General features: G+C 44.2%; 1 long non-coding RNA gene across 2 annotated transcripts; it reads left to right on the top strand.

Annotated features, from left to right (window-relative positions):
* Window positions 1–19,509: 19,509 nt before the first annotated feature.
* On the top strand, window positions 19,510–42,034 carry LOC143434533 (uncharacterized). 2 transcript variants are annotated; one of them, XR_013104086.1, is made up of 3 exons: window positions 19,510–19,628; window positions 37,434–37,673; window positions 41,096–42,034. It is a non-coding gene; the product is annotated as an uncharacterized LOC143434533 (long non-coding RNA). The 2 variants fall into 2 exon arrangements; XR_013104085.1 differs by lacking the exon at window positions 37,434–37,673.
* The last annotated feature ends 22,855 nt before the right edge of the window (window positions 42,035–64,889 follow it).

The raw sequence follows: 64,889 nt of genomic DNA, 5'->3' as shown, positions 1-64,889 counted from the left end.
GGTGCTAAAAACCAACCCAAAGGCATTAGAGGGTAGAACATCCCACCCCATGGGACACCCTGCTCTGACCTATAGTGCTTCTCTTCTGGAAAACTGTAAGCACCCAGAGAAGCTGTTACCATCAACACAGAACTCACAGGTAGGTCAGTGGTCTGTCTGGGGTCCTCTAGTGAAATATGGCCAGTAAGACATGCAGAGGAGGAGACTTAAGACAGACGGGCTCATATGATTAGGGAGGTGAAGACATTCTGCCAACTGCTGTAGGCAGGTGTGAGACCCAGTAAAGATGCTTATGAATTTTGGACTGCAAATATTAAAGGACCCGAGAAGCCAGTCGAAGGACATAAAAAGTCCAGTACCCCAAATCTCAAGCAGGTGGCAGAAAGTGAAAGGGAAAAGTTCCTGCCTGCTTGAATTTTTGCTCTAGTTTTGAAGACAGAGTCTGGCTATGTGTCCAGGCTTGCATGAAATTCCTGGTCTCAAGGAATGCTCCCGGCCCAGGTTTTGGACCAGCCAGGGCCACCACTATGAGGTCTCATTTTCTTGTTCTTCCACAGACTAGATGACACTATCCACATTAAGGAGGGTGATCTGTTTTTGCAAGTCCGCAGACTAAAATGTGGGGTCCTGCCTGGGAAACCTTCACAGATACTCGGAGTTTCATTTGGGTATCTCTACTCCAGTAGGAGTTGACAATTAAAATTAATCAGAGTAGCCAGCCAGCCATAGAACTCAAGAGATAGACAGAAAAACCAGAAAGAAAAGTGGCCTCTGGGACCTGGAGAGGGGTTGGAGTGTGTGATGTAGGAACAAGTACCATTGGTTCCAGAAGCCAGAACAGTTGTCTTGCTTCTGGTGAAAGAGGAGAAGGTGCCAAGACCTGAGACTTGCTTTGAACTGTTTCTATACAGGCTGAGAGGGTGGGAGGAAGGGGCTCCCTGTCACAAATGACATGCTTAGGGGAGCCCTCTAGTGACTCCTGTATTTCCATTGGCTGACAGACTTCCCCCCCTTCTTTTTTTTTTTATCTTTATGATGGGTAGTAGTGTAATTAGCATCCTATCAGGTAGTGGGGCCGAGAGGACTTGGTCTATTGTTAAAAATTAAAGATATGGGCACATACAAAACACAGGAAGAAAGCAGGATTCTTCCAACTTTTAGTATGTGAGTGTTTGTAGTGAGTGATGTCGGTGCAGTTAGGTTATCTGAGGATAGTACATCCCTTCCAGCCCCAAGTGTGTCCAACTGGAGCATAGAAAAGTCACCTAGAGCTTTAAGCTACCCTCCTCTAAGTCTCAAAAGGGGAAAGGCCTCTGATTTGGGAGCCCAGTAGGCCTAACACCTAGTCAACTTGGCTCCAGGCTGCTCTGACCTTGTGAGCAGAAAGTCTGCCTAGTTTTCCTGGGCAGGAGCTTGCTTACTGTTTAGCAACCCCCTGGTCTATAAATTCTGCCTGGGTTATTTATACTGTGGCCCATCTCCAAACAATGGCAGCCAGACACCTTCTTGCTAGTTTTCCCTAAGGTCTGGGGGCCTGTCTCTAAAGTCAGTTGTTCTAGCTCCAACTCTTCGTTGCTGCATCCTGCTGAAAATATGGTTTGTTCTCATGCAGAACAGGAAAGTTATTTAGCACCAAGAGTGGCTCAAGTGACGGCCCCCAAAGATATCCACGTGCCTTTGTGGATGGATAAATTGGATAAAGTAGCAAAGGGGACTTGGAACATGTAATTCAGAACAGTCTCTAAAACAGGGAGACAATCATGGGTCGTCTAAGTAAGTAGACCCATTATGATAATTCGGGGTCTTAAAGCAGACAGGAAGGCACATGAACTGCAGCAGAAGCACAAGGCAGAGTTGTTTCAGGTAGGAGGCAAATAAGATGTGTCCTGAGATGCAGGTGCCCTATACAAAGATCTATGCAAGGCCTCTGAGAGCTAAAGTCAGCCTTGCCTCCCAGACAGCAACAAAACTGAGACCTCTGTCCTAGAAGGTGAGGAATTGGATTTATTTGTCCAATAACCCGAGTGAGCTTGGAATTGGGTTCTTCCTCAGAGCCAGGAAAGAATGTAGCCCTGATACATTTTGACTCCAGTCTGGCGAGACCCACATTGGCCTTATGACCTGCAGAAACTGCAACAATAAGCTTGTGGAGTTGGTGGTAATTTGTCACAGCAGCAATAAAAACAAGGGTACTTAAATAATAAAAGTCTAAGTGCTATGTAAGCCCAAGAACTCAGGACCATAGCACTGGGCTCTTTTGCTTTTACAGTTGTAGTTGCCATTGGTGGTAAAGATGAAAACACCCAATGACCCAGCTTCTTTATGGTTTTCACACTTATCAGTGTGAAACACTTATCAGTGTTTCCTACAGACGGTTCTCTAATCCCGTGTCTTCTGACTGCTGCAGATAGGCAAGGATAGTGAGAATGTGTGTGTGAATAGCTACCATGTGTTGCTACTTGTTATGACTGTTGGCTTTCCAAGCGCCATTGCATTGTCTATGTCTAAGAGTCATACGAGGAGGCAGGAATTGATGCAATTATATTCATTCATTCATTCATTCTTCTTGTTTTAATATCTCAGAGGCTGATGAAGGAAAGTTGAGCAAAGCATACAGACAGGGGGCTTCCTGAGGAGTCTAGAAGGGGCCAAGACAATGATGTGGCCAGTGGCTGGGGAAAACCAGAAAATAGCCATGGTATTGTTCTTAATCCAGCTAAGGGGTCAATCAGAAAGAGATAGAACATCCTTGCCGTTCTTGTCTTAGTTTCCTCTCCTGTTTCTGTGGTAAAATACTCTGACAAAAGCAATTTAAGGGAGAAAAGTTTATTCAGGTTCACAATTGAAGGGCATAGTCATGATGGAAGTCAAGGCAACAGGAGCTTGAGGCAACAACTGGTCACATGACATCCACAATCAGAAAGGAGAGAGTGATGAAAGTAAGGAGAGTGGGCTCCTTAGTTCCCATTCAGAATTCCATCTGGGGAGTGGGGCCCCCTCAATGGGTGGGTCCTCCCACCTTGATTAAGGTAATCAACATAATCAGACATGCCTAGGGACCATTTTCTAGGTCAACAGAGCTAAATGTCACACCCAGCATTTACACTTCTGGATTACTAATGGCTTGGGGATCTAATCAATATGTTCTTTCATTTGGGATGTTCATCCAGGAAGAAAGGCAGCTATGGCCACTGGCTGGGGTACTGTGCTTCGAGACCCCGTTTATGTGGGACTGAGGAAAGAGATAGAATATAGATTCCTTCTGCTCTGTGATGGCTCTTTGGAGATTCCCCCTGCTCTGTGATGGCTCTTTGGTCAATATGAGTTACAGCAGTGATCAGAGAGCCTTGCCAAATGGCCATGCTGCTGTACATCGCCCTATCTGACTCAGGCTTCACCCATCCACAAGTTTCCCAAAGCACTCTGTGAACTCAGAAATTATATGGGAGAAGCTCAGTCCCCTGTAGGCAAATTTTTCATCACCATCACTATCACATCATGAGTATGATCCACCACCACCACCACCACCATCACCATCATCATCATCATCATCATCAAAAAACACTCTATACATGGACCATGCTGAAGATCTGGTCTTCAAAGCATGCATTAAAAGGTCAATAAAAAGTTAAAACATGATACCTGCCAGGAAAGAAGTCTCGAAGCTGAGCTGGATTCCTGGAATTATTACTTATGTCTTGTACAAGCACTCTAAATTTTGTGGGGGCCATCAAGGGACTCACGACTGTGTCCCCATTAAGTACTTTTGCATTTCAGGGTGTGGAGATTGGTTTGCAGAGTAGCGAGCTGGAGATAGCACACGTGGGTGCCTCGGGTCTGAGATTATCCTGGCCTTGAAGTCAACATCCACATCTCTCCGTTCTCCTAATTAACAAAGACTGTGTGGAAAGATGCCCTTGGGCATCCACGGGCAGGAAAGCATCTGCATGAGGAAAGTGGAAAAACTTCTCACCCAGCCGTGTTCTCTGAGATGCTCTTGGTTGAACTTCAGTATCACAGTCTGAGAGGAAGTTGATTTTGCCTTGACAGATGGAGGCCAGCACTGTTGGCTCAGTGTCTGCACCTAAGGGTGAGTGACTGGAATCAGGGTGTGTAAGGAACACATGTCTCAGTTTTTTGAAAATGTGGTTTGCCTTTGCTTTTTTTTTCCCCTCTCTCTCTCTGACTGTATTAATGAGCTTAGACTCTGAGATGGAGGAGGTCTAGAAGCTCTTTTTTGGGGGTCATTTAAATGAGGCACAAAGGGGTGTAAGAAGAAAGGGACCTTTATGTGTCAGAGAGCTGGTTGGTCCCAGGTGGGACCCTTCCAGGCTCATTAGAGATAATTTGCTTCCAGCCCCTGTGGCCTCTCCTCTATGGGAGGTAAGTGGCTGACTTGCTGGAATCTGGAGAATTCAGAGGCCTCTGAGGCGGGCAATGATCAATTGCTCAGGGCCCCTTCTTTGCCAAGGAAAATGAACAGCTTCTGGATAAGTGGGGAGGCAGACGGTCCGTCTATGTCCCATCTCTTCCTGGTTAATTTGCCAATTAAATCGCCTCTACTATACAGTGTTCGGGTCATAAGAAACAGAACCAGTCTAATCAACTTCCCTGAATCCCAGCCACAAATAGAAGCTTGTCATTAGCAGTCCAGTGGCTGGCTCCCTGATGCCTGTCGTAGGGTAGCTGTTTTTACCCAAGCTGTATCAAAGAACACACATTCTAATGTCTGAGAAAGGTAGTTGCTGATGGTTGATAATGAAATATCAGGATAATACATTTAACACATATTTAGAGCTCTCAAACCAAGGGACCTTCCTATTCTTTAGAGAGAAACAGACAAATCCTTTCTGAATAGTGGCTCTTTGCCCCTGGTGCATTGCACAGAGTCCTGGAGACAATGATGTTCTGGCTGACAAAAGATTCATGCAACGATGTTTTTTCCAGGGTGACTTTGTCTTTGTGTGGCACAAGGTCAAACTGTGTATTTAAGTCACAAGGCCCTGCATGGTCTCTGAGCCACGAGGGATTCATGATCAGACCAAATGATGATCCAGGACCTTGTTTCCCAAGGGGCAGTTGTGTCTCTATTTGGTCTGTGTTAGATACTTAGCGAGGTCCTGTGATACCTACTGTATCAAAATAATTGACCAGGATAGTTCTTGAATCTCTGGGAAGATTCAAGAAGGAACAAAACAGATTTCCACCTGAAGACCAGCTAAAGGTTTAGGCACTTTATGAAGGATGGCTGAATGTAGTCTTGGGGTTCTCCCTTCCTCTGACATGTTCTTTGCCCTGTCCCCCATCAGCCTAGCAAGGGAGCAAGAGGCAGAGACCAGGCAGAAATGGAGTTTCAAAATGTACTGTGCATCTGTAGCCCAGGTGGCTCTGGAAGTCACAGGACTCATGCATGTTCTGGTTTAGGGATTTGCCTCAGGGCAAGATCTGGGCTTGAGGCTGGCTTTGCATCTGGCCTGCAATCCCAGCCAGTACAAAGCAAGCAAGGTCACCCTGGCCTCCTCTTCTCCCAGGACAGCTGTTCTCAACTGAGCAGTACCAGACTCACAGGTTATGGCGTCCTCCCTGCACCGCTTTCTGATTCAGTGTTGGAACCTGGGGGGTCTGAGTTTGAATAAGCCCTCAGGAGCTGCTGCCAGCCAGGGCCCTCTGAGAACTTCTGTTCTGAAGGAGGCTCAGCTCAACACTGACAAAAGACCAGGCTTCCTGGAGAGGGAGGAGTGTAAGGAGCCGCAATATAATCTGCCACCCCAAGTTGGCGCTAGCCTCGTGTCTTCTCCAGATGTAAACAATGATCTGTGTAGCTGCTAGGCAGAAAGGCGTGCCAAAGTCACTGAATGTTGGGTGGTGAGCGAACAGCCAATCAGAAGTGAATACGTCACTCTAGACTGTACTTAAGCCAGGCCCCTTCCACAGCTCTCCCCTTCCGCGCCCTTCCGCGTTTTTCCACGTGTGTGAGACAGATTAAAAAGCCTCGTTTTGCAGTAACTACCCGATCTCTGCGTCTCGTGCTTTCTCTCCCACGGATGCTAGGCTCAGGGGGGCGCGTTAGAGAGGAGGAGTCCTTCAGGATGTCCCCCTTTTCTGGTCTAAAGAGGCTGCTGAGCTAATGTGAGGATACACAGATAATCTCCTTCTGATGTTTTAGCATCAAGCCTCAGCATTATGCGAAGTAATTTTATTCCTTTATATTAAATAAAAGAGGGTCCCTGTGTCCTTGAAGCTGTCGCCCTTTCTAGCTCAGCTTTGCCTTTTACTGTGGCCAAGGCAAGTGTCTTAGCCCTGCCTCTCATGTTCCAGGTAGGGTAAATGGTCAGCAAATGATCACCGTGTCCTCAAAGGTCAAGCCATGTCCCAAGTGTCTAGTATCACTGGGCTCTCCGTCTGTTACTGTTTTAATGACCAGTGTTGAGGGGTGGCACTTAATGTGATAATGAAAGCTGGTGCAGAGCAAAGCTCCGTGTGTGTGTGTGTGTGTGTGTGTGTGTGTGTGTGTGTGTGTGTGTGTATGTGCACATGCACGCGCGCACGTGCCCGTATGCACATAGTCTTCTATTCCCACAGCTTGGAGAACTCTAATGTAATGATTTTTATGAATAGATTCTGGTGGAAAGGAACTACAGAGGGGTTGAGGTTATTGCTTAGGGCTGCTGCCTCTATTTGCACACATCTTATTTATAAAAGAGCACAAGGAAAGTCTTTGAAAGGGAAAGCCACGTTGAGTTTTGAGCCCTGGGCCAGACCTGTGGCTAGGACTCTGCTCTGATCAGTAGTCACACTCATTATTTGCAAACACACTAACTTTTGATGGTGCCTCACCGCCACCCTGGGGCCAGGCTGATGGCCAGGCTGGGACTCCAGCTCATCCTGTTCTCACCTCTGAACTAGATGGGCAGGGAGGGGGCATCTTTCAGTTTCACACAGGGTTACCAACACCTTGGGCAAGGCTTTAAGTTTGCCGATGTGGTGTCCCCCAGAAAAATGTGATCTTAGAGAGGCATCAGAAGCTTCAATATCATTCAGACAAATGAATGACCTCCCCTGCCTCTAGTCCATCCAGGCTCACCCAGAGCATATGCCATGAATGCTATGGTCTCATTGGTTCCATAGTTACAGATTGGGTTGGGGATGGGGGACCAGAGTTCATGATGGCTACCTGTAGATACCCACATGGAGCACTAAGCACTCTCCTCAGCTTTTACAAATTCTGCTGAAGAGCTAAGTGGGGGACAGTGAGGACATAGGAGGATTCTAGGTTCTGTTGTGCCAATGTTGTTCCTCTTCTGGGTGTTCCTTTACCTTTGGCACCTCATCTGGGTTTCACCTTAGTGAATTTCACTTTGAAATGGGCTTTAAAAAACAATCAGTCCTCTATAACTCAGAAATGGACCTCCAGCTTTGTTTGTTCACATGTTCCCAGGCCCTCAGGGCTCCACTTCAGATCCAAAGCATGGAGTGAAGCAGGCAGGTGCTGCCTCCCACCACACAGCAGAGAACAGACAGGCACTAGTCTAGAATTCCAGACTTCCTGCTGCAGCCTGGAAGGTGACCTGCATTCCCCACATTCTGTACTGGCATTGCGTTGCACATTCGAGCAGGAGATTTGTTTCTCCCCAAAAAAAATGTTCCTTACGCATTTTCCCTGCAGGGAAGGCAAACACCAGGACCTGTGCCTGGAGCTCTCAGCATGAGGGAAATGTGAAGGGGCAACAGCACTGGCAACCTCGAAAAGCTAGCTCCCTCCCCTGGCTCCCCTTGGGGTTCTGCCTGGCTCTGTTGACACCTGGCTGAGGTTAACAGTGTCTTCTACCTCTTTCTGAAGGTTTACATGGACTTCTCAGAATTTCCTGGGATACATGAATGTGTTTGGAGAGGGGAGGCATTATTACTTAAAGCCTCAAATACATTTAAAAATATTAATTTTGTAAATACAATTACATATATTTATATATAAATGAAGGCATTTTCTTAATTGTGAATCCCTCCTCTCAAATGACTTTAGCTTGGTCAAGTTGACATGAAACTGTCCAGCACAGCATCTTAAGGGGAAGTTTTGAGAACCCCGGGGGAGGAAAATAAGGCCTTTAAACCCTCTCTCCATTCTGGATGCTGTATTGGTTAGTTGTTTGTTTGTTTGTTTGTTTTGTTTTGTTTTGTTTTTTTTGTCAACACAACATCATTCAGGGTCATTTGGGAAGAGGGAACTTTCCTTGGGAAAATGCCTTTATCAGATTAGCCTGTAGGAAAGTCTGTGGTACAATTTTTTGACTGTTAGTTAATTCGAGCCTTACTCTTCTTGAGCAGGTGGTCCTGGGTTATATAAGGAAGCCGGCTGAGAAAGTCAGGAGGAATAAGCCAGGAGGCAGGACTCCTGCGTGGTTTAAGCTTCAGTTCCTGCCATGACACCCCTTCATGATAGACTATGTAAGCCCTTTCCTCTTCAGTTTACTTTTGGTCATAGCCTTCATCCCACCAGTCGTAACAGACAAGAACAGACACCATCACTGTTCCTCTGGGGTCCCTGCCTCATGTAAGACTCCTGGAATCAAGAGTCCTCCAGCGTCTCTCCTAGTATTTTCTTTGAGTTGGCCAGACCTGGGTGCCCAACTGTGGGTTTATCCTGAGGAAAACTAGTTAACTAACCAAAGGGAGAACTATCTAAAGCAGACATTTTGCAAATTATGTTCATGGTTCTAGAAGAGAAGGCTTAGAGAGTAGCCTAACAAGTAATATGCTGTCAAAGATATTTGTATTATTATTTGTATTATTTATTATATCATGCATTATATTACATATATTATTATACTATGGTGTTTTATAAATTTATAAGTTATATTATAATGTTTTATAAATTTATATTATTTATAAATACAAATATAATATATTTATAAATAATATAAACAGTATATTTATAAATAATATAGATAATGATATATATGACAGCATATTATTTGTTGGGCTGCTCTCTAAGCCTTCTCTTCTAGAACTATGTACATACTTGTAAAAATGTCTGCTGTGGATATATAATATTACATATCATTATGTATTATATAAATATTATATTTTATTTATATATGGATTTTTCATCCAAGGCAAACAAAACATGGTATTTGTTGAATTATCGGTCTTGTTGGTATTCACCCATTTACTGTTTACTATCGTAGCTACTCTACGTGGCCTGTGCACCTAGCAGGCTTTCTCCCACACTGCAGTCTGCTTCTTCGGTCTGTTTTCTCTGCAGTGCACCAGCCTTTTAGTTTCATGTGACCCATATGTCCATTCTTGTTCTTATTTCCTGGATGACGGGAGTCCTTTCTGGGAAGTCTCTGCCTATTTTTCTTCAGTGTTTTGAAAGCTTCCTGTCTTCCATTAAGGCCTTTGATCCATTTTGAATTGATCGTCGTGCCAGGTGAACGAGGAGCAGGCGGCTCCGTTCTGCACGGGGCTGACCAGTCTCCGCAGCACCGTTTGCTAAGGATGCTGTCTTCTCTCCAGCGCATGCTTTGGCGCCTCGTTGGAAATCAGGTGCTGTGGCTGCAGAGGTCTCTTTCTGTCCGTCAGTCAACCTGTGTTTTGCCACTACTATGCTATTCTGATGCTACTCTAGTGTGACTGAAATGGAACATCACAACACCTCCGTGTTGTTCATTTTGCTTCGGCTATTTTGGGCTTTTCATGTTTCCAAATGAAATGTAGGACTTTTTTTTTCTTTCTTTCTTCTTCTTCTTCTTTTTTTTTTTTTTTTTTTTTTTTGAAGAATGCTATTGGAATTTTGATGGTGGCCGAGTTCAAACTTTAAATAGCATTCAGCAATATTATGATGGCATCTTCTTGCCATCTGCGTTTATCCCTTCAGTCTTACAGGTTTGGGAATCATCCTCTTTTGACAGATTTAACTCCATTGGGGTCTTTCGTGTATCATTCTTTGCTAAACTAGAACAGCGCGGTTACTTCTTATTGTTCTTTGGGCTGCCAACCCCCCCCCCCCCCGCCCTTCCCCAAATTATGTGTTCCCTTTAAGCATGAGAAACAGCCACTGACATTGATTTTAAATTGGTTAAGACATAGGCTAGAAATTCTTTCTCTTACAGGTAGGGCTATATCAGGAAAAAGAAGAAAACTGATTTACCCTGTGGTTTGACGGGTGAGCTTCACTTCCCCACGTCTCTAGGGAGAGCTTTTGGGGGGTGCTTGAAGAGATGGGATCATCTCCTTTTGCTATGTTTAAGCCAAGAAAATGCTGAGAAAGGGGCTGGCTCAGACTTTGAGTATCAGTATTTGTGAGCTTGGCTAGTTCATATAGTCTGTGCTTGATTTTACTAATCTCAACCTCTATCTGACCAAGTACTTGTGTATATAGTTCTTACATTTCCCCCAATAGTCTCAGCGCATGTTTATGCACTATGGTCTTATCTTCCCATGAAAAACTCGTAACTTATCCTATGTTAACCCTTTCCCTGGGGTGATAGTCAATATACTTAGCTTTTGTGGCCTATCACAGAGGTCTTAGTTTCTCTAGTAGGATGCCATGTAAAGGTGATCTTGGAGGAAGTGTAGGCTCTTAGTGAGGTAGCTACTACCTCAGGGGATCAGATGGACAAATGACCCTCAGCATTTCCAGGGTCAGGGGATTCTTTGACCAGGGAGACTTGTAGGGAAGGCTTGTAATGATTGAGGTGAAACGGGCTTGTGTCTCTTCTCCAGCTCTGCCCTTTGTAGCACACAGCTTGTCTTCTAGGCTCCAACTGGCTCTATTCCACTGCTGCTGTTGTTCTTGGTAGTTGTCCCATGATGCTGGCATCTCCAAAACACTACTGTCTTCTGCTGCAACTGGGCTGCACCTTCACCAGTATCCTCTCATAGGCTCTCTTCATGGTACCAAACTTCAACTTCTATGCATGGCTCCTTCAATACCTTCAACTGCTAATGAGGCTGCAACTTCACCAATGGCCTCTCCTGGCCCCTCACAGCCTTAGTTGCTCTCCATGACCCCTCATGCCTTCTACATCAGTATCACCTGGTGACTCTTACACTACCAAGTTCAGCTGTCAGCTAGAGTTACAGCCTTGGCTGCCTCTGAAACACAGCCTCTATGTGTTGACTCTCAGGAAAAATTAGAAGATTTCACCTTTCTGATGCCGGTCTCTTCTTAATCACTGCTAATTTCTCAGCTCCAGCTGACCAGTATCAATTGTCCAGCAAAACCAAAGTGACTTAGTGGTTCTGGCCACTTGGTAACCACAGGCGATTCTTCAGACCCAGTTGACCCAGAACACTAAGGGCCCGCTGGAGTCTTTGCTTCCCTCTGAAACTTCACAAGCCAGGCCTCCATTGTCTGCACTGTTCTCAGCAGTTTTATCTTCCCAACTCCTACAGAACATTGAGTTCTCAACACTTAATAGCTTTTCCAAATCAAAGCTCCAAATTCCTTCCACAATCCTCCCCAAAACATGATCAGGTCTGTCACAGCGATACTCTACAATTCTGGTACTAACTTATCTTAGTTAGGGTTCCTATTGCTATGACAAAACACCATGACCAAAAAACAAATTGTGGAGTAAAGGGTTTATTTGTTTGTTTGTTTGTTTGGTTTTTAAACACTGAAGGAAGTCAGGACAAGAATTCAAACAGGACAGGAATCTGGAGGCAGGAATTGAAGCAGAGGCCATGGAAGGGTTCAGGTTACTGGCTTGTTGCTCATGACTTAGTCACCCTTTTTTTTTTTTTTCTTTTAGAACCCAGGACCACCAACCCAGGGATAGAACCACCCACAGTGGGGTTGGCCCTCCCCCATCAACCACTAATTAAAACGCCCCACAGGCTGGCCAACAGCTCTGATCTTATGGAAGCAGTTTCTTAATTGAGGATGCCGCCTCTCAAATGACTTCAGCTTGTGCCAAGTTGACATAAAACTATCCAACACATGGTTGTTATGTGTTTCTTCATTCTCATCTTTACCTGGAAAGGGGTATCAAGGATCCTGGTGACCAGTGCTAAGGTTGTGACACCAAGCCAGCAATACTACACTCATGGGGTTTATGAAGTCAAAGATAACAGCTTTGCTTAGCATGGATGGGGCCCAGAGTCCAGTGACTCTCCAGCATGCACAGCAGCAGCAGAAGCAGCAGCAACAACAACAACAACACCTATGATATAAAGAGAGAAAGAAACATAAAATGATTTCTTCAGGACTCCCAATTTTGGACTTGACCTGGATCTGGGAAGAATTCTAAGGCTTCATGTCTGAGTAGGGTACACAAAAATGGTGGTATCCCAGCAAGGCAATGTGAGGTTCATGGAGGAGAGCCTATCGCCCTGCATGGCCAAGGCTTCATGGAGTACTGTCTTTTCTCATTTTTGTCTCTCTCCAAAAAGTCTCCTGTGTGGCTACAGAGATGTCAGCTCGACATTTGCCTGGCCTCTTGTTCTCCATTTTCCCCCCAGGAAAGTAGGGGTTAGGGAAGTTTTAGCCAGGGAGAGCAATTCATTTCAAAAGCTCAAGCCAACCTGTGTTTGTCTTCCTGACCTCCAGACTATTTTAATCTTGTAAACGGTAATGATGTGTGTGGGGAACAATTTTGTTGTTTACTGAAGCAGTTGAATGATAATTGTGGAGAAAGAAGAAAGCGGAAGGCATTTCCCACAGACTCAATTTCTTCCTGTCAGTCTCTATGCTAATATAGGCTCACATGTTATGTCTTGTGAATCATGATGAAAAAAAAAAAAAACCCAGAAAGGAACACAGCAGGGGACCAGGGCCTGGAGAGGCTGCTCCCCAACAGGAGAGTCCAGGAAATTGGACAGTCACAGTGCTAGTTTCCCTGTGTGTCCAGAGAGGAGTAAAGCATAGCTAAGTCAAAGTGGGGTGTCAGTGTTGCAGACCACCTTCAGAGACACAGCTGTAGGGGTGAAGGCGGAGCTTCCTTCCGAATTCCCGCACGGATATGCATATGCATTCTGTGGCAACGTGATAAAGACGGACGGACGGGGGTGGGGGTGGGTGGGGGGGGGTGGGGGAGTGTGGGGGGGTGGGGGGCTGGGACCAGTACAAAATGATTTCTTCTTAGGTGAATGTACTTACCTATTTCTGTGCAGCGATAGCTCATTAAATTCTCAGCTTGAAGAATCAACACATATTTCTCTTTAATAATCTTTCTCCCTTAAGTGAGCCTCATGCCCCTGTCATATATGTAATTTATTGAGTTTTTAACAAGGCTTTCATTGTACATATGTAAAATGTGTAACATGTTTGATGCTAGGATCTGAATAGGTTGGTTCTAAGTTTCCCAAAGTTAGCATTCCAAAGCCCACTGATACCCAAGACCCTTACCCGAGCTGGTGTGGTATATGCACACAATCTAAAAGCATCCTCTTAAACATTAAGTCATCTTTTAATACCTAGATGTTGTGTTGCTATGCACAAACTACTTTATTTTGGGAGAACAATTTCAGAGAGAACATATTTGGGAGAAGATTCCCCATGTGGAGAGCATAGACAACATCATGGAATTGATCATACAGTATGCAAACAAGAAATGTTCCGGGCAAAGAAGCCCCAGTAGGGAGATACAGAGGCCAAGGAGCCGTGAAGCTCAGAAGGCTGCAGCAGACTTCCTGTGTCCACCACATGGTTCGTGTTCAGCAGTACAGTGTTTGGAGTGGGAAATTCAAGTTTTGCTTTCTAGCCCTTCTCCTTAGTCTCTGCTGTTGGCTGAATCTGTAGGCACAGCAATACGATCAATGGCTTTATATACCGTAAAATTATGACTACCGTCAAATAACTTTACATGCTTGTCACCTTGCACAATTTTCTTTTTTTGTGTGTGATTGGCGGGATCATCTGAATGCTTTTAGCAGACTTTGAGAATGCAGTGTAATAGTAACCATGGCGTGTTTGCAACACAAGGCCTTCCTTAGAATCAAGTTGCATGTTCCATTTCTAGATATACATTATATCCACGTCTCCCCATTTCCCCTGTCCTTTCCGCCGGTAACCACTAGACTAGCCTCTGTTTTAGTTTAAATGAGGATGTCTATCTCTCCGTGTCTAGCTTATTTAGCTTACAACAGTATCCTCTGGGTGCATCCCTCCCTCTGTAGCAAATGACAGTGTCTCCCCCTCTTACCGCTGAACGATACTCCATCAGATACACAGTTAATTAACTTCTTGGTGCGTGTGTGTGTTGGAGTCTATGTATAAGTGTGATCTGGAGTCAGGATGCAATTTAGAATTTTGTGAGGTTGGAGAGAGCACCTGTCCCGAGAACAAAGGATGTTTGAAATACAGTACAGAGAATAACAAAAGGCTGTGAACCACAGTACTTCTTGGTGGGCAAGACTGGGAAACAGGCAGGGAGCACAGGAAAGCACTGGAAGATGTATGGGGGTTGGACTGGGGCTTCTGTTCACTCAGGCAGAGTTATACAGGACAGATTCTCAGCTCTCTTCCATTAGAACCACCCAGGATTAGAGGTAAGTGGGTCAGGTTCAAGAGTCAGAAATCTGCAGAGCCAATAAGACTTCTCATTGGACGTTCTGACTTTAAGGACCTCTGAGCTGTAGGAGACTCCCAGCCCTAACTGGGGACCCATTCAGCTGCATGCCCACAAAGGGGAGGTAATGGAGAACGTAGCTGTGGGTTGACTCAAGGTTATGACCTGGTGGGCATGGGGGCTATCCAGGCTTCCCTGAAGGCTTCCAGGCTCAATGGTAGCACCATCTTCTTTGTATCTTTCGGGTATGTGAAAAGCTGAGTTTCTCTTTCCTGCTTCAGTTCGGGCTGGCTCTGGGGCTGGCTGAAGTTGAGGCTGCAGATGCTAGGCACTGACAGCAAAGGATCAGGTTAGAGGGAAGCGAGGCCAGAGGTCAACCCAACAAGGGTGACCTTGGGATTGCAGCTACTAGGAACTTAACAGAACAGCTTTCTGGGAAACACTTTTCAAGCTTGTAAAAGAGTCTATAGTTAAAACATGAATCCTGTCCATTAGGGTTACAGAAGTGTGGAATCAGATTGTCCTGTTCTTCCTTGGGCTTGTTTCACATCCAAACAGTTCATAAGTGGTGATTTTTATTTTAGCAGACCTGACCATGCACAGGAAAACCATGAGTTTCTCAGATTTCTGGTCATGTCAGACAAATTGAAGATCTAAGGGGCTTCTTTTGAAGGAAGGTAAATCTCTCAACATTTTACTCTTAATCTGAAGTCAGAGCTGCCTTTAACAAAGCATGCCAGGGCTGCAGACATGGCTCATGGGTTAAGAGGGCTTTCTGTGCTTCTAAACGACCAGGGTTCAGTTTCCATTACCCACATTGGTTGGCTCACAACTGCCTACTGACTGAAGCTCCTGCTCCAGGAGCCCAACTACCTCTTCTGGCCTTCAAGGTTACCTACATTCTGGGAACCTCTCTCTCTCTCTCTCTCTCTCTCTCTCTCTCTCTCTCTCTCTCTCTCTCTCTCACACACACACACACACACACACACTATAATTACAGTACTTTACCCTCTCCAGCTTCTCCTAAGTGTGCACCCCCATTCAGCTCCTTACATGTCTTCCTCTCAAACTGATAGCTTCTTCTCCCCAGTTTTTATGGTTACACACACATGTGTATGCACACATACATATATACAACCTGCTGGATCCACTTTTGTTGTTTGTCTGTATGTGGTTTTAGGGTTGACCACTCTTGATTGGACAAACAGTTAGGGGCCCCATCCTTGGGAAATGCTAACTCTCCCCGTCTCCGCAGTCGTCCGTTGCCTGTAGTTTCTTGTCCAGGCCTGTGACCCCATGAGATTTCCTCCTCCTGCATGTCTATGAATACTGTATTATTGACATAAAGCTTATGCAGCCATTTCCATGAGACACTGTTTCACAGCAGACTTGCTGCTATTTCTACTCTCTTTTCTGAAATGTACCTGAAGCATGGATGCAGGAGCTGTAACATAGGTGTATCCGTCATGACTGGGCTTTTCACAAGGTCACAATCTGTTGACCTTGGCGTTCTGTCCATTTGTGGGGCTTTGTGTGTGTGTGTGTGTGTGTGTGTGTGTGTGTGTGTGTGTGTGTGTGTGTGTGTGTGTGTGTGTGTGTGTGTGTGTGTGATATTCTTTATTTGTTGTAGAAAGAAGCATCTTTAGTGAAGGCTGATATCTGTGGGCATAAGAAGATGTAGACTGTGGTTAGGAATTATACAGGTCTAGCAAAGTAGCAGTAGTAGATCTTCTTTTAAGAGTCATGAACTCGCTCTTCCTGTAATCGGCCAGAGGTGACCCATGAAGATGGTTCACTACTCTCTTGATCCAGGAAACCCTACAAAATTATGCAAATCAAGAGGTTCAGACCTTTATGTTCACTTTAAGAACACCCAGGAAACTGCCCAGGCTATTAAGTGTATGCATATCCACAATGCTACCAAATATGTGAAGGATGTCACTTTAAAGAAGCAATGTGTGCCATTCCATCTGTATAATGGTGGAGTGGGTAGGTGCGCCCAGGCCAAACTGTAGGGCTGGACACAGGGATAGTGGCTAAAAAAGAGTGCTGAATTTTTGCTGCACATACTTAAAAATGCTGAGAATAATGCTGAACTCAAGGGTTTAGACATAGATTCTCTAGTCATTGAACACATCCAGGTGAACAAGGCACCTAAGACGCTCCAAGGAACCTACAGAGCTCATGGCCAGATTAACCCATACATGAGGTCCCCTGCCACACTGAGATGATCCTCACTGAGAAGGAACAGATTGTTCCAAAGCCAGAAGAGGAGGTTGCACAGAAGAGAAAGATATCCCAGAAGAAACTGAAGAAACAAAAACTCATGGCATGGGAATAAATTCAGCATAAAATAAATGCTGATAAAGTTAAAAAAAAAAAGTCATGAACTCGTTAGCCCTGGAGAATTTGCTAAGCTTCGAGTACCAAGCATAGTCTCCTTCCTGTTGAGTGGCCATAAGTTTAGTTAGACAGCTGTAGGTTACCACCAACATGTGAGTGCTTCTTATTGCACCTTTATGGATACCCTGCCATGTGGGTCATTGCTGTGGTTCACAGATATCACATCTAGGAAGAATTGTTAGCTGCTTCCCTCCTTTGGCACCTTGCATACTATTTTCTGGTACCATGAAAGCTAGACCACAGGAAGAAAATTTTCAGATTAGATCTAGCTTTAATAATCTGAGCCTTGTAACCCAAGTGTGCAGTGTCTTTGGCAATATGGGCTTACCACCAACCTCTGGGAGGCAACAGTGGGCAATAGCCATAGTTCATGTTGTTTTAGGAGTTACACGGACTATCCTGACCAATCATTCTGAAGGAGATTTCTTGTGCCTGGTCCTGAGGTTCTTGTGGGGAACCCCATTAGCCCCAGAAGCAGAATATTCATATATATATATGCACATGTGTATACACATGTATATATTTACTGTGTGTGGTTTTAGGAAAGTATAAATTAATACATTCTGTGAGGCTTTATCCAACAATCTTGCTGCTGTTTTCCCCTCCTCTTGCCTCCTCTTTCCCTCCTTCTTCCCTCTTCCCTAGTTGGAGCCCCTCTTCCAGTTTTTCCATTTTCTGTTTTATATCATTTGTATCCTGCTATCCCCAATGCAATCCCCCTAGCCCACTGTGGGGAGCTGACAGAAGGTGGCTCTCATCCTTGCAGCCATCTTGAGCCATATACCCTGACAAGAGACTTGTTTACAACAGCCTACAACAGCTGAGCACACTCTGATAACATCTTGTTTTAGATACCCAGCATCTTCCCTTGGGTGTGTGAGACTTAAAGGTGTGTGACTTAAGGGCATGACATAAAGGTGTGATTTAGAGACCAGACTTAAAGGCGTGACTTAAAGGCGTGACTTAGAAGTGAGACATATAAGAGGCGAGAGGCAGACAGAAGAGAGTACTTGCACTTGAGACTGGAGACTTGGAGAGAACTTGCAACTGGGAAAAAGACTAGTGACTGGGAAAGAGACTAGCAACCTAGAACTAGGAACTAGACACCTGAACTAGAGAACTGGGATTTGGACTTGGTGCCGAAACCCAGGACTTGAGACTTGGAGGCACTAGGGTCTAGGAACTAGGGACTAGGAACTTGAAACTTAGGACTTGGACTAGGAACAAGAGACTTGGAGAGAAAAAGAGAGACTGAAGAATAAGCAGGATTGAATCACACTCTGTCTGGTCTCCATTCTTTACGTCTGTCCTCACACTCTCTCTTGCTTAACCCCAACCTACGAACAGGAGCAGCTTGGGGCAGTACAAGCTGGGACAATTTAGCCCCCAAGGCTTTTGGCAATGAGGGTTCCAACATTGACACAGCAGTCCTTGACATCCCCTAGTATGGCCCTAGTATGACCCCTTCATACTTTCCTGGCTTGTGAAATTATTCCATTACTCAATGTTGACCTTAATTTCTGGGCGAATGGAGTCCTAGTCAGAAAGTCCCTTCACATGCTTAAATTGTGTATGGTACTATCTATGTTTTCTTCTCAAAGTTTTAGAATTTCAGGTTTCTTTTTTTTAATATTTATTTTATTTCTATGAGTACACTGTCACTGTCTTCAAACACACCAGAAGAGGCATCAGGTCCTATTGCAGATGGTTGTGAGCCACCATGTGGTTGCTGGGAATTGAACTCAGGACCTCTGGAAGAGCAATCAGTGCTCTTAAATGTGGAGCCATCTCTCCAGTTCGAGTTTCAGGTTTCAAATTAAGGTCTTTGATCCACTTGGAGATAATTTTTGTGGGGGGTGATTAATAGATACACATATAATTTCATCCTTCTGATTATTAGACATCCAGTTTTCCTAGCAGCATTTGTTGATGATGCTGTCCTTTCTCCAGTGTCTGTTTTTGCCTCTTTGTCAAGTATCAGATAGCTATACTCCTGTGTAAATCTTCTGTTTTGTTCTATTGGTCTACATGTCTTTTTTTTTGGTCTGGTATTGGCCAGTACCATATCATTTTTATTACTATAGAGCTGTAATATATCTTATAATCTGGCATGACAATTCTTCTAGTATTATTCTTTTAGCTCAGGATGCCTTTGGCTAGCTGGAGTCTTTTTATGGTTCTATATGAATTTTTAAAAAGCAAGCATGCTCCATTGCAGATCATCTCATTTGGACCACTGCAGATGTACATCAAAAACCATAGACTTGCTGGGCGTGTTGGCAGACACAAGAAGATCAGGAGTTCAAAGTCACCCTTAGCTATGTATTGAGTTGGAGGCCAGCCTGGGGTGCGTGAGACTCTGTACAAAAATAAAAACAAACAAACAAGCAAACAAAAAAAAAATCAATCCAACTAGCAGAGCCCTGGGCTTTTTCTTGCTTTAGTTTCTTTAAGCTAAACATTCTCTTGACTAATTCTCCAATGAATCTTTGACAGCAAATCCATCCAATTAGAAGCTGTTCCCTCTCAGGATCTTACATAAGACAGATCAAGCCCTTGCTCCCATTCAAGTCTTAGCTTCTTATTACCCACAGCCTCTTATTTGTCCTGCTTTGTTCAAACAATTCCAGAGTCAGAATAAAGGGCAGTTTTCTGGGACAAAACAATGCCCAAGAAGCCTCCGGTATCTCTCAAGTAGCATAGCACCCCAGGAAGGTAAGTGCTGTCCCCTGACTGTACCCAGAACATTTGGCCAAGGTTGTTGCTGACTGCAAGCTGCCTGCCCTTCTGAGCTAGCATATCCTGCATTCTCCCACTAAGAAGGTAAAGGGCTGGGAAGACTCTGCAAACACTATTTCTTTCAGCCAATGAGTAGATACATTTATCTTTTAGAAAAATTTTTTAAAATTGAATGTAAGAGGGTAGCTTCTCCTGTGATTTGCCCTTACAACCCGGAAATCTTTGCTTCCTGCAAATTCTGCTTCGAGAACATTGAACGTCTCTACTTCACACTGCCGTGTGTGAAGCCATGCTTGGCTTGCTCCATGGAGCTGGGACCTGAACTAAGGCTTTTGTGGCGGTGCAGAAGGCATCTGCTGAGCCATCTCTCTACTTGACCCTAAATGGGTTTCTATGCCAGAGCTTAAAAGCTAGCAAACCACCCATAAAACCCAATTTGTTCCCTACCCTTTATAATCTTCCGGCAGGTCTTATTGCTTTATTGATTTAGATCCTGCAAGAAATTAAGAACTGAGACATTTGGTTAGAGCTTAACACTAGTAAAAGCAAGAGCTATTGGATAGTAAATGGTGATCTATGTGAGGGGACAATGACATGCCATAGTCAAAGACGTCCCCTAACCCCAGCTATCTATTCCTCAAACATTTATGTACAGCTCAGGGATGTATAGAGCAGTTGGTAGAGTGTTTGTTTAGCGTGCACGATGCCCTGGATTTGATCCTCAGCCCTGTAGAAACCAGGCAAATTCCTATAATTCCAGCACCCAGGAGTGCAGGCAGGAGGATCAGCACTTCAAGGTCATCTTTGGCTCATATCGGAGAGTTTGAGGCCAGCCTGAGCTACATGAGACACTGTCTTTTTTTTTTTTTTTTTTTTTTTTTTTAAAGTAGTTCTTATAGAGTGGCTCACTGCCCAGGAGACTTCTTACAAATACACGTTAGCAGGCCTTATTGCAGACCTTGTGGCTTGGAAACTGAGCATGGACTCTAGGATTTTATGTTCTAATAAAAAACACCGGTGTTTGAGAACCACTGCTTCTTATAAGGTGTACTAGCCAGATTTTAATTACTAAAACAAAATAGACAACATGATCACCTTAAAAAGATAAAAGGCTTATTTTGGCTCCAGTCCCTGGTGAGTTAACTTGGTTGTTTGGGGGCCAGTAGCAGTGTGTGACTGAGCAAAACAAATTACACATGGCCGGGAAACGGAAAAGAGAAAATAAAAAGGGTCCAGGAACCATAATCTCCTTCAAAACCACATCGTTAGTCATTTACTGACCACCTACTAAGCCCAGTCTTTCAAAGATCACACCACATTCCCTTGGAGACCAAGCCTTGAACGCATGGGCTTCCGGGCAACACTCTGCATCCAAACCAAAGAATAGACCAACTTTGCTTGTCTGTTTTGAAAAGAAAGACAAAGGCAGAGTTGGTATCCTCTTGTTGTAGGCAAAGAGTAGTAGGGCCCTGTGTGGGAGGAGTGGGAGCTGTTACAGTTTGGACCCTCTTCTTTCTTGACTCAGTGTCCCCTAAGACCATATGACCTGGACCCATCTCCCCTACCACATACATAGTCTTTGCCACAGGACTAGTTGCTGGTCATGGATAAGGAGTTTGGTGTGTCTTACCAATTCTTAACATTCACCGTCCCCTCCTCCTGGCTGCCCTGACCTCTGAGGTCCTTTGTTCCGGATCCTGGAAATTGCCCAGGTCCCTGAACTCAGGTGTGAGCCCACAGCCTCCAGTCAACAGGCTGGTTGCTGGTGTCTATGGTGAAGAATCGCAAGCCCTCAGCTTTTAAATCTATTCTGTCTTCTGCTTGTCACCTGAGGCTTGTTGATGTCTCTGTCAGCTATGGTAGTTATTTCTCCATATAAAGGATGACATATTTGCTTTTGAATATTTACACCATGGACTACAAATCTCAACTCTGTCAATTGATACATTTAAACTAACTGTCATTACTGTGGTGGAAGAAACCTGAGCTGAAAAACAATTTCTTTTGCCAGCTTTCTCTGGCACAGCGTTCCCTTCAGGCTCACACTTATTTTACACGCCTGCTGTATGGTGGGAACATCACCAAGCTCAGAAGACAGAGGAGAGGACCGCCCTGGTTACCACTAGTACAAGGAGAAAGTATTGAATTTGCATGGATTACTATTATTTTTTGATGTGTTATGGATTGAATTTATGCTTTCCTCCCCACAGTCCTCTATGAATTTCCGAATCCCAGTTCCTTAGATCGTGATGTCATCTGAGTTAGAGCATTTGAAGAAGCAATCAGAAGTTCATCAGGGTGGGCATGTGGGTGTTGGGAACGGATCCCAGATCCTCTGAGAGAACAAACAGTACAGGTTTTAGATTGCTGAGCTGTGTCTCACCTCACTTTTAATCCCAGCTCTGAGGCGGTGGGTATAGGAGGATCCCTTCCACTTACCAGGCCAGTGGCCTAGTAGAATTGGTAAGCTCCAGGTCAAACTGAGACCCTTGTCTCAAAAACCAAGATGGAGAGTGACAGAAGAAGACACTTGAGGTTGACCCCTGACCTTAACACACACCCACAAACATGTGCACCCACACACATGAACACATATACCTACACACATGAACATTTACACAAACACACATAGCATCAATCAGTCAGTCAGTCAGTCAGTCAAATTCACCAATCAGTCAGTCAGTCACACATAGAATCAATCAGTCAATTAATCGGTAAATCACTAAGCAAAATTTAAAAACAGGTAAGAGGTGTTTACAAACACGGCAGACAGAGGTACAGGCAGCTAAGTCCTGGGAGCCAGCAGTGAGAGGCCATATCTACTTCATCTTGGGACTGGCTTCCGTCTTAAAAGAAAAGGAGCCAGAGAACTTGACCTGCAGCTGAACCCAGGCTGCACCCAGGCACCAGGAAGGACCCCATGGCTTGTCCTTGAACCATACCCCAGAGTTACTCCCTAGCTACTTCCTAGCAACATTCAATCCAAGATTAGTCTGACTGTTTCAGATGTACTTTCAGACCGTTTGTGATTGTTCACAGTTTTGCTTCATAGCACCCGCCTGTCAGCTTACAATAGTCATACGGTTAGATGCTTGCCAGGCTGAAACCCTCTGCTTGCTCGTCATTTCCTATAAAGCTTAGTCTGGCTGAGAGCTTGGGGATTCACCCTCCCATTCTGCTGTGTCAGAGACAGCGGTGTTGCCCAAGCTCGAGCTTGAATAAAGACCCTAGTACAATTACATCGGTGTCAGCTCCTTGGTGGCCTTTTGAAGTTCGTGAACACTTCCTGGCACAATAACAGGACAACCTGGTATTTGGAAGAAGAGAAAAGATGGCACAGCACCCCAGTCTCTCAAAGGAGGCATGAGATTGACGAGTTTGGGACTAGGGAGGAGTAGGCGTCCTTTTGTTTCATGACCTTTGAGGTGTGGGATATTTTCGGGAGATCTTGGGCTTTGACATTTTGGAAAACTCGGGCTTCGTTGCTCTTTCCCTCCACATTCGGGCTGGAGGAGTGCTTTTGGTTTTGGAAAAGCCTGTGATTTCAGCGGCAAGGTATAATTTTAAGCAAAGGTCTCTCTTCCTTAACTAGGTCACAACAGCCAGAGAGCAGGGATTTCTTTTTAATTCCCACACAGCCACAGCGAGAATAGCAGAATATGCAAGGGTTTGCTTATTTTAACAAGTTGCAAGATGGATACATTTTGTACATTTTGTTGTGGATAATCGTTAGGAGGCTGTTTTCCTGGCCCTTCCACGGCCATCATCAGACTCTGACAGACCTTTCAAGGACGCTGGCCACAATTTTTGAGAAGTTAGCCATTGTTGCATGCCAAACACCCAGGGCATTCTATGTAAAAGGAATATAATCCCAAGATCACCGCGGTCAGGAGAAAGGGGTGCTGGTGGGTTGTTTTTGTTGGAGGTGTCTTTGTTTTGGAGACAAGGTCTGGTACAGTCCGGGCTGATTTCAAATATGTTACATAGACAAGGACGATTTTGAACCTCTTGTCCCTACCTCCCAAGTGCTGGGATCACAGGCACTGCTTGCTATGCCTATTTATGCAGTATTGGGAGTTGAACCCAGGGCTTTGTGCATGCCAGCCAGGCACTCTGCCAATGGAACCAGATCCTCAGATTGCCTCTGTGTTCGTAAAGGAGATCCACAGTATACAGGCTCCTGAAATTTTCTGCGAGGAGGACAAGGTTCATCCCATGACCTCTGCTAGCACCAGCTAACACAATTATGAAATGAATTTCTGCTCACTCCCTTTGAGCTGGAGGAGACTGGCAATAATTCTAATTATTTTGCAGAATTGGCAATTGCCCTTTCTTAGATGTTCAGTTAGGGAAAAAGGCTTAGACAGTGGACAATATCTAAGGTACTTGTCAGTTCTCCAGGTCACTGTCTGCTCACCAGTAACACTTGGGGCACTCTAAGAGGAATATAATCCTTCAAGGGCTATGTCATTGGAAAGCCCCTCAGAGGTTGACCTGATGGGCAGCTTGAGGGACTGACAGGTAAAGCTGGGTTCCACGTACCCACTAGTTCATCTCAGGACATATTGTCACACTGTACCAGGTTGGTGCCTCAGTACCCACAGGGAGGTGACAGTGTTAGCAGAGGCTGGGCAGTGGTACACTTAGTGTGTAACTTTTTAATTCACACTTCACAATTGCATTTCTGCATTTTCTCTTGATACTAAAGTATAGTATTTCTGGATTTCTTTTGTATACTCTGAGAATTGCTAAAATGCTTAGTCAAGGTTAACAAATATACCCAAGGATAGAAAGAAGCAATTCTTAGGTTAAAATTCTTGGCTAGGAGAGGCAAACTCTGGTTATTAATTAGCTTGCACCCACAGAGTGGTTGATGGGATATTTCTGATGGTCCAGAAGAAATGAGAGACACCTATGGTAGGAGCGAGTCTGTGATGTGAGAAAGGCAGGGCAGGAAAGAACTACCACACCGTAAAGAGTCTGTTTAGGCACAGAGGACAGAAGGACAGGTGTATGGACCTCACTGTTTTAGGAGACTCAGACAAAAGCAGTAATGACTTAGCTAAGAGCCAGGTAAGGCAATGAAAATCCAATATATTGATTTTACAAATATTCTCCGCATCCCCCACAGAGAAGGTGGCATGAGAATGTTTCAGATGTGACAAGGAGCATGTTTATGGTCCAAGAGGTAAGTTTGGTCTAATGAGATGGCAAAGGAGAAGATTTGGTCTTTGACTCAGGGAATGTGAAATCACCGAGTTTCAAGCAGGCATCGAGGAACATGTACTGGAGGAATCAAAGCAGGAGCAAAGACTCTTGGGAGGATGTTGTCTCCGCTCCCAATAGGAATCGCACAAAGACACTAAGAGCTTCAGGGGCAGAGGCTAAGCTGTGTTAGCTGAGAGTGTATGGTAGAGGTCTCTAGGGAAGCAGACCATGATAGTTAAGCTACACACACCTTGAGAGATTTATTATGAGGAGTCAACTTACTTGCTATGGAGACTGAGAAGTACCACATCCTATCAGCTACAAACTATAAAGCCCAAGGACCAGAGAGCTAGATGCTGAGAATCCTAGGCTATGGGCAGATGGAGGTATGGCTCAGGCATCAAAGCAGGAAGCAAAGGAGGGTAGATTCCTCCTGCCCCGCCTTTTGAACTTACTCAGGCCTATTGATGGACTTGAGACAGCTGCCTACCCTGGGAAAGGGTGATTTACTCAACTGAGTCCCCAGATTCAGACCTCAATCTCACCTGGAAACACTTTCATGCACAAATCTAGAATTAACAGTTAATCTGGGCACTCCTGGCAATATCATGGTTACAGAAAATAACCATGATAGACAAGCTGTTGAGATGCAGCTTGGGGTCGGTAGAAGCGATGGATTTGGATCGGACACTGAACTTGGAAGGGTTTGTGGGATATTCCAGTGGGATGATCCAGTGTTGGCTTGTATTTGGAATAAAGATAGAGGTTGGGGAGTGGTAAGGCCGTAGATGGTAGATGATGAAGCGTAGGAGTGGCGGAAGCTACTGCACTGGATTATGGGGGTTTAACATTGACACGAGGTGAAGCTCCCTGAAGAGAAGTGTGTTGGAGATGGGTTAAGGAAGAGGAGCTCTGAAGAGAAACTGGAAAGAAAGCCCAAGATGTAGGCTCAACTATGACAACACAGGGTCACCAGAGCCAAAGGAAGTAGTGACTTAAAATGAGCCAGCCATCAGGACTTCCAAATGTTGGAAAGAATTATTTCATCAACTTTAATACCGTCATTAGGCCATTAGACGTAATCACAAAGAGGTCTTTGGTTTCTACTTACAGGGATTAAATTTTTTTTTCTACCAACAGATACCACCTAAGCTTCTTCTTGTCTATACCAGACTAGTCTTGACTTGAAGCTGATATGCTAACAGGGAAACATACAGCAAATAGTAACTAAACAAGGCTACCCCAGACAAGGACAAGAGCTGTTAGCAGCAGGCTATACCAGTGAGCAAGAAGAGGGGAGAGGGCGTTACTTAAGACTGGCCAGACAAGGAAGGCCTCTTCAGGAAGTGGCCTGTGACCTGAGTCTTCATCATAAGAAAAAATATTTGCATAAAGATTCAGCAGTAGAATGTTTTAGAAGTGTTACTGGTGGTTGCTCTTTTAACTGGGTGTTTCCGGGTTCCCCAAGTCTTGTTCAAAGAATTAAAGGAGTTTAAACAAACAGGGAAGCAGCAAGGGCTTTTACTCAGAAGCAAAGTGAGTGCATGGAGTGGGTATGAAACAAAGGAGGAGTGGGCTTAGGTAAAACTGCTCCGTCTTCCTCTCTTACCTGGGCAGCTTCCCACTATGCATCCAGAAGAAGTCAGAGTTGGTTGGTAGGGGCAGCTTGTAAGTGAGCTTCTGCTGATAAACTATTGGCAGATAGAATCTTGGGCCTTATGTACAGGCATGGGTATTAATTATCTAATTGATTAATTTATTATTTTAATTTTTGAGACAGAATTTCTGTACTGTGTAGTCCTAGAATCTTGGACCTTCTGTGCAGGCATGGGTATCTATCTATCATCTATCTATCAATCATCTATCTACCTACCTATCTATCTATCTATCTATCTATCTACCTATCATCTATCTATCTATCTACCTACCTATCTATCATCTATCTATCTATCTATCTATCTACCTATCATCTATCTATCTATCTACCTACCTATCTATCATCTATCTATCTATCTATCTATCTACCTATCATCTATCTATCTACCTATCTATCATCTATCTATCTATCTATCTATCTATCTATCTATCTATCTATCCATCTATCTATCCATCTATATCTATCTATCTGGTGTAGCCCAGCTAACCTGGAACTCAGAGATCTGCCTGCCTCTGCCTCCTGAATGCTGGAATTAAAGGTGTTCACCACCACCACCCAGATTAGGCATGGGTCTTTAATCTCATGATTAAAAAAAATTAATGTATATAAGTGTTTGCCTGGTGCCCATGGAGGTCAGGTGAGGGCATGAGATGGGACTGGATGGAGTTACAGTCAGTTGTGAACCACCTGATGTGGGTGCTGGGGATCTAACATAAGTCTTTTGCAAGAGTAACCAGTGCTCTTAACTACTGAGTCATCTCTCCAGCCCCATGATTCCCAATTTTAGTCACATATATGCCTAGTCAGTCGTGCATAGATCTAAGATAGGAAATAAGAATTTCCTCTTAAAAATTCACTCTGAGCACCCTGCTCATCTAAAGCTCGTTGTGGTTGGCTCTATTCATTTCCTTTTAGTTCTGGGATGTTTGTCTTTGAACTAACTACAAGTGGGTAGTTGCTAGGGAGCTCTTAGGGCAGAATGACCAGTTGCTTTGCTTAGATTGATGTAGGTGAGGTCATTGGTTGCTAAGCGATCCCTGCAAACTGCATGCCTCAGAGGAAAGATCTTATGCCAAAGCCCTAACTCAGTGGTTTTTGTTTGGTGTGATTTTATTCCCCTGTGGATATCTGGTATAGTTTCAAGGGTCTTTTTATGTAAGTGTCTGGTTCATAGGCTTGGACCCAGGACCTGTGCATGTTATACAAGTGTTCATCTACTGAGCGGCACTCCCAGACCATGAGACATTTCTCTATTCTTACAGCTGGAAGCGTCCTACTGGCATCTAAGGCACGGAGGGCAGGGATCTTGTTCATCATTTTACGGTGAGCAGGCCAGTCCCCACTTCAAGGAATTATCCTGCTCAAATGCCAAGTGTGAGGAATCCGGGCCTAAATTAGGAACAAGCTTGGCCCACTTAAGGGCTAGAAATGAGGTCAGTTCCTGGCAACTGGTCTCCAGAGGAACGCATGACGAAACATGAGTCAGGGAGGTGGGTGGGCTCAGCTGACAGCCCTTCTAGGACTTGATGAGGGCTTGAAGCTCTCAGGGGGTAAAGAAGGGAGGTGGCTTGCTGTGGTCTACGTCCTAGGATGACACTCTACTGTCTGGGCACGAATGGCTGTGGGATAGAACAGAGGGCCTTCTGCAGTTGTCATCTGAGAAGGACAGTGTCCTGGAAAGGGGAATGGTAGAAGTGGGATGTAAGTGAGCTAGGGGGCTGAGGGCACTTGTGTAGTGGGCTGGGGTGAAGCTGAGGAAAATAAAGACTCGGGCATTACTTCTAAGGGTTTGGTTTGAGCAAGAGGGGGAGAGAGGATATAATTCACAGTAACGGAATGACTGGGCAAGGTCTGGGTTTAGAGAAGGCAAAGAGTGAATCTCCCTCTCCCTCTCCCTCTCCCTCTCCCTCTCCCTCTCCCTCTCCCTCTCCCTCTCCCTCTCCCTCTCCCTCTCCCTCTCCCTCTCCCTCTCCCTCTCCCTCTTCCTCTCCCTCTTCCTCTCCCTCTCTCTATCTCACACACACACATACACACACACTGTATGTATGTATGTATGTATGTATATATATATATAGACCAGGCTGGCCCAGAAACCACCCAGCTCTGTCTGCCTCTGTCTCCTGGATACTGGGATTGAAGACTGAACCATTATGCTGGGCAGTGAAATATTAGGAGCATCATTTATGGGCTACTGAGATGGCTATTTTATATCTATATCTATATCTATATCTATATATCTATTATTATTATTATTATTATTATTATTATTATTATTATTATTATAGTAGTGAGGATACTTGCTGCCAAACCAGATGACTTGGGCTTGATTCTTGGAACCCACAGGATAGAAGGAGAGAACCAGTTTCCTCAAGTTGTTCTGACCTTCCTACACATGAGATGGCACTTTTGTGCCTCCCAAATACAAACATATACATGTAATAAATAAATGTTAAAAAATTGTTATAAAAATCATTATTTAAGTAATGAATGAGAGTTCACCTTCTGTTACATTAATTACTGTGAAGTTTGATGTAATTGCAAACAACCTAATTGCCCAATAATAGAAGATTAAATACATTATGGAACCAGTATAAAGGAATGATATATAAATGTGTTTGTTCATTAGGTAGAAATATGGTCTCAGTGATTACATGAGAAAATGATTGTGAACCAGGATGGAGAATCTGGTTCTGTGGGATGCCGATTTCACTTTTGCTACCAAAATCAACACAGCATAAAGCAACAAGTTAAGTGGAGAAAAGAAGTTTTAAAGTCGGTAGAAGAAGATATGGATGGCTATTTTTATAATCACGGGTGGTGAGAGCCTGACAGTATGCTCCAAAAGGGAAACCATGAAGGAAACGTGAAGATAATTGAGAAAGTTTAATCTCTCATAGGAGGAAAAAAACCTTATAAAGTAAAAAGACCAGAAGGAAGACTGGGAATAAAAACTCATGATGAACCCCACAAAGGAATACTCTACATACTTTTAATCTAATTTCAAGGTTCATTTATTTTACTTTATATATGTGTGTTGTAATATATGTATACCATGTGTGTGCTCTAAATAAATTAATAAATCGATAGATAAGACCAACAGTCTATCGGAGAAGTAGGCTAGACAGGAATAGGGAAGTTTGGTTATCAGTATATGAGAAGTTCTTCTTAAAGATTATTTATTTATTTATTTTAAAGATTTATTTATTTATTATATATGAGTACACTGTAGCTGTCTTCAGACACACCAGAAGAGGGCATTAGATCTCATTACAGATGGTTGTGAGCCACCATGTGGTTGCTGGGATTTGAACTCAGGACCTCTGGAAGTGCAGTCAGTGCTCTTAACCACTGAGCCATCTCTCCAGCCCCAGATTATTTATTTTTATCATATGTTTTGTCTGCATGTGTGTATGTGTACCACATGTCTGCCTGGTACTCACAAGGTTGGAAGAGGGTGTTAGATGTCCTGGACTTGGAGTAACTGATGGTTGTGAGTTGTTATGGGGGTGCTAGGAACTGAACCAAAGTCCTTTGCAAGAACATCAAGTACTTTTAAACACTGGGCCATCTCTCAAGCCCCCAAAGTTTCATAGTCTTGATTATGAAGAAAATTCTGGCTGAGCCTGGAGATGCACACCTTTAATCCTAGCACTAAGGATGTCAGTTCAAGACAAGCCCAGGCTACCTAGTGAGTTCCTGTCTCAGAAGAAGAAGGAGAAGGAGGTTGAGGAGGAGAAAGAGGCGGCAGACTGGGATGGCCAATTTAAAATTGTAATCAAAATTGTAATCAAAATTTTTCTTTGACACCTTTATTCGTGTGTATAATGTCTTCTGATTACTTTCGCTGCCCCTCTTTTCTCTTCCACCCCTGTCAGCATCCTTCCCATCCTCCACCCTGTCAGCATCCTTCCCATTTTCCCTATAGGATTACTGTATATGACTATCATGTATATGACTATATACTGTATATGACTATATAGGATTACTGTATATGACTATTACAGTATATGACTGTATATGACTAGATCAGCTGTGCTTGCTTGCAAACGATCATTCCAGCTAGGCTTGTCAACATTTCTCCTTACCAATAGAAAGAGAGGGTCACAGGACCCCCACCTGAGTATCCAGCTGCTATATAACATGATCCGCTGCCTTAACTGCACATGGCCTTGAGGGGTGTGCCAGAGTATATGGGCCGGGGAAGATAGGCAAGAGGTATTCCATCTGTGGCTATAGGAAAGACTTCATCCCTTCTGGTGCAGCCTTTTGGAGGAAGCACACAAATGTTTCAGTAAGTATCCATTTGTGTATGCTCTGTAAGTGTGCCCCATAAACTCACTGGTCCCCTAGAATGAACTCTGGTAGAATCATTCATACCTGTATCTGCCATTGGGATCTTAGGATGAGAGGAGACATTGCTCACATCTCTCCTTGAGAAGAAATTTTTAGCAACACATCCCTTTCTCATGTTTGTGTCTTTTTGCTTTGTTTTGGGACCGACTCACTGGATTTAACTAGGGTTTTCTGTGTGGTCGTGGGTATGGAGCTATCCAATGGGGCCGGTAAGCTCAGCAGTGAGTGCACATCTGAAGAGCAGGAGTCTTCCTTTCCAGAATCCATTGTGTGTGTGTTATAATTAGTCTTGATTGTCAGTTTGATGGGACCTGGAATCAGCCAAGAGGTGTGGCGTCTATCAGGACATTTCCAGAATGGATTAGTGGAGGGGAGGCCCTCTCTCATAGTGAGCAGCACTTTCCAGTGGGTATCCTAGCTAATAGGAGTTCTGAGAAAGAGGCAATGTTGCCTTTGCTTCTTCTTGGTGGATACTGTTGCTGCCACCACTGCCTATTGCTGCTGCTGCCTCCTTGGGTGTCTTCATTGGTATTTGACTCCAGCTTCTTCAGTCTTTACTGAAGATCAGGGACTCCCCAGGAATCTTCTAGGTCTTCAACATCACATGATGACTGTTGAGGCATCCATCTTTATTAATAGAACATCTATTGTGGTCTCAACCTCTCCAGTGTGCAGATGCCCACTGCTGGGCTAAGCAGTCTCTGTGGTATATGCCATTCTTGTGTATCCCCCTCTTTATAATATACATATCCCATCAATTCTAGGACCTTATGCACAAGTGAAAAATTGCTAGAGCTATCCTCTTAGTGAGTTCTATTTTCCCCCTGATCTGCGTGGTGAAAACTTTATTGAAATACCACGAGTGAGCATTCTCTTCTGAATTGGTCTGGGTTGTTTGTGTGGTAGAATTCTGAAGACATTTCCAGTTCAGCTTAATGCTATGCAACCCAACAGTGGTAGAGAACCAAAGGGCTAATGAGTCCCCTGTGGTGGGCAGAGGTCTAATCTAGATTAACATTTCCCAGTCCATTGGGTAAAGGAGAGTGAACATATACAGAGAAAAGAAGGGATTGGCATGACAAAGAAAGGTCGGAAAAGCCCCAAAATAACTGTCTAGACTCTCTATTTAGAGAGGAAACCTTTTGTTTTTGGACAGGGTCTCACTAAGTTGCCTAGGCTGGCCTTGAACTCATTATGTATAGTCTAGATCGGTATACCAATAGAGGTCCTCCTGCATCAGCATCTTGAGTGCTGAGGTTACAGGTGTGCACGACCACAGCTGGTATGACAGAGAACATAACTATCTTTACAGACTCAGACTACAGAGTCTGAGATACAAAAGTCTCAGGCACACACAAGAACTCAGCTGAATTCCACGGCAGAAAATGAAAGATGACATCAATGAGAAATTGTGATGAGAACTTCAGTGGCCAGCAGGTTTTAGGCAGTGGTGGTGGCAATGAAAGGTGAAGCCTCTTGGGCTTATTCATCTTTGAGTCTCTGACATGTTCAGACCTGTTGAGATTGGTCTGCAGTTGGTGGAACTGTCTGGGAAGTGTAGCCTTGTTAGGCGAGGTGTGTCACTGGGAGTGGACTTGAGGTTTTAAAAGCCCACACCATTCCCAGTTAGCTCTTTTTTTTGCTGCAACTTGTGGATTAGATGTAAGCTCCCAGTTACTGCTTCAGTGCCATACATGCCTGCCTGCTGCCATGCTTCCTGACATGATGGTCTTGAGTTCACCCTATGGAACTAAAAGCAACCCCTCAATTAATTGCTTTCTTTTTTAAGTTTGCCTTGATTATGGTATCTCCTCATAGCAGTAAAAAAAATTTACTCAGACTTCCAAGTTTCTTGATTTTGATTTAGAAGAGTATTTTTTATTCAAGATGGTCTCCTTAAATTGTTCCCCAAATCCATCAGCATTTTTCATAAGGCTAAGTTAGATTAACTATGGGGACACAGAGAAGCCATTTTGAATGTATGGGGAAGGAAAAAAGTAATGGCTTTTTTTTTTTTTTTTTTTTTTTCAGAGCTCCCAATCCTTCTCCTGTCACATTGGAGAGACAGGTGGGATGAGTCCCCAGAGTCATGGCACTTAGCGTAGATACACAGTCTGAATATGCTTTTCTCAGGGGACCAAAATCTTCCATTTGATAAGAGATTGTGTTCCAGCGAGTTTTCAAAGACTCACCCTGCCTAAGGGTGAGCCTGTAAATGTCCTGGGAATAAAGGAATTAAATAGATTTTCTTGGTAAGACCAAAGGCTTTTCAAGCTGCAGTATGGTTGAAGTCTCCTGTGATGATTACTGCCTGGGTTTGTTGAGCAGGGATGCTTTTGAAGTCGGCTTGCTCGAGTGTGAGGTTCTTCATCTTAATGTTGTGAAAACCCTTAAACATCCACAAAGGCAACTGTTTATTTCCATCTTCACCTAAAACACCTGCTGACTGATACTTGATTATGTGTTCTGAGGCCTGTGATTGAGAGCCTCGCACCTGGCTGATTGCGTTCTTTGCTAGTGTTTCGGAATGCAATTTCACTACTTAGCAAGAAGTTCCACGCTGGAATGCATTCAGTGGCTTGGTGGCCTCAAAACTCTTGTTGTTGTTTTAAAAATAATTATCACATAATAATAGATTGCTTCTATTAAAGAGGAATAAACTTAAAGGCTCTTATGCTTTGATGTGGAGCCATCTTTAAAGACTGTTTTCAAACCGTGTTACAAGAAGCTCCATGAAGAGCATTCCCTCGGATGCCCTGAAACCAATCCCTGGTGCAGGGCCACATACGAGGCGTTGAGCATAAGTCCTTTAGGCTGAGAATGCTATCGTAAGAGACATTATTTTCAAATGGACTCTGAGGTGGAGCAGCTAGCTTTCTGGGTTGAGAGTTCTAGGGCACTAGTCTCCACTGAGTGCTCAGACTGTTTCTGTTTTGGAGAGCACTACTCTCTTGCATAAGGCTGTGTGTCATGGCTGCTTGGGTAGTGAGAGCCCCTGTGTCCAAGAGGCCTTCAAGATAGACACCTATAGATGATAGTCAGTAAACCTTCATTTATAAACAAGGAAATTGAGACACGGAAAAATGAAAGATAATAGACAAAAGACTTAATCTAGATAGAAACTGAGACAGTTCTTACTTGTTGCTTTTGATCTCAAGTTCCTAATGGAAGAATTCTTAAGAACACAAGGTTTTGGGATGTCTTTCTTTCTCTTTCTTTCTTTCTTTCTTTCTTTCTTTCTTTCTTTCTTTTTTTTTGTTTTTTTGTTTTTTGTTTTTTGTTTTTCAAGACAGGGTTTCTCTGTTTAGCCTTGGCTGTCCTGGAACTCACTCTGTAGACCAGGCTGGCCTCGAACTCAGAAATCCGCCTGCCTCTGCCTCCCAGGTGCTGGGATTAAAGGCGTGGGCCACCACTGCCCAGCATGGGATGTCTTTCATTGCCCACTCTGTCACTCCAACCTGGACCATAGTAAGTTTTCTTCCTGCTTTGTGTCCTGGAGGATAAACTATTTGGACTTTTAGCCAAGAGCTCTTTGGCTTCTGGTTGAGTTTTAGCCAGCAGGAATCCCCAGTGGAAGACAGGGAAGAGGAGCTGATTGGCTCATTTGAGAATAATGCATTGGATTTGCATATAAGTGAAGCCCATAGTGTAACCAACTGTGGTAGTCCTTTTCCAGAGAAACAGAGCCAACATATGGCAAATAGGATTCTCTCTACATGCACATATCTATCTACTTATCTATCTATCTATCTATCTATCTATCTATCTATCTATCTTCTATTATCTACTTATCTATCTATCTATTTATCTACCTATCTATCATCTATCATGAATAATTTGATTACTCAGTTACAGAGGTCAAGAAGGGGCCACATATGTCATCTAAAAGCTGGAGACCCAGGGTGTTCAGTGGTATCCTTGAGTTCTTGTCTAAAAACCTGAGAACCAGGAGTTAATGGCATAAATTCAAGTCTATGTACAGAAAAGGATGAACATCACAGCTGAAAACAGCATACAGGAAGGAATGGTGGAAATTTCCTGCTTTTTCTACCTCTTGTAGGTGATGTCCACTCACATAAGAGGGTAACCAATCTACTGACTCTACAAAATTGAATGCTGTTCTTATCCAGACGCATTCTCAAAGACATACTGAGGAAGATGCTATATCTGGGCCCTTTGGGCCTGGCTAAGTTGTTATACAACACTGACCATTCCAGCCACCCCTTGCCATTTGGCACCTGCTCTTTAAGCTATAGTTAACCTTTGGATAAAGACAGTGTATCTGTCATCATTTCCACTGCTCTGTGTATAACTCTTACTGCAGAAGAGGTGAAGTTTTTGCATGCTGTACACCCTTTTCCTCATGATCTATAATATAAACACTATAGTGTAAAATTATCATTGCTTAATCTTATATGGTAAGAGAATGAGAGGTAAGCAATATCTACCAATATAAGCATTCATTGCATAATAAGGAAGGGAATCCTCATAACAAGTAGTGTTTCTGTAACTTACCACATGGTGGCAACTGGTGTTTATAACCACTCTCTTCTAGTCTACTCTGTGTCCCATTATGTTCAGGAAGCACCTCAGTTAATATGGAGGTTTGAATAGGTATTGTCCTTGTAGACTCATGTGTTTGAATACTTTGCCCATAGTGAGTGGCACTACTAGAAGGTGTGGAATTGTTGGAGTTGGCGTGGCCTTATTAGAGGAAGTGTGTCACTGCGGGGTGGGCTTTTAGGTCTCTTATGCTTAAGCTATGCCAAGCGTGGCAAATAAACCTCCTTTGCTGCCTGCATCTCAATATGTAGAGCTCTCAGTTCCTTCTCTGTGCCATGTCTGTCTGCATGCTGCCATGCTTCCCACCATGATGATAATGGACTAAACCTCTGAAACAGTGTAAGATGGAACCAAACTGAAGTCATTGTGAATAAAACTTCCATTTTGAATAGGGATCAAATAAAGTTTAGTTTCCCAAGACCTCCCTGGGCAACTGATATCCTGCTTGGCAGAAGGAGACATGAAATCTAGGCAAGTCACCCCACCACAGTTGGATAACCCAACCAATGGGAACAGGGTAAGTGTACCACAAAGATGTGTTCCTAAGGAAGTCCTCTATTCCTAAATCCTGATTTCTGGCATAACTTGGCATAGATATTTATTGTCTGCTATCTGCCAGCTTCCCTCTGGGGCATCAGATGCCTCTGCACTAAACCAGACAGAGGGGGTGAAGCTGAGCCAGGGATGAATAGGTTCTACAGGGCTCTGGTCTGGCTGGGAATACCAAGAAGCGAAGTGAGGGGGTTTGGGCAGGAAGCTGAGATCTCAGGTCTCTCATCAGCTACCATGGCAGTGGTGGTGGTGGTGTGAACCTGGACAGTTGGGTAGGTTGAAGATCTAGTGGTGAATGCTTCAGGAGAGAGAAATCTTGCCCAAGTATTACAGCTCTGTAAAGACAGCTATTCTCAGACAATCCTTGGTGAAATAACTGTGTACTTTATTTCATGTGGACAAGGACTATGTAAACATTGAGGGGTGGGGTGGGATTCAGGGGGTAGATGTTTCTATTGGCTGAGTTTGAGATGTTAGTGATGCTCTATTTGCGTGGGGAAGGATGCCAGGTATTACGTTATGTGACTGACTGCCTATGGTTCTTTCAGTGGTGTGTCATGGTTATGTGTTCCAGAGCAGGTACAGAATCCGGTAGGAAGAGGCTTGACTCCTGCTGATCTCAAGTTTCTGAGAATCCCCGAGTTTGGGCTCACTCAACCTTACCAGTTCTTCTGTTTGGCCCACTTGCCCTACAAATATTTGTAGTTTGAAGGTTTAAAAACACTATAACATCTTTGCTCAGAGTCATAGTTCAGCTTCTGGGTCTGTTTTGTGACCCTGATCAATTAGTAGTGGTTTGAATACAGTAAATTTTTGTCATCTTAAGCATCTGTATGTTTACTAAGATGAACATCCAAAGATGCAGTCAGATCCAGAGTCTGTGCTGTAGTCTCTGACTGGTTAGTTTTTGCTGCCTAATTCAAATAAAGATTTTGCTTTGCTGAACACTTGTGACTGCTTGGGCTGTTTTGGATTTTTGAACCTCAACAATGGCAAGCCAGCCCCACTTAAATATTTTCATTTATAGGAGTTGCCATGGTCATGGTGTATTTTCAGAGAAATAAAACCCTAAGATAAAAGTTGGTACCAGGAGTGGGATACTGCTGTGTTAAGCCTGACCATGCTTTCTTTGTACTGATGTGGGTTTTGGACAAAGCAGTTGGATGCTGTAGGCATATCTTAATGGGCCATCTTAATAGGAATATGGAAGACAATGGTGTTGATTTGAACTGTGGAGGCCTGGTTCATGAGGTTTCAGATGAGAAGAATGTTGAATATTGGTATACAGCCTAGATACTATTCTTGTGATATTTGGCAAAAACAATGTTGCTGCTTCTTGCCCTTGTCTTAAAAGCCTCTGCCTGAGACTAGTCTTTGCTGATGACTCTCTTGCATCGGTTCACTTTGCTTTCTTCACTGATCTTTGACTCTTTGTCTTGACTTCATAGAGAGAAATGCACTGAAGAACTTCTGGTGGTATTCTAGCTGCTTCTTGTTGCTTCTTTGGACTTGTGCTGATCAGCAGAGCCTTGCGGTTTCTTCTGGATCCAGACACCGCTACTGATTCATGTTTGGTGTTTTCTGAGTAGACTGTACTACCACTGCTGATATGTGTTTGGCGTTTTGCTAGTGGACTGGACTCCTGACAATGAAGATTGGAATCACCCCAAAGAACTATTTCTAAACAGGTCCACAACCAGTATTTTCTATTAACCTTTCTTTTCCTCTATCTCTGGTGGCTAGTGGGTTAGAAGGGAGGTTGAAGCATTAAAGAACCACAATTAAGGTATATTTTGAAAAAAATCTAAGCCTACATAGTATTGACTCTGTTATGTGGTTATCAGTGGTCACTCTTATAAAGACCTATAATGAAAAGGAGCAAGCTAAGCAAGGAATGTTAAAATTTGTATACTTTGAGGAGAAAAGGTACACCAGCACTTTTAAACATTGTTGAGACTGATAGACTATGGAAACTTTTGAAGTTGGACTAAATAAATGCATTTTGCATTATGTTAAGGCTACAAGTCTTTGGAGGACCAGGAAGAGGGATGTAATGATTTGCATACGTATGGTCACCATATGTTCATGTGTTTGAATGCTTGGTCCATAGGGAGCGGCACTATTAGGTTTGGCCTTGTTAGAAGTGTGTTACTGTGGGGTGGTTTTAAGGTCTATGATCAAGCGATGCACATTGTGGCACATAGTCTCTTTCTTCTGTCTGCATCTCAAGACAGAACTCTCAGCTCTTTCTCTAGCACCATGTCTGCCTGTACAATGTCATGCTTATTACCATGATGATAATGGACTAAACATCAGAACTGTAAGCCAGCCCCAATTAAATGTTTTCATTTATAAGTGTTGCTATGGTCATTGTATCTCTTTTACAGCAATAAAACCCTAACTAAGATAGCTAGTTTTGGTTCTTTACCTGGTAGACTGACAAAAAACCTTTATTCCTGCAGACTCTAAGCCATTAGTAGTCCTGCCTTTATTCAGTTGTTTCACTGGGCTTCATCCCAGGGCCAAGATTTCTCTCAAGACTGAAGTTCAAAGATTCTCTTGCCATCACAGGCATTTTTATATCTTGGGATAAACAGTAGCAATCTGTAAGACTCTAGCGAGCAGAGCCTTAGTTTACCAGAGATCCCCTGAGTGAACCACATGGAGAAATTGCTGCAAAAAGCTAGAGGAATTTTTAATGTTCCAGCATGCTAAGGCCATCCTGCATCTCAAAAGGAGAGGCAACCCCACACAGCTTGTTCAGTGGACATTTATACAGTCTCTAGGGATAGCAGCCATTAGGCACAGTGACTTTTTAAACTGATTGGTCTTTAGGGAATGAGGTGGCAAGGTCCTCCCTTGTCTGTAGGTGGCAAGGGTTGGTCTTGTAGAGTGAAAAATTATAAAAATCATTTTATAAAATGTATATAGGCTTTTCTTTAGGCCTCACTTTAAAGGGCATGGAAAATTTTCTCTGAAGCAAGCTAAAAATGTAGACTGGCTGGTCTCAGGAACCAGCTAACCACAAAGGGAAGAGAGGAATGCAAGTCATCTAGGTGGTACTGAGAAACTAGTAACCACGATGACAGGGCAGGGCTGTGTCCAGAGCAACTGAGAAATAGTTGAGCAAGTGACAAGGCAAGGCCACAATGACATGGCAAGACCACATTTTTGAGAAGAATGAGTATACAGAGTGTTTTCCATATGACCCCGACTCACTTAGGTTGGGTTCCTCTGGAATTTTCCGCTATTTTTATGTTATGTTTCCTTAGCAACCCCTCACCCCCTCCTCACTCCCCTGGCTTGTGGTTTTCCCCTTTTAAAAAGCCCCTCAGCCAGCCAGTCTTTATCAATTCAGCTCCTGTGTGGGCAAACGAATTGACTGTTAGCTGGCTAACTCTCCCGAATAGAGTCTCTGCTGTTTGCATCCAGATTCGGTATCTTGTGAGTTTTTGGGTGGCCGTGAATTCCCAAGACTTGAGTGAGGGTCTCCCCTGAGAGGGGGTCTTCAGTCTGTCCTGCGGAATGTGTCTACATGCTCTGGGCCTTACCCACCCACAGGTGGGTTCCCTTCCATGTGGTCTGAGAAATGTTAATGGGGGGGGAGGACACACAAGTGTTCCAAAGTTCCTCTTCAACCTTTGTTGGGAAATGGTTTATCCTTCAGCTGTGTTCAAGGGTGTAATGTCTTTAATACCCTTAGATGTTTGTGGTTCTCCTTCCTCTCTGTTAGAAGGTCAGACACCAGCCTGACCCAGGATAGGGAGTCTTGTCATGGAAGTGGTAGTGTGTCACAGTATGTCCCATAGTCTACCCTTTTGTCCATGTTGGACTGTAAAATCCAAAACCAGGGTACAGGGACACGCTCTCCCAGAATCACACACGGACAGAGGATTCCTTGCAACAACATGAGGTTTAATGATACTGGTGCACCAGGACTCTCTCACATGCCAGCAAGAGAGTCCTGGACAAAACCTGGGAGTGGTTTTTATATAGAGTACACGAGGGCAACCACAAAGGACCCGAAAGGCTGACCTTCTCAGGTCTAGTCCATTCACACATAACTTTCACACATAACTTTCTTCCTGACAACCTCCATCCTGGAATGTGTCTCTGTGCTCTGGGCCTTCCCTACCCACAGGTGGGTTCTCTTCCCTGTGGTCTAAGGAATGTTAATCAACCTCTCCCTTCCTCTTCTAAATGTTAATCCAGCAAGTGTCCTCTGACTCAGGAATAAATGTACTCCTCCCAGAATGCAGAATGCAGAATGCATCCTGGGGCAGTGAATTCAGAGACCTAAAAATCTCACATTTAGTTCTTTTTGGTTTTTTTGAGACAGGGTTTCTCTGTGTAGTCCTGACTGCCCTGGAACTCACTCTGTAGACCAGGCTGGCTTCGAACTCAGAAATCCACCTGCCTCTGCCTCCCAAGTGCTGGGATTAAAGGCGTGGGCCACCACTGCCTGGCTCACATTTAGTTCTTACAAGAACACACTTTCAAAGTTGCCCTCTGACTTCTACATACATCCTGTGGCACACAGTTGCCCACATACACATACATTCACATACATAATAAAGTGAAATTGCAAAAGGAACAAATCTATACAACTCTAGATTCACATTTAGTTCTTACAGTCCACACAGTCTTCATTTGTGAATGTTCACAGTGATGAGTCATTGGTGTGGTTAGAGGCCTCTGGCTTCTGCTGCAAGGGTCCATTGTTCACCGAAGAATGACACCCCAGACTCAAATAGTATGTAAAAGTAAGGAGTGTTTTATTTTTCAGAAGACCAGCATGTGGGACTCCCTCATTCCAAGATGGTGAGATCCTGAAGTGAGCTTGCAGGCCCAGTTTAAAGCACATTAGGAGAATTCTGGGATTGGTGATCTCTATCTTAGTCTGTTGGGTCTATCCCTATGGAAATTCCAGAACCATTACCAGGTCATGGGGTTGGAAACTGTTGTTGAGGAAGTCTGGAAACTGCTGCTGACAGATTGTCCTTGCCTCAGGCCAGGTGGTGGGTTAGCTTCTGAAGAGCTGCAGGTTTATGTTTTTTTGTTTGTTTGTTTGTTGTTTGTTTTTTTTTAATTGTTTGTTTGTTTCTTTCAGTAACTGACTTGCCTTGGCTTGCCTGGACTTGCCCAATCCTTGGAAACAGAAATTTAGGCCTAGTTTCCTTAACTGCCAATTTGAAGCCTGTCATGGAATCAGCCTCTCATCCCTCTCATCACTACACCATCAATACTGGATCTTCACTGGGACTCCTCTCGGTTATCCTGTTTTTGTCCTGTGTCATGGAGATCCTGCAGCTTTGGATCTGTAGGACTGGTCCTTTCACAAACTTCAGCAGTTCGAAGATGGGGTATATTTTTGAGTGGGCCATCTCAAAGCCCTTGGTTTGAGCCTGGCCAGAGTTAGCTGGCCTGCCAGCTCTCCTGCACCACCACCATCAGGGCAGGTGAGCTCTCCAGCACTGTCCCAGCTAGCTTACCCAATACTACAGCAGGCAAGGGGCAGGACCAGCTCTTCAGCTCTGGGCCAACTCACCCACACCCATGCCACCAGATCTAGCTCTACTGTGTTGATCAGTGGAGGCTTAGGGACCACTCTCCCAAATGCTTCAGCCAGCAAGGGTCTGGGCCAGCTCTCCTGCTCTCACATCCTTTGGGCTGGCTCACCAATACCTTCACCAGCAGAGCCAGCTCTACCATGTTGTCCAAGCAAGGCACATGGCCCACTCTTCTGAGTGCTGCAGCTGGTGAAGGGCTGTGGAGAGCCACACCGACACCGCGCGCCCTAAAGATGGCGCCTGTCGGATGCGCGCCAGAGCTGTACAACTCCTGGCTGGGCGGAGAGATGGGAGGACTTAGCAATCGCCTGACCTGACGTTTCTGGGCCCGAGCCTATGGCTTGCAGTGGCGTGATGTGGCGTGCTGGGACGTCATTTCAGGGATATAAGGCTCACCCTAGGAGGAGGAGGGAGCCATCAGATCGCCCCGGGGCTCACCCATTTCTTTCAAGGCCTGAGTAAATTGCTGTTGGAAGGAACTGTTGTGTGTGTCTTTCTTCCCACTGGTCGGGAGCTCGGCGTGGCACAAAGGGCAGGGACAGCTCTCCTGCTCTCGTGACCTTGGGACTAGCTCTCCTGACAGGTGGCAAGGGGGATGGGGAGGGCATTATTCTCATGCCCATGCCACCTCACTTTTTTAAAGAGGCCCACTTCGGCTTCCTCATGCTGAAGACTCCCAAACTCGGGAGACCCTTCCTCAAGTCTCTAGAAATCACGACCACCCAAGAATCACAAGAAACCATACCTGGATGCAATCAGAAGAGGTTTATTAGGGAAGAGAGCTGGCAGCCAGCGGTCTGACTACATACTCACTCAAGAGTAGAGTTTGACCTCGCCAGTCAGTCTGAGGAAGGTTTTAAAGGGAAAAACCACAAACCAGGGTAGTGGGAAGGGGGTGAGGGGTTGTCAAGGATACAAAACATAAAAATAGTGGTACATTTCAGAGGTACTCACCCTAAATGATTACAGTCATGTGAAAATCACTCTGCACACTCATTCTTCTCAAAAATGTAGTCTTACCATGTCACTGTCCCCTACACTCTCATTACAAAATATTTCAGGTTAAATATTTCTCACTTCCTCCAGTCACAGCCCCACCTAGATGGCTTGTATTTTTCTCTGTGGTCAGGAATGTGTCTTCCTGCCTTGGGCTTTTCCCACCCACAGGTGGGGTCTACTCCCCGAGGCTTGAGGAATGTAATCCAGCAAGTGTCCTCTGATTCAGGGATAATGTCCTCCACCCAGAATGTGCCCCGGGGTAGTGAAGGCCTGAAATCTTATTTTCAGTTCTGCGTTCTGGAACCTGCACTTTTCCTGCTCAGGTCTAAGGCAAAAAAGTCTACACATATTTCATAAAATGGTCTTTATAATTTTTCACTCTACAATGCCTGCGAATGAACAGGAAAGATAGGACTTTTTGTTGCCAGTTGTTGAAGTTTATCTGGATTTCCAGGGAGAAAATGGACTACAGCTCCAACCAAACTGACAATTAAAATCAACCACTCCTGGTACATTAAGAAGTCTTTCTCATCTCTTGTTTTCTAATCCATTATCTTCTTCTTCTTCTTCTTCTTCTTCTTCTTCTTCTTCTTCTTCTTCTTCTTCTTCTTCTTCTTCTTCTTCTTCTTCTTCTTCTTCTTCTTCTTCCCCTTCCCCTTCCCCTTCCCCTTCCCCTTCCCCTTCCCCTTCCCCTTCCCCTTCCCCTTCCCCTTCCCCTTCCCCTTCCCCTTCCCCTTCCCCTTCCCCTTCCCCTTCCCCTTCCCCTTCCCCTTCCCCTTCCCCTTCCCCTTCCCCTTCCCCTTCCCCTTCCCCTCCCCCTCCCCCTCCCCCTCCCCCTCCCCCTCCCCCTTCCCCTATCTCCTTCTTCTTCTTCGACTGAGTCCACTTTCTTTGACTTACAGTGTCGTCATTTAGTAAACTACCTATAAATAAACCGAGTTTGTGTCTAATCCAGCATTTCAAGATCAAACAATGTGGCCACAAGTATCCTTGAACATCTGGCTCACAGGAAATGTGAATTCAAATTTATGAGATTCAACATCAATCGCAGTTCATAGAGGCTGAACTAATTTGCCTTCTTACCTGCTCGTACAGAAAAGAGTGTGGTTCTCCACAGTCTTCATGGCCGTACACCCTGTGAATCATACAAATTCAGGGCCCAGCCCAGCAAATCCTCATCTTCGCTAATAAATCAGATGTCTCATTGTGCTTTCTAACTGGCCTCTACCAGCCAACAAGGCAAACTCTCCTCCAGCCAAAGCCATTTCCTGCCTCTTTTGCTGCTTTTGCTGAGTCAGCTCATCAGCCTTAATTGTCTTTAAAATGATCCCCAGCTGTGTCATTCTTTCTGGACCCGCAGTTAGTTATGGGAAGTGTTGTCAAAGCCCAGGCTGTGACTGCAGGCATAGAGCGAGGTCTATGCAACCAGTAGCCAAAGCTGGCAACTGGAGAATCAATCAACATGTTTTCCTGATCTGAAAATAGGTCAAATTTGCAATTATGGGAGGATCCAGAAAACTACATGCCAAGGCCCCATCAGAGCCCAGGACTCTGTCTTTTCCAACAGCCACAACTGCACGTGACATCTGGTGGAGCAGGAGGCCCAAGTGTCTGCCACCGTTCTCTCCCATCTCTTGTGTGTATATGAACAGGGACGTGTGACTCCCTCCAGGCCTCTGTGCACTGATGTTCTGAGGGTTGGAAGTTCTTAGGAATTTTGTGAGCTGGCTGTGGGGTATGTGTATTTGTGTAAATATGGATTTATAATTAAATAATTTAGTAACAACTAAGGTAAAGGGGACATGGCTTAGCAGTTAAAGTGCTTATTCTACATGCGTAAGGACCTGAGCTTGAATCATCATCCACACAAAAGGCTGGGTGTGGTAGCATATGCCAGAACTAGAGAGGTAGAAACAGGAGAATCTGCAGGTCTTTCCAGCCAATCCAGCTGCATCAGTGAACTTTGGGCTCTTTGCTTGATATATATATATATGTGTGTCTGTGTATATATATATGCATACATATATAGTATATATATATACATGCATACATAATATATATATGTGTGTGTGAATATGTGTGTATGTGTGCATACACGTGTATGCACACAAAGGTATGCACACATGCACAAGCACACACACTCATACACACATACACATAGGCACCTGCATATGCATTACCTTGTATATGTAAGCATGAATGAAATAAATAGCCCTCCCCACTCATACACATACTTTGGCATAATTATTTTGCATTTCTTCTTTAAAGAGTGTTTTTTAGCCCCATTGCCACCACTATAGAAGAACTATGTACAAATAACTCCAGCTCCACGGCTGGTGGGTGATCTTAGGATGGCTTTGAACTGGTCACAGTAAGAAGGCACTTACATCATAGAATTGACAAATGTCATAATTAGTGCTCGGCTTATTATCTTATTGATTGTCTGGGCCTAACAAAGTAGAGGGGAAATGTTAGTAATGCAGATTAAACCTGAAAGCCTGGTGCCTGTCATGGCTCAGCCACTAAGGCACTTGCCCTTAAGCCTAATGGCTAACTTCAATCCCCAGAACCCTCATAGTGGAGGGAGAGAGCTGACTCTGCAGGTTGCCCCTCTGACCTCCACCCACGAGCTAAGGTCTATGTCCCCCTTCCCCACAACACACAAACATGATAAGTAAATGTAAGAAAAACAGATAAACTTAGAAGTGTGACTTGACTGTCCACTGAAACAAGGAGAACGCATTTAGTGCAATGAATAATAGAGTCTGCACAAGTTTGTCAGTAGATCTCATCTTATGCAATGACAAATAACTTATTGGGGAAAGAGTTCATGGACTGAGCTGAAGTTTCACTTGTCAGATCCAGGTTAAATTTCATCTACAGATTAGCTGCAGATAAGAGATTTGAGCAAGAAACAAGAAAAGCATTGGATGAATTAGCTATGTTGGGACTGAAGGAAAGAACATTGTATACCGTGTTATCTGTATAGACTGTATCATAGGCCTTACCACAGCAAAATACATTCTCTCTCTCTTCCTTCTCCCCCCGCCTCATGTGTGCATGCTTGTGCTAAATAGAACTATTTGACATATTCAAGACCAGACATGGTTACCATATTGTATATTTGAATTTTGATATGGTTACTATAAGTTATCTTGGGGATAGAAAGCTAATGTGAGCCCAAAATCATTTATATTCTATATGTACTTTATACATGTGGCCTGAATATAATTTTGTACAATACCTGATTAAAGTACTGATCACCTGTATTCTACCTAATCTGTCTGTGCTAGCTAGTAGCTACTGGCCACTTGAGAGGAAGCCTGTAGACAGCATTCCTCCATTGTCTCTGTTGCAGTGCTTGCCTGCAGGTTCCTGCTTGGGGTCTGGTTCTGACTTCCTTCAGTGACAGACTCAAACCTGTAGGATGCAATAAACTCTTTCCTTCCTAAGTTGCTTTGGTGATGGCCCCCCTCCCCATGCTTGCTTGCTTTCCTCCTCCTCTTCCTCATCTTCCTCTTTCTCCTCCTCCTTCTCTTCTTCTTCCTCCTCTTCCTCCTCCTTTTTCTCTTCCTCCTCCTCCTCTTCCTCCTCCTCTTTCTCTTCCTCCTCCTCCTCTTTCTCTTCTGCCTCCTCCTCTTTCTCCTCTTCTTCCTCCTCTTCCTCCTCCTCTTTCTCTTCCTCCTCCTCCTCTTCCTCTTTCTCCTTCTCTTCTTCCTCCTCCTTTTCCTCATCCTCTTTCTCTTCCTCCTCCTCTTCCTCCTTTTTCTCCTCTTCCTCTTCCTCCTTTTTCTTCTCTTCTTCCTTCTCTTCCTCCTCCTCCTCTTCTTCCTCCTCTATCTGCTTTCTTGTAAGCAATCTCAGTAAACTCATTGGTCCATTAAGCTAGACTTGGGTGGAATTATTCCTCTGGTCTGTCATGGTGCCTAACCTGGTATGAATAGATGGTTATTCATGTCTCCCCAAGAAACTTCACATAATTGTGACTTTCCAATGATTCATTGATTTTATGACTCAAAAGAAATCCTGCCACTTTCCTCAAGCCACACTCGGCACAGCAGGGCTGAGAGTGGGGTGCAGATGCTGCTTGTCCGCTTTCTCAGGGAGGCTGACTGGGGTAGGAGTTCATTGCTCCCCTGAACCACAATGTGTTACTAGGGCTAGAACAGGATCAGGCCCAGCTCTGAGGAACTGGATGGCTTGCAGCCAAGCCTGCTTTGCTGACCTTCCTGTCTAATGGCCAGGAGTTTTCAGCATTTTCCTAACCCTGGTTGGTACCTTTCTCCAAGCAAGTCAAGTCCTCATCGATCCATGGCGAGATAGTGTGAGCTAGAACACCTTCTAAATGCTATCCATCTTCCAGCCAGAGTCACCACACGGGAGAATTAAGTTATTAACATGAAAGACATCAGACCCCTAATTCAAGAATGACTTCTTCCTGTTCAGATTGATGTCCATCTTGGCCCACATGACTTGAGCAGGTGCATTCATCCCTTTGCTTTAAGTTGATGTCTCAGCCAAAGATCTGGATTGCCAATCAAAGGGCTGGAGTGTCCTGAAGCTGGAGGGACTGGTCTAATCTAGGGTGCTTTTTTACCCTTGTGAATCATCATAATTCTTGTGTAAATGGTGAGATTTTTTAAAAAATTTGTTCCTTTATAATTGTATGTATGTATATAAGTATGTAAGTATATATGTATTTTTTATCAAATTCCCCCTGCTATTATCACCTCTTACCTCCTGCAGACCACTTTTTATTTCTATAAAGTCTACCTCCTACTTTCAAGTTTCTTTGTGTGTATGTGTGTTGTGTTTGTGTGCATGTATGTACATGTGTGTGTGTATCCCTATGCATTGAATTAGAATTGCTTAGATAAGCACGGATAGGGGATTCTTTAATTGAAGAAGTACAATGTACCAGTGGCTATAGCACAGCAACCATTAACTGCCTACAGCTCCTTAGGAAGCTTAAGGGGGCCTTGAGAAGCTCCCCCATCCATGAAGGGGTATTGATGGGCCCACTGCCCATCGTGAGTTCGTTCCCTGCTCCATGAAGCACTCTGAGACTTGGAAGGGGTGTAATCAGATCTCAATTTCTCGATCAGAGATTAGGTAGACCACAGAACTTCTAAGAAGGTATCAGCTTAGACTACTAAAACAAAACCAACACAAAAATTAAATCAGCCAACTTAAATAGCAGACATTTCTTTCTCACAGTTCCAGAGGCTGAGAAATTGAAGACTAAACAGCTAATAGGATTGGCTCCTGGCGAAGGCTCTCTACATGAGCAGAGAGCTGCCTTCTTGCTGGGAGCTCACATGACATCGCTCTGTACCTGGGGATGTGCAAATGTTTACTTCGATCTGGCTTTGTAAATTAGGCATAGACAAGAGATCAGTTAGGGCCACAACTCAAGCCACATTTCAGAAAGAGCCTACTAGGTGTTTTGCAGCTGCTTCTGATGTCACTGGACACTGGGCACCTCTGTTGGTAGCACCTCTGCTTCTGGTTCAGGTCATTGGTCACTCCTGACCCTAGAATCTAAGGATGATGCCTTGACCACTGCTAGGGGATGCTTTTCCTCTTTGCATGGTTCTTTATGCCTGAATAAAAGTTTGGATATATGGATCTTAGCTCTGTGCTTGGGTCTAGCTACAAAGGATGCACAAGAAATGACTGACCTTTGGGACCTTGTCTCTATACTTAGGGACACTAAGAGGTGTGCTGCAAACAAAGGGAGCAGGCTTAGTGGACAGATAGGCAAAGAAGACACAGCAGATGTCCACAATACTAGGTTACATGCTCTGCAGCAGCCTGTGAGTGTCTTGTGTGACATATCCCTGCTATATGGGGACTTTGTGGTCATCCCAGGTTCCCCAAACTGCTTCTTCCTATGCCCCTGCCCTCTGTGTAGGATGTGCTTACAACTCCTCTTTTCTAGGGAAGATCCCAAGAGAGACTCTTGCTCACTTTTCATGTGTCATGTGCCCTCTTTCTCAGGTCACCACCCAGGGCTTCTAGGGTCTGCATCATAGTGTTTTCTCGCCACTTCCCCCAGACCCATGCCTATTCTACGTACTGTGAAAACATACTCTCACCAATCACTGTGAGTCAAAGCAAGAAGGAGCTTGACATGTTTCTTCATGTTTCCTGTGGGGTCTATTGCCACAACAGGCATCCTCTCAGCACTGTGGCCCATGCTGCCTTGTGTGTCATATGGGGGCCACCTCTTGTCTTGGTGGTTCATGTTGAAACATTCTTGCTAATCACTTTCAGTTAGCTAAATATTGAAGAAGTGTATTTTACATTTGTTTGGGATCACAGAGTTTCCAACTATTTCCTCTGTGACCCACTCACATCTTGATGGTCCTCTGAAATAGCCAGGCAGTCATTCCCACTGTGGTCCAATAGCTGCTAAGGGACAGGGTTGTTCAGACCAGTGCATTCCTTCCATCTCACCTAATTCAATACAGATGACAAAACAGTGTCCTGAGTTTTCTTATAACAAAACTAGAGGCGGCTCGTCACCCAAGAACCATTGGCCCATGTGACAAGACTCTTTGGACTGTGCAGTGTTTATTATCTAGATCATGTCTAGATCTCTGTCTCAGCTGAGGTCTCCTTCAGGTGGAAGTGAGCTCTCAGTGAAAGAGTCCCTCCTGGTCTGCAGCTCCCCTACTGTTGGCTCTATGCTCCTCTCCTCATCTGCTCAGGGAATCTCTTGGCGAGTAGCACGACTGAGATGCAGCTGACAACATGGTTACAGCCCTCTCAGAGACCAACAACAATCCCAGGCCTGAGGTTTAGAGGAAAAACAACTTGTGTTTCAGACCAATGGGAGTGTCAAGTTATTTCAGCCTGATGAGATTACAGCCGCGGTATCACGAGGAATCAGCTCCCCCAGAAGGAGACAAAACACCTCACAGCTTTGGGTGACATCAGGTCACAGGTAAAAGGTTCTGATGAAAGCAGGCCCAGGGCAAGAGGAAACTCGATGAAAAAAAAAATAGCCAAGAGCCTAGGAAGGTTTGTGGACAGAACTATCCAAGCAGCCAGCTTCTAGGAGCCAGTCCTCCACACAGACATAACAGGAGACAGAAAATCCTAGAACACAGTGTGACTTAGACCTATCACATGAGATGCCATTTAGGGACGAGGACGTGAATCTCAGACCCCAAACATGGCCAGGAGTCATAAATTTCAGAACCCAGGAGGAAGAATATTTTAAGAAAATGTTCATGAATCTCAAAATGAATCCACTTGTTTTGTGGTGAACTAGTGCTTGGTGTTTCAGGGCAAGCAGGATCCGTGACCTATTGAGCCCCATGGAATCTGAGGCAAAAGGAGATCAATAGCATTGACCCAGTCTTTGTTTAAAATATTGGCATTTTGTCCATGGAGTGTGTGTGTGTGTGTGTGTGTGTGTGTGTGTGTGTGTGTGTGTGCCCACTTTGATTTTTAAAAGCATTGCCTCAGATTATCATTCATCTTGATGGGCAGGTTGTCTGTGAAGCAAGTCTCATCCGTGCATCCTCTCTGTCCGAAGGCATACTCTGGCTACTGTGCAGTGCCACACAGTGTACACACACTGTATAGAGTGGAGCAATGACCTTGTTTTGGTTTGAATATGAAACATCTGCAGTGACTCCTGAGGTTGAAGACTTGGTCCCCAGATGTGGCACTGATTGGGAAGGTGGTGGAACCTTTAGGAGATGGAGCCTTGCTGATGAATAAATCACTGGGGTGGGTCTGTAGGCTTTATAACCTGGCCCACTTCCGCTCTGCCCTCTTTTCTGGTCTCCAGAAGCAATACAATGTCTCCAGTGCCCTCAAACTCCCACTGCCATGCCTTCCTGTCGTATCTCTCAAATGGAAAACTGAAATTATACCCTCCTCAAATTGCTTCTAATCAAGAATTTGGACACAGCAGCAAAAAATGCACTGAACACAGACCCCATGTCTGGATGGCAAGTTGGTGTTCTACCATTACTGGGGAAGTAATGTTCTGGTGACAGAGAATCCCCTGTAGTCACCACGGCACTGACACATGTCTGTGAAGGAGTTATGAGACCCAAGTTTGGTCTGAGAAGGGAGATACCATCTGTCGTGGGAGGATGCCGCTTGTGCTGACCTGGGGCTGCACCTGCTGCACTCTTGATCCTGGATCCCATTAACAGCACACTCTCCATGCTTCCTTTCCTCACCAGGTGGGCCTCTTTCCCACAAAGCAAATGAGGCTCTTACTACTTCCTCCTTTCTTTGCTTTTGCTTTATTTTCATTCTCAATAAAAGCAAAGGGGCCCTCCCCACCATGGAGTAAACCACGACCTAGATTCTAACATAGCAACTTGAATGACATGAGAACATTACGGAATTCACAGAAGTAGATTCACTAGATGCAAAACAATTCTTTTCTGTTTGTTGCTGATTCTCTCTGGGTGCCAGAGTTGTCTTTGAGGGCTGACTCTAGGCTCTTCAGAAGACCCATACTATCCCTAGGTTTTGATTTCCCAGCTCTACTTTGGAAGGCATGTCACCCTCAGCAAAACTCTATGCTCCATGATTGACAGATTCTTGTTCAGATTCATCTGTTAGGCCACAGGAACTTCCTGTTTACTTTCGTCTCACCCACAGGAACTTCCTGTTCTCTTCTAACTTGTTTGGAACTGGGAAGGGAACAAAAAAATGGCACTGCAGTGTTGACTGGAAATAGACTAGACATGGAATAGGTTCGAGCCTCGGCTTCTTTGATGGCTTAGCACTGACATCTGACATCTCAGAGTGTCTTGCTTCTACAGGAGAATTGAGTTGCTGACTAAATATAAAGACTATGGCTGGATGCAGCTATTAATTCTATGGAGAACTGCAGGTGTTCTGTAGTGTGCCTTAAACTACTGCAGGCAGAAGGATCTCTGAAACTCTTGAGTACTGTTGGATACACGGACACACACACACACACACACACACACACACACACACACACACACACACTTGATGAAAGTCTTTGCTTAATTCAGTGCCTGGTACAGCTCAACAGACGCCATTCACCATCTCTGTCCTCTTAATGTTCTCCTTCTATATCATCATTACCAGGCACAGTGCAAGTTTGGAGACATCAAGATGAAAAAGCTGTAGTCCTTTCCCTTAATTTACTAGTAATGGAAAGGACAAAATAGGTGAGCCAGCATCAATTAATGTTTACACGATAAAAGCTATCAGTCATTGGCCTCAGTTACACCTTGCAACTAACCTGCAAGATGAGAGATGCTGTTTATGGCTCAAAGATCTCAGAGAAAGACTCATGTCAATCACAGGACAACATTCAGATGTAGAAGCAAAGTCCAGACTCAAACCCCAGGTTTTATCACCAAAGCTGGGTAGTTCTGTCCCGTGGAGATGGGTGGTGTTTGTCAATGAATATTCCTTTGTGGGATGCTGGGGAAATGCTCAGAATAGGCACAAGACAGTGGCATGGGAGGCTCTGAAACAATTTTAAAAATCTGAATTTAATTCTCTTACAATCTGTGCATATGAGGCGGGGAGTCGGGAGGACAGAAAACACAAAAGCTGTCTTCTCTGAATCAGTTTGGCAGAGAATAACAGATGTAAAGTTCCCAGACTTGGCAAAGCATTCAGCCACCACATGACGATTGCAGGGTTGACAGCTGAAGGCTGCTTCCTCTTTGGGGGACTGGACTTGAGTTTATTGTCCATGCTTTTACTATGTATCTTAACGGACAGCCTCTTCTTTGTTCTGAGATCAGGGAACACATTAAGGAGAGTGACAGGAAGTGGGAAGGGAGCAGACAGCTGGGAGGAGAGCTAGGCTGCTCCTAACCTCCCCTTCTTAAGAGCATTTGATAAGAGCTTTGTATCTTAAGCCCGTCAGTTCCAACCCAGACATTATAAAACACCTTAGCAAATCTTGAAGTGACAGGATCTCTCCTGAAAGGAAAATTGCTTTTCAAAAATTATAAAAGTTACAGGTGTCCACTGAGGAAAAATCGAACAGAAAAGCATGAAGGAAAGGGAAGCCCTTTGCCTTATTCCATCAGTGTGATTGATGCTAGTGTTTAATTGTCAAGCTGACAGGATCTAGAATCACCTGGGAGACAGGCCTCTGGGCATGCCTGTGGGGATGATCTTGATTATAATAATTGGGGTGGGTTACACCATCCTCTGGGTGGGAATGTATAAAACAGAGAGTGTGGATGGATCAGCAGTGTGCATTTGTCGTTTGCCATCTGCTTGTGGATGGGATGTGGGTAGCTGCTTCAGTCTCCTGCCATTTTATCTTCTTTCCCACCATGATGGATTGTACTCTTCCACTGTGAGCCAGAACAAATCCTTTTTGCCTTTAAGTTGCTTTTGTCTTTCCCTTCTTTCCTTCCTTCCTTCCTTCTTTCCTTCTTTCTTTCCTTCCTCCCTCCCTCCCTTCTTCCTTCCTTCCTTCCTTCCTTCCTTCCTTCCTTCTTTTCTTTCTTCCTTCTTTTCTTCCTTCCTTCCTTCCTTCCTTCCTTCCTTCCTTCCTTCCTTCCTTCCTTCCTGTTTTCACCACAGCAACAGAAGAGAACCTAAAACAGTAAGCATATAAACCCCACCCCATATCATACACAAAAATAGGTCACAGCATCAATACGTATCTCTTAGGGATATGTACAATTGCTATTTTTACAGTGGGGACAGCCTAATCATCAATGTTAAATATTCACAACCAAATTTATGTTACCTGGTAAACATCTAGGATTTGTTTTAGTATAAAACTGTATACAATTTAGGCCAAGTCTCTCTGCTGCCCATCAAACATTGGAATTTTTTAAAATGGGGGTCTGTGTTAGTTTTTTTTTTTTTTTTTTTTTTTGTAAATCTGACACAAACTAGAATTACTTAGGAAGATGGAATCTCAATTGAGAAGATACTTCTATTAGCTTGGCCTGTAGGCCAATCTGTGGATGCATTTTGTTAATTAATGATTGATGCCCAGCCCACTGTGGGCAGTGCCATCCCTGGGCAGGTGGTCCTGGGTTCTATAAGAAAGTAGGCTGAGCAAGGCACGGGGAGCAAGTCTGTAAGCAGCACCCTCCATGATCTCTGCTCCAGTTCTTACCTCTAGGTTCCTACATTGAGTTCCTGCCCTGACTTCCCTCCAATAATAGAAAAATCACAAGTCAATTTTCTCTTCAAACTTCTTCTGGTCGTTATGTTTATCACAGCACCAGACAGAAAATTAAAACAGGGTCCCTGAAACTTCTCTGGTTTCTGTGTTCTCCATTCCTGGTTGCTGTATTCATTCTTTGAATGAGATAGAAGATTATCTTTCCAGAGCTTCTTTGTCTTGTATTTCTCCTGTTCCCTCAACTTACAGTTGCTGTTTCATAACTCTTTCCCACTTAATCCCCTGTCCCATGTGAACAGACCTAGAATCATAGACTCATGTGTAATGTCTGCATAGTAGTCCTCTGGGTGATTACTGGAAGAAAGCCAGTGCCTACTAACAAAAAGTCTCCCTTTTAGTCTTTTATAGAGGACCCTGCAGCGAACATTACTGTACCTTCATCTCTTGGATTTTCTTTTATTGTCCCTCATGGCAGACTTCTAGACAATTATTTCAGAAAATCAATCACTTTACAACGTCAACTTTGATATGTATTAACAGAAAAGCTGTAGCAATTATGTAACCAGTAAATGAATATGAACACAAAATAAAGGTATGATACATCTTCATCTACTGCTAATCTGATGGGAAATAGCATCATGTACGTATGTACTTATGAATGTACGTATGAATAATCAGCTCCTGCAGAAATTTCAGTGAGAATATATAGTTACAAGAAGGCAAGCTCCCGCTCGTACAATTGTCTGTGAACGTCGACTTGTACAATTAGAATCAACACTTTCTTGTCATGATTTTGCTTTTAATTTATTTTATATGGCAGGGGGCAGTTATGTATGCAGAGGCCAGGGAATTATGTTACCTGTCTTCCTCTCTGCTCTCTACCTTAGCTTTTGAGACTGAGTCTCTCACTGAACCCGAAACTTGGTCACTAAACTCCTGGGATCTGCCTGTGTCTCAGCATTGGGTGGGTATAGACACATGTGACCATACCTGGCATTTATAAGAGTGCTGAGGGTTGGAACTCAGATTCTCTTGCCTGAACAGCAAGGGCACACACCCACTGAGCTACCTCCCCATTCCCTGTGTGTTGTTTTATGTACTTTTTTTTTTTAAAGAAACAAAAATATATTAGAAACACGCCAGAAATTCTCATTGTGGATAACTGTTCCTAATCCACTTCCCTAGAGATAGCCCTGTCTTCAGTGTGGTTTTGATCAGTTTAACGCACATTTCTTTACCAGAATTATACCTGTGTACCTATGAACAACATAGACTGGTATTTTACTGAATTTAAAATTCTATGGTGTAGTATATGACTTTGCTTTCTATTTTTAACTCAATATTGTGTTTTTGACATTTATTCATGCTCACCTTGGGAGGTGGACTTGATCCGCCTTAACTAGGTTATTGTACTGCTTTAACGTCATGTTTAAAAGCATGTTTTCCAATGAACATCTGGGATTAGGGGATTATTTACATACGATGTGTGCCAAGCGCTTGTTTATAGACTTGCATTGCACATGTGCTCAGCCAATGTGTAGTTTATCCACTGTATTGTTATCAATCAATTTTATATTTTAATATAAAAATATTAATATTTTCTTTGATCTTAGCCTTTGTGTATCATTTTTACTACAAGTCCTGAAACATTCTATTTTCTTCTGAAGGTTTTTTTTTTGGAGGGGGGGGGTTTCATGTTTATCTCTGTAATCCATCTGAATCTGAATGATTTTTGGGAATGGGATAAGATATCATTTGGAAGATTAATTGTTCCAGCTCCCCCTGAGGAGCTAGTCGTGTCTGTGTTGATTGCTAGTCACGCTTATCATCTGTGAATCTGTATTTAATGTGTTCTCAGTGTGAAGCATGAGAACCAACTTCTCGGTTGGCTTTCTAGCTTCACACAGAGGTTTAATCTAAGACAGTGGCTCTCAGCCTGTGTGCTGTGACCCCTTTGGAATGGACTTTACAAGGGTCACCTACGACTACTGGAAAACACAGATATTTACATGATGATTCTTAACAGTAGCAAAATGACAGTTATGAAGTGGCAATGGAATAATTTTGTGGTTGTGGGTCACCACAACAAAAGGAACTGTACTGAGGGGTGACAGTGTTAGGAAGGGTCAGACCCACTGCTCTAAGATGTTGAGTTGGGAGGAGGGGATACCTGAACTTGTCCCACCCCAGTTCTCAGCACCACCATGATCAATTCTTTGGCTAAAAACGTAAAGTAGATATTTATGTCTACCTTCTTTATAAAAAAAAAAAAAAGAAAAATCATTTTATAAAAGGCATGTGGGGAAAAGAAGATGGATTAGAACCTTCCAGAAGAAGGCATGAGAGTTACATTTGCTGAATACAGTATGGAGGACAGTCGATCTGAGAAGGCTGCCCGATGCCTAGATTTCACCTCTTTGGAGAATTGTATTGGAAGGAAAAGGAGTTTGAAAATTAATCTTCATTGTGAACTTGAATGATTTAGAATTACTCAGGACATTGGCGGTGCACACCCATGGGTATGGCTGTAGAAACGTGTCCAGATGGGACTAACTGATAGGGAAGTCCTTGATTCTCCAATAGACCTGACCTCCCAAGTTCTCACAAAAATCTCCCTTTTTATCTAGTGTTTTTGATGCCCAATTGTCAGATTTCAAGCCAGAGGAGCAGACTGGAAAATTACTCACAAAATGAAGCTTCTCTGTATAGTGTTAGAAATGAGATCTTTGAGAGGCCCTTTCTTTTTAAAAGAACTGCTCCTTAGTATGCGGATAGATTTGCCAGGACATGTGAATTGTAATTAATGAGAGGATGTGAGTGCCTTAGGAAGCCAATGCGACTTCAGGAGGCCTTTACAGGAACACAGTCTGAAAAAAATGTCAATCCCAAACCTACCCCTCTGTAGGGACCAAACTCCTCCGAGGTTTTGAATGTGGATCTGCACTCTGCTTTAAGAGGCACTGAGGCTTACTAATGGGATGCTCTGGGATTGGTGAAGAACTGGGACCAGGACCAGGGAGGGCGGAGTTGCCGTCTAGTCTCATCTTTAGGAAAGCATGAGACCAGTCCCATGCCATGGCATGAGGAAACAACACAGACCAACATCGAGAAGCCCAGGGAGGTGGCGGAGGTGTTTTCCACACTATGAAGATGTTAACCTTCCTGGAGATGTAATGCAGTCCTTAGGCAGCTCTTACGGGGGAAGTCCCAGGTGTGTCACGTGACCCCCTCCGAGCTGTCCTGCACTTCCAGCCTTTTCCTCTAGGCGCGAAACCCGAAAGACCAGCCTGTGGATTGAAATGATGCTTTGGGTGGGAAGGGATTCCTCTTGGGGATTTGCATCCTGTTCCCGATCAGCTGCAAGGGTGAGATTTGACAGGGTTGGTCACCTTCGGATGAGTGGGAAGAAATGACTCCCAGTGGGCAACACTGTAGTTCTTCAGTCACCCGACAGCAGCTGAAGGAAACGGACATTTCATTTATTTACTGTGGTGACAACTGTCAGCAGGCTCAGAATGCATACACGTAGAAATCGGTGGACTAAATACACAGAAACCCCCTTATCCCTTTTATAAAAGGGCAGCATTGTCCCAAATCTGGGTTTACCGTTTAGATGCTGGAATAAATTTGAACTTTGGGAGGAGGGTGTCAAATAAATTTTACTTCTGATCCCAGACGATCCTGTTCCAAAGAACTCTGAGTGGGGAGATTATAGCTGGTGTTTAGAGCCTACGTGAGTCTGACCCAAGCTTGCTTCTACATCAGAGAGGGACTTTAAGAGTTAAATTTTCAGAAAGATATACAAGCACTTGCCAAAGGCCCCACTCTGGTGGACACGTGTGATGGAGAGATGGGAATATGGAGTATGTGGTGGAGAGATGGAAGAGAAAGTGAAGCCGAGGGGTTCATACACTGTGGAGAAAGGTAGAATTGGAGACTCCACAGTGTTGAGGAACAGGCAGATCTGAGACGTCCTGGGCTGGGCTGCCACCAAGCGTCATGTCTGGGCCATGGTCCTGCTGCAGCTGGGGTCTGTGTCAATGTCTATGGCCCAAGTTACTACCAAAGGCCAAATGGATATCCATGGTTTGGGCTGCCACAGAAGACCAGGTTGATATCCGAGGGCTGTGCTGCTGCAGGGGGACATGCTGATCTGAGTGGCCTGTGTTGCCACCTGAGGCCTTGAGAACATCCATGCCCAAGCTGCTGCCAGGGGCCATGTCTGGGTCTGTGGTTCTATGGCAGCTGGGGTTTGTGTTGATGTCCCAAGGCCATGCAGATGTCCCTGGTCTGGACTGCCACCTGAGGCACTACGCTGAGCCAGCCTGGCAGCACAGTAGAGCTGAACCTGAGGGTGGGGGAGCCAGTGATCCAGCCCTGAGTGCATGAACAAAGGAAAGCCGGTCTCATCCCTAGTCTGATGTCGTGGGGGTAAGGAGGATGTGTGGATGAGGGAGAGATGCCATTCCCCATCCCACCCCTCACAACCCTTGGCAGTGGGAGAGCTGTCCTCGAGGTCATGAGAGGAGAAAAGCTGTCCCTGCCCCTCACTGGTTGTAGCACCCAGGAGAGCAGCCTCTGTACCTTTCCTGGGCAGCATAGTAGAGCTGACCCTCATGCTGGGACTGAGGGTGAGGGCATGAGCATAGAAGAGCTGGCCCCAATCCTTGTCTGCCATGAGGTGGTATGGTGGATTGAATATGCTTGGCCCAGGGAGTGGCACTGTCAGGAAGTGTGGCCTTGCTGGAGGAAGTGTGTCACTGTTGGGGTGGGCTTTGAGCACCTCCTCCTAGCCAAGTGGGAGCCAGTCTTCTCCTAGTGGCCTTCAGATCAAGATGAAGAATTCTCAGTTCCTCCCACATCATGCCTGCCTGGATGCTGCCATGTTCCCACCATGATGATAATGGACTGAACCTCTGACCTTGTAAGCCATTCCCAATTAAATGTTGTCCTTATAAGAGTTGCCTTGGACATGGTATCTGTTCACAACAGTGGAACTAAGACAGGTGCTGTGGCTTAGGGAGAGATCCCTCCTCTTTACCTCATTGCTTGCTGCAGGTCCGTGAACTGATCCCAAGGTCATGAGAATGGGAGAGCTGGTACCACCCCTTACTGGTTGTAGCACTAGGGAGAGTAGGTCCTGCTTCTGGTGTCGAAGGCACAGGAGAGCCAGCCAGAAGACATGAAAGCAGGAGAGCTGATCTTGCCTCTGTTGGCTGAGGTATTGGTGAGCTTGCTAGGGCAGTGCTGGAGAGCTGGCCCTGAGATGGCGAGATGACCCACTTCAACATCTGCTCTATGTATTATCTACAGGAGTGCGTGAAAGGGCCAGTCCTGTAGCTCCAAAGCTGCAGGACTTCCATGGCACAGGGCAACAACAGGATATCTGAGAAGAGTCCCTGTGAGGATCCAGTATTGATAGTGTAGCAGATGCCAGAGGCCTTGAAACAGACTGTCTTCGTTAGGGTTTCCATTGCTGTGAAGAGACACCATGACCACGGCAACTCTTATAAAGGAAAACATTTCATTGAAGCTGGCTTCCAGTTCAAAGACCTAGTCCATTATCATCATGGTGAGAAGCATGGCATTGTGCAGGCAAATAGAGTGATGGAGGAGCTGAGGGTTTTATGTCTTGATACAGAGGCAGCAGAAGGGGACTGTGACATACTGGGCATAGCTTGAGCATCTATGACCTGAGTCCACCTCCAACAAGGCCACACTTCCTACAATAAGGCCACACCCACTCCAACATGGCCACACCTCCTAATATGGCCAAGCATTCAAACACGTGAGTCTATGGGAGCCATTCCTATTGAACCACCACACAGGCCCGTGACGCGTTACAATGAACATGTACAAGATGTGTGTACAAAGGCTGTATTGTGTGATACACTGTGACACACTACAGCTTCTTTGACAAGATTTTTAAAAAAAATATTATCTTATTTTTCTTTTCAAGAGGAAGCTGGAGGGTGGATATGATGGGATGGGGTACATGATGTGAAATTCACACAGTCAGTAAAAAGTAAAAAAAAATGAGTTAAATTTTCTATGAACTAGCAAGAAAGGGAATAAAGTCATATTGGATAAGTGTTTTCTTCTTTGGGACAGCTCAGAAAAATTGCTTTATGGACAAACATAAACTCTGGGACTCAAAATCCAAGGTGAGGTAAATACAGACAACAAGACAATCTCTAACTTCAGTGTCCTTTCCTCTGTCCTACTGTGCACAAAATGTCTCTCCACAAAAGCAAACCAGCTAGCATTTCCTCTAAGCCTCCAGGCTTTCTGAACCATTTGGTCTCTTTTCTTTTAAAAATCCTCAGTCTTATTAGAGAGCCAAAGAAGCTAAGGACACTGTATTAGTTCTTCTCTTTCTTTCCTTCTTGGTACAACAATGAACTGTCCAATGAAGACAGCTTTATATATTTAAAATGGGTATTTAGTCGCAGTTCAGGAAGCTGAAAGCCTGAGATTGAATGAGCCCATCAGTTTGGTCTCTTGGGAGGCCTAGGGACTGTTGGCATCATGACAAGAGTATACACAGGCACAAAGGTTCAGTTCCAAAGACTGAAGCCAGAGATCGAGACTGGGGTCACTTTTATTCTTGTATGAAGTCATTCCCTTGAGAAGTGACAGGGTGGGTGTTCCCTGAGAACTACATTAATCTCTTCTGTGGGATTAATCCCTTCATGTCCTCAATGATCAGTTTTATTCTTGTAAGAACTCATTCCCACGAGAACTTCATTAATCCCTTCTGTGGGATTAATCCCTTCATACTCTCAATGATCTAAGGACCATCTTTTAAAGCTTTCATTTCTCACATCACCACCCTGGGGACCAAATTACCAGCCCACAGAGGACAAACTGAAAGGCATCCAAACTCTGGCAAACTCTGTGTAAACAAAAGACATGCTGTGCTCTGATCAAGCCTACTTCCATGCATGGATGCAGGACTGATCTTGCTTACTTCCGTTCCAGGGTCTGATCCATCTGCTGCCATCTGCCGAAGCTATGGAAGTTATACTTCAGCCTTTAGGTGGTGGTCCTCTGGTTTCTGGCATTTATAAACCTCTTAATCCATTTCTTTTGTTGTTATAACAAAAATGCCCAAAACGAGGTAATTTATAAAGAACGTAGGGTTACGTAGCTTATGTTTCTGGGGGTTGGTGGTGGGGTAAATAGAATGGGGAGCAGAATGGTTATCACTTTGTGAGAGCCGTGGCTAAAATCCATCGTCCTAGTGTAATATGAGGACACATCCTATCATCTAGCAGAATTGGAGGAACGTTGTGTAGAGTCTGAAGGGGTCTACCTTCAGGTGTTCTTATCCCCTCTCTCCTGAGAGGCCACACAGAGTCTACTCTTCTCTCATTAATGGAAACCTGATTAATGGAGCGTGTGATGCTCATGTTCAGAGGGTTCCATTATGCAGTGCCGTGGCTTTTATTAGTGGCTGGTTTCACAGGTGCCCATTGTGTGGCTCCTGTTGGGATTCCTCGTATGCAGAAGGAAAGCATGGACTTGGTACCAGCAGAGTTTGCCTGCTCGAAGCCAGTTATCCTCTAAGGAAGTTTTCAGCTCCCATTTAAAAGAAAAGTGACCATTCTTGAATTAAAAACCCTGACTGCCCATTTTATTGGGAAACTTTTGGTCATTCTACTTCACTGATGATGTCACCGATATCGTTCTAATCTTTCTTTTCTGACTCAGAGGATGAAGCATCCCTCTTGCTGGTGGAGGTTCTGGCTCCCACCGTCATCCCCTCCTCTGTCAGCTCCACTTGACCTCACTCCATCACCTAATCTCTTCTCTCCTGATCTCAACCTGTCTTTCCTCATGGGCTTCTATCTTAGCACACACACTGCCTGTCCCTCCTATCATTAAGACCTTGTCACATGAATCGTTCTGGTTTCCTCTTTACTCCGTGCCCTGTCTCCTTTTACTCTTATTCAAACTTCTTGCAGGGATTATGTTTACTAGGCAACTCCCACGTCCAGTTCAGTCTTCTTCATATAGAGTCTTGACCTCTAGACATACAGCTTTACAGGCGGTGAGAGCCTACGAAAACCTAATCTCCAAGCCCAATGGATGTGTTCTCTTCATTACTTCCATTGAACATCCATTATGTGTTCTCTTCATTATTTCAATGGATGTGTTCTCTTCATTATTTCAATGGATGTGTTCTCTTCATTATTTTCCTTGACCTGTCTGCTAAGTTAAACTCCACGAATCATTTCTGCCTCTTCCTGGCTCCATGACAGAGAGATAAATGTCCTGGATCCCCTCATCTCATTTGTGGGCTCTGCTTTCCTCACTCTTCACCTTTTTGTTGCTGTACCCCAAGTCCAATGACATCTTTTTCTTCTTTTTATGCATATTTTTCTCTGAGCAGTCTAGCCCTATCTGGTTACCCATTACCTCTCCAACCCCTACCTCTCCCTCTTCCGGCATGGGTGTTTCTCCCAAGTCCCACATCCATGCGTTCACTCATCAGCTGGAAGTTCCAGAGGGGCCTCAGATTCATTGTAACCGTACCCAAGAATCATTTTCTCCCCCTAGGATTCCCTATCTCAGGCATTATCATTCACTGCATATGTAAGATAGAAGCCATCCAATCATCTTAATTTCATATGCTCTGTTTCTTTTCAGTCACCAAGCTCTATCTCACCCCTAAACATTTCTCTATCTCTGAGACCAGTGCTCTTTTGTCAGTGTTTCCTTTTTTTTTTTTTTTTTCTGGGATGATTTTGAAAGCTGCTAATAGTTCTTCCTATGCCCATCTGACCTCCAACAAATCCACTAACTCAACAATGTTTATGGAGCGTTTATATGTTCTAGGGGGCGGGAATATAGTGATAAACAAAAGAACGTCTCTATGGTCATAATAAAACTTCAGTGTTCCAAAGACAAGATACTGGAATCGAAGGTAATGATGACTGACTAGTGGCCTAAACTTGGGTATTCAGAAAACTATCTGAGCAGAGATGTAAGAAAGGGCCAGACCCTGGGAAGCTTGGGGAGACTGTTCTGGGTAGGAAGAACAAGGAGAGTGTCTCTGGGATGGTCTGTGTTCAGTGTGTTGGAAGAATAACTAAGAGCCTGAAACAGCTAGACAATGTCAGGTGAAGGGGAGAGGCCAGTGAAGCACCAGGATCATGTTGGGCTACATAGGTCATGGAGTAGGTCTGGGATTTTACAGGGTTATGAGGAATGAATGGAGGATTTTTATAAGGACATTTCCTTCATGAATGTCTATAATTCTGGACTTGTACAGATTCCATTCTGTTCATAATTTTATACCCATCCATACTTGGCATCTTGACACTTAAAATTTAGCCTCGAACCAACTACATAGCCTCACCTGAGAGCTTGTTGGACATAGAGAATCTCATGGTAACTTGTGAAAGATCACTATGTGATCTGTAATGCAATCTTGGAAGCAAGACTCCTAAGAAATTCATTTGTACCTTATAACCCCTAAAACTGCCACACAGTAGGCGCTCACTGAACACTGAATTGCACAGACTCAATTGGTGATACCTTCCTTGGGCATTTTCCCTCCCTCCCTTCCTCCCTCCCTCCCTCCCTCCCTCCCTCCCTCCCTCCCTCCCTCTCTCCCTTCCTCCCTCTCTCTCTGTCTCTGTTTCTCTCTGTGTGTGTCTGTCTCTCTCTCTCTCCCTCTCTTCTATAAGCTAAACACACACACACACACACACACACACACACACAAATCTAAGTCACAAAATCAGTTTTACTAAGATGTTTTGAAGCTGTCTCCCATTATATAACTGTGCACATAAACTGTAAATAGGCCGCATTTGCTTCAGACACAGGAACCAAGGACATCAGTGATTTCAGAACAGAACAGGTCAAACGTACTTTTCTTCAAGAATATTCTTTTAATTTCTTGTAAACTCATGCATACAATGTAACACCTGACTTTTTGCTTTGAATAGTTACTGCTTTGTTTAATTAAGTGTTAAGAACTAACTTCTAAGTATCAAAGGTGTGGCCTCTGCTCACAATAAACTCTTAGCAAGCAATGACGTCCTACTCATTAGTTCATTAACACTCTCTGTTAGTTTTTGAGGTGTTTCCAATTTTTCCAGCAAGGATCTATTAGTCCCAAACGTCTCAGTATTGCTGTGTCTCTCTTATAGACATGAACAAGTTACACTATTTGGTCTGCCACACATGATAAAATGGGACCAACAGCCCATTACCTTCCCAGTTCCTGAGAGCCCTTGTCTAGTATGAAGATTTAAGGATCTCAGGTGCAGATATTGGGATGCATTCCTAGTTATTGTGATTACTGAGTTGCAAATGTCTCTTTTGTTTCCTCAGATGAGATGAGAGCTGTACTAAGCTATGTGATTATACAGTGTGGGCCGAGCCCACAGCATTTCTTTATCTGTTCTAACTATCCCCAGGCCAAGGCCGGGAAGCTTCTAGCCTCCACATAATCTAATCTTCCACGGATTGATTTAATCTGGTTTCTCTAGGCTTGCTTCTGAATTACTCTGCCTGGCCTCATACTAACTTTGGCAATACATTCTGACCTTCTGGCTCTTTCTCATTCTTTGGTTCATTCTGTCTTCCTGTGTCTAGCTTGTTCTCTCTGCAACATGTCTCTGTAAAATTGTCCCGGTAAAACTCCCATACATACACACTTTCACACCTTATCTCTTTCTCTGTTCTTAAGTAGTCTGGGTTGTTCCCCTGTGAGTTGAGTGTATCCTCTCTCTGACTCATTCTGTCAAATCTTTCTCCGCTTTGTCACCTTGTCTGTCTCTCCATTAGACATCACTTTCAAACATGGCTACTTCTGTCTACAAACTAACCTTTCCTTCATTGTTAGGGATTAAAGGGGTGCACTGAGGGCGTGTCTCTTTTCCAACCAGGGCATGTCTACATTCTGGCCAGCTCATATAAACCTTGAATGTCTTTGGATGTGATTTCTTGCTAGATCAGCCATATTACTAGGTTAAAATCCCTCTATAGCAAGTATCCCTCAGACAGGGATCCACACCAGAGCCTGAGGACACCCATGCCTGGACATGTCTCTGTCAGCCTCTGTCATGCTCAGGGTACCTAAGCTGCTTGAATTCAGAGCCATCCTTTTGATTATGATCTCTTAAGAGTCCAGATGTGTAAAGTGCTCCATCCTCTGGATGCAGATACTTCCATTGCTGGGTGTGGGAGCTTCCTGCTTAGCA

Source organism: Arvicanthis niloticus, chromosome 15, assembly GCF_011762505.2.
Source record: "Arvicanthis niloticus isolate mArvNil1 chromosome 15, mArvNil1.pat.X, whole genome shotgun sequence".
Lineage (NCBI taxonomy): Eukaryota > Metazoa > Chordata > Mammalia > Rodentia > Muridae > Arvicanthis > Arvicanthis niloticus.
The sequence above is the reverse complement of the archived record's forward strand: the minus strand, read 5'-3'. Positions and strand labels throughout refer to the sequence as shown.